Source organism: Xenopus laevis, chromosome 7L (genome assembly GCF_017654675.1).
Source record: "Xenopus laevis strain J_2021 chromosome 7L, Xenopus_laevis_v10.1, whole genome shotgun sequence".
NCBI classification, from domain to species: domain Eukaryota; kingdom Metazoa; phylum Chordata; class Amphibia; order Anura; family Pipidae; genus Xenopus; species Xenopus laevis.
Window position 1 is genome coordinate 30,596,444 of NC_054383.1, and position 72,089 is coordinate 30,668,532.

At 39.4% G+C, this 72,089-nt stretch overlaps 1 protein-coding gene across 3 annotated transcripts; it reads left to right on the top strand.

Annotated features, from left to right (window-relative positions):
- Positions 1-11,922: 11,922 nt before the first annotated feature.
- On the top strand, positions 11,923-43,489 carry r3hcc1l.L (R3H domain and coiled-coil containing 1 like L homeolog). 3 transcript variants are annotated; one of them, XM_041568730.1, is made up of 8 exons: positions 11,923-12,175; positions 29,015-30,576; positions 32,247-32,416; positions 33,790-33,860; positions 33,958-34,053; positions 38,006-38,146; positions 40,678-40,761; positions 41,047-43,489. In XM_041568730.1, the coding sequence occupies exons 2-8, from the start codon at positions 29,038-29,040 to the stop codon at positions 41,097-41,099; spliced, it is 2,154 nt and encodes a 717-aa protein (XP_041424664.1). In that variant the 5' UTR covers positions 11,923-12,175; positions 29,015-29,037; the 3' UTR covers positions 41,100-43,489. The 3 variants fall into 3 exon arrangements, with proteins under 3 accessions (XP_041424664.1, XP_041424663.1, XP_018080763.1); XM_041568729.1 differs by having other exon boundaries at positions 11,924-12,107; XM_018225274.2 differs by lacking the exon at positions 40,678-40,761 and having other exon boundaries at positions 11,926-12,107.
- Positions 43,490-72,089: the final 28,600 nt, after the last annotated feature.

Consider the following 72,089-nt stretch of genomic DNA (forward strand, 5'->3'; position numbering starts at 1 on the left):
AAATTGCACTAATGCAACTTTAAGGGTAGGACTACACGGGCATTTTCTGTGTGATCCGACGCGTTGCGCAAGAATGCAGGCGTCATATCACATGCGACTGAAATAAGGTAAGTGAATGCATTGTCATATGGTGTCGCAGCATTGATCCAACGCGGCAAAACTGTCAGATGCAGACGCAGCGTGTTGGATCGCATAGAAAACGCCCATGTAGTCCAACCTTTAAGGTCCAGTGAAGGGAAAGAATATACTGCCTCCACTTCTTTTGGCACCAACCGCCCCCATCAGCAAGTGGGGTTGAAAGAGCACCTGGCAATGTAGATTTTTATAGACTAGGGTAGCCTGACACCCCTGGCCAACTACACGACTGCCTAGGAACACTTTAAACTGGAAAGGGGAAACAGCTCCCAATCTCAACAGTGAAACATGTCCAGCTCTTTGCTGTATTAACCCTTATTGGGCCAGATTAATGTAAAACCTTTACCCTTCTACAGTACATAAATAAATTACATACATATCATAAACTTAGCATAGCTTTGTTTACAGCTACCTTCATAGATGACCAATTTATAGGTATTAATATAGTTATTAATTCCACTGACTTTTCTTTAAGGAATTTTTAAAGAAAAGCAATATGCAAAGCAACCACACAAGAGCATATAATTATAATACTGATACTGTTAATTTGTGGCCCATTTAAGTTTTACAATTAAACCCCTGCCAAGAGGTTAATTAATTAAGTAGAAACAGAGTTAAATTGCATTAATGCCTACCTTTCCCCCAGAGAGCTGCATTTTTTAGCAGGGATCGTGCTATGCCTTTGTGAGTGTTTCACACCCTTCTCAAACGTGCAAAATGTAATTGGTAGTAAAATGGGTGTAAGATAATGTCCACTATGCTTATGCCTAATGTACCCGGAGCCCTGCAGTGATCTGCATTTCTACCATCATTATGCCCATGGTACACCCGGAAACATTTTCTAAATAGGTGCTTCTTGTACTCCAGAATACGGACTCATAGTAATCAATGAGATGTCTGCTTTCATTAGTTACAAATAATCGATCGTAGCTAAATGCTTATCGGCTATTACTCTGTAGTGAATTGATTAGTGCATTCCTTTATATGTTGCATGGGTCAGGCAGGACATTAATGGCCAGAAACAACATCCTTATGCTTGCACTCTATCTGTAAAGTACCCTTTAGTAGTGCTTACAGTGGCATAACAAGAGGGTGCCAGGCCAACCCACAAATAAATCTTTGGATGGGCCCGGCACTCAACAGCTCCCAAATGCACCCCTTCCTCTGGCACAAGCTTACTCCAGAGCTCAAATATTTACAGAAGAAGAGCTGGGTAGGGGGATTTTTATCCACGAGCCACATTCAATTGTAAAAAACATTTGCATGAAGATGCCAAATAAGGGATACAAATAAGGGCTCTGATTAGCTATTTGATAGCCCTATATGGACTAGCAGCCTAAGGACACTCTTCTTGGCAGTATACTTAGTTATTATGAAACCAAAACTTGTCTCCATGCCAGGAATTTAAAGGCCACTGAGAACAACATCCAAGTGGTTTGTGAGCAACATATTGCTCGCTAGACACTGGTTGGGGAACACTGCTATAGAGGAAGCTGACCCTGACGTCTGGGCCCCCCAGGGTATGCTCCCTTTATAGTTACACCACAGTGCTCTTACAATGTGTTAAGGTGGCCATACATGGGCAGATAAAGCTGCCGATATCAGTCGTTTAGACCAATTTGACAGCTTATCTGCCCGTGTATGGGGGCTTCGGACGGGTCTTCCCGGTCGATATCTGGCCACGATATCGATCGGGAAGGTTTGATTTTTAAATGACTGACCCGTTGGAGCCCCTTGGCTTATCGTAATTCGATCGTTCGAATTACCCCCGTTATAGCCATGCTGTTAATGGCATATCGGGGAAAGATCCGCTCGTTTGGCGATGTCGCCAAACGAGCGGATCTTTGAGTCTATGGCCAGCTTTACTTATATTTTCTTGCTAATATACTTCTATTCATTATCAAAATATAGTAGCTGGTATTTCTTTTAACTAAAGTGTTTACAAGCCAGTGGCATTATACTGACACATCTAAATAGCATCACACCGTCAGCTGTTTTATCTATATATTTCTAAGATTTAGGGGCCGATTCACTAACTTCGAGTGAAGGATTAGAATTAAAAAAACTTTGAATTACGAAGTGTTTTTTGGGCTACTTCGACCATCGAATGGGCTACTACGACCTTCGACTACGACTTCGAATCGTTCGACCATTCGATAGTCGAAGTACTGTCTCTTTAAGAAAAAACTTCGACCCCCTAGTTCGCCATCTAATAGCTACCGAACTCAATGTTAGCCTATGAGGAAGGTCCCCATAGGCTTGGCTAACTTTTTTTGATCGAAGGATATTCCTTCGATCGTTGGATTAAAATCCTTCGAATCGTTCGATTCAAAGGATTTTATCGTTCGATCGAAGGAATAATCCTTCGATCGTTCGGTCGCACTATTTGCGCTAAAATCCATCGACTTCGATATTTGAAGTCGAAGGATCTTAATTCCCAGTCAAAAATCGAGGGTTAATTAACCCTCGATATTCGACCCTTTGTGAATCGGCCCCTTAGCTTTTCTTGTTTAGTAAGAGGATTTTGGATCTAAACGTGTTCAAATACAGGCAGTGTAGCAAAATGAGGAGCCTAGCACACACAGTTAACTAATTTGCACCCACTCATTTGCAACCACAGAATGTTTTGGTTGAGCCCTGCTGTGTTAATGCTGTGTCACATTCTGTGGCTCTAAGTACTGTAGATAGGGGCAGGCACCCTATTGGTGGCTTGGGTGTAGCTCCCCATTTCGCGACACCTTACTATGTAATGCAACATGCTATAACATAACATTGAAAAATGAGTGTGCAAACATATTATTGATTCTAAAAGTTTATATACGAACAACACAATTTATGTGAAAAATGTCTTAGGTCCAGTAAATTATCATAGGTTAGTAAACTAGGAGCCACAATTTATAGCAGGTTTCTTTTTTATATGGAATAAGGTTTCACATTTGACTTTATAACTGGTTTAGAAACCATTATTCACCTTATCCATAGGAAAAAAAATAATCAATTCATTATACAGCTATAGGATCTGTTATCGTGAAACCCATTATCCAGAAAGCTTAAAAAATTATATCCTTTTTCTCTGTAATAATGAAACTACCCTGTACTTGATTCAAACTCAGATATAATTAATCCTTATTGGAAGAGATATATATTGGAAGCAGAACCAGCCTATTGGGTTTATTTAATGTTTACGTGATATTCTAGTAGATGAAAGGTACGAAGATCCAAATTACGGAAAGATCTGTTACCCGGAAAACCCCAGGTCTGAAACATTCTGGATAACAGGTCCCATACCTGTACTATAAAGTCACCTTTTAACTGTAAGCTATTAAATTGCTGATGAATACAACAGCTGAAATGTATTGTTCTGCAATGAATTCTTAATAAGAAATCTGTATAATATATTAAGTAGTCTGCTATAGCAAAATGAATAGACTCGCAGGCAAGTTATTCCTCTATTTGTCTTTAGCACAGATGCCACCAGGGTATCTACCTTCATCTGGCAACTATTGAAATAATTCATCAGGTTAAACAGGAGAAATCAATTATTTATAAGCTTACGACTTACAATTTAGGTGCACTTGTGTTTTTCAAAGTCACTAATCCCCTGTAAACCTAGAAAGAGCATTCAGGGCAGCCACACAATCATATTTTATAATGCAGAAACTCTAAATCTATAGGGCAGCTACTAGGAGCAGGTATGCATTTATTTGGAAAATGGTGCACTTATTAAACTGCATTTGCATGTATACTTATCTCCTGGTTATCTCTGGGTTTCTTTTTCTCATGCCAAATGCATTGGAGTCCATGGGCATTTTTATCTTGCACCAAATGCATTGGAGCAAATGGGGATTTTTCATGTTTTTTCTTGCACTTAATGCAAAGTCAATAGGCTTTGTTTGCACCAAATATTTTTCTCTGCATTTTTTCTTGAGCTAAATGCATTGGTGTCAATGGGCCTTTTGTTGTCACACAGAAAAAAAAGGCTGTGTTCTATGGCAGATTTGTGACAAATTTTCACTCATCCCTACCTATCTTGCAAGGAGCAAACATTGTGTACAGGTATGGGATCCATTATCTGGAAACTTGTTATCCAGAAAGCTTCAATTTATGGGAAATCCATCTCCCATCGATTCCATTTTAATGATATAATTAATAATACAATTAATCCTTATTGGAGGCAAAACAATGCAACTGGGTTTACTTAACGTTTCAATGATTTTTTTTGTAGATCTATTGTATTGTGACCCAAATTACAGAAAGACCCAGATCCAGAAAACCCTTTATGGAGGATTTATTTTCCCTTTTAAAGGCATGTAAACATCTATCACAGTGTTGCATTACACCCAATAAAACTGAGTTGCCATGTCACATGGGAGGGGCTGTGATTTCATGGGACAGGTAATGGGCATTTTAGGGGTGAGGACCAGGCCCTGGCAATCTGTGAGTTCTGGCAAATGTCAGGGGGCTGCTGTAAGATGCCATAGACAGTTACTATTTAGTGGGCTAGTGGGGGCATTTTGGGCTTCTGTGTATTGAAATGCCACGGGCTAGTTAGACTGCTAGTCCAAAGATGGTAAGCACTGGGAAATAGACATGTAGGGAGTTGGAATTGGATAGGATGCAATGCCTTATATGGGTAAATTGGTGCATAACTGAGAAAAGGAGACAATTAAATGGCAAATATATTGATATTTATCTGGCTTGGTTTGTTCCTGCAAAGGGAGCAGGAAACATTTACCAAATTTTTCTAGCACCAAACACCTAAATATATTTTGTCTACCATTCTGATGAAACCCCTATATACTACTTCAGTCCCCTGCAGAAGGCTCCTTCCATCCCCACTGTTGAACTACACCATTCATGCACCCCAATAAGGCCCACTTCCCTGCAATTTATGATAAAAGGCAGAGTAGCAGAGCAGGATTGTGGGTACCATCTCTGGCCTACCTCTCCATGACTCCATGTTGAAACCAGTCCGGCTCCTAAATACAACTGCATATGGTCCTGGCCACCAGAGAGAGGAAGCCAAGCAGCCACCGATAGCCATGTGGGTGGGCGATGCAGTTTAGGGGGAGCATCATATTCAGGAAACCAAGGTGGTATAAAAAGGTTTTCTTATCCTCTAAACTTCATGAGGACCATTCTATGTTTTTAAAGGAAAACTATACCCCCAAAATGAACACTTAAGCAACAGATTAAGTGGCATATTAAGGAATCTAACCAAACTGGAATGTATATTTAAGTAAATATTGCCCTTTTACATCTCTTGCTTTGAACCACCATTTCATGATGGTCTGTGTGCTGCCTTAGAGATCACCTGACCAGAAATACTACAACTCTAATGTAAAAAAAAAAAAAATAAGCGTAAAAATTTGATTGGCGTTTGTAGCACAAAATATTGAGATAAATTCGGACTTTGATAATTAACCCCCTTACTATAACAGGAAGAAGTATTGAAGCAAAAGACAGAACTCTCTGTTAATTGGCTCATGTGACCTAACAAGTATGTTTTGTTTGGCATGTTTGTGTGCACAGTGAATTGTACGATGCCAGGGGGCGGCCCTTGTATTTTAAAATGGCAATTTTCTATTTATGATTACCAATGGCACATACTACTAGAAAAGTATATTATTATGAAAATATTTTATTTACATGAAGCAGGGTTTAACATATGAGCTGTTTTATGCAATATCTTTTATAGACCTACATTGTTTGGGGGTGTAGTTTTCCTTTAAACTATATTTTGTTTTATTTTCAGATATTCTTTGACAACCCTGTTATAGCTAGAGTTTCAATTAGCGAAAGCCTAACTAACAGATAATAGATGACAGCTGCATTTTGGGCCACTGAAAATAAAAATTTCAACTGTTTTGACTTTTTTGTTCTTTACTTTTTCTTTTGGTATAAAGTAGAATAAGGTCTCATAAAAGAGAGAAAAGAATTATCATTTCATTGTTGACCTGGATATAATAGACTACTGTGTAATTAACTAGCAAAATCAAATGGGAAATTACAGTGCCCCAGAGAAAGAGAGAAGAGAAAAATGACCTTGCACAAAGACAAAAAGTGAACTGATATAACGGGAGAGGAAGACACTTTTATGGCTAATCCAGCTGGTAGGGTCCAATTTACTGAAGCAATCGGACAATAGTTTTAATCGGAATGAAAAGAGAGAATGGAGAAATAATTCATTAAAAGTAACAATAGCAAAATTGTTGTTTTACACAGCAATATATTTTTGCCTGCTTGGGTCAGTGACCCCCCTAATTTAAAGAGGCAGAAGATGCAAAGGCAAATAAATCAAAACCTATATAAAATTCAAAAATGAAGACTAATTGATCAGTTGCTAAGATAGGCCATCAGTCAACGTAAAATCAAACTTCCCCTTTAATAATAACCAGAAAGGGACAATCACTGGTATAAAAAGGGGTTTTTCTTATTGTGATAACTGTGGGGTTGTGTAATTCTGTTTCTTAAAGGAAAACTATACCCCCCAAACAATGTAGGTCTCTATTAAAAGATACTGAGTAAAACAGCTCATGTGTAAAACCCAGCTTCATGTAAATGAACCATTATCATAATAATATACTTTTTTAGTAGTATGTGCCATTGGGTAATCATAAATAGAAAATTGCCATTTTAAAAAATAAGGGCCGCCCCCTGAGATCGTAAGATTCACTGTGCACACATACAAACCACATGTAAGGTCACATGAGCCAATTAACAGACAGAGTTCTGCCTTTTGCTTCCTCACTTCTTCCTGTTACAGTTAGTGTTGTAGTATTTCTGGTCAGGTGATCTCTGAGGCAGCACAGATAGAGTCACGAAATGGTGGTTCAAGGCAAGAGATGTAAAAGGGCAATATTTATGTAAATATATATTCCAGTTTGGTAAGATTCTTTAATATGTCATTCAATTTGATATAAACTATCTGTTGCTTAAGTATTCATTTTGGGGGTATAGTTTTCCTTTAATAATAAATTAGATATATGAGATAATCTCAAGAGAAATGGAAGACTACTAGTATGTACAATCTTAGTACAATGTTGATACAGTAAGCTTCTGTATTGGAATCATGAAAGTGTTTTTCCTCTTTTGAAGTAAACCGGAAACAGCTAAAAATTGTGGGTTTTCACATTTCTCAGAATTTGCTATAAAGTTGGTCTTTTTAAAAGCCATTATGTTGTTGGAATCCCTTGTTCTGAGGGGCCTCTTTTGACAATTTATTAGCAGCCCTGACAGGACCGAATAGCGTTGGACCCAACCATGAAATTGTGTACTCACTTTCCTACTCGCTCACATTAGCACACTATAGAATAAGCAATAGGTTTTGATAGGGGGTTCTCCATATCTATCAGAAATATTATATTTGTACCCAGAAAAAGTATTATATGCAACATGAGCAGACCCAGACAGCTAAGCTCATTCCCCCCATTCTGTTTACTTATGATTTAAATTTAATATGAATTTGAGGACGATCAGGTTAGGACTTATATATGGGTGCAGTTACCCACATCAACCAAGCAGAAAATTAATTTGTTCTACTACAAATTGTTATGGTGCCATTAAGAACCTGTTTTAGTAAATCAGCACTGCATAAAGACTAGCACTAGCATGCAGTTTATACATCAGCCAACTTTATTAGGATAGTAGTATGGGATATCTCTGCATATACTGTATTGTATTTGGTGAAACCCACAGAACTTCTTCAAAGGGGAACCATTTTAAAGCTGATCATTTTAAAGCTGATGTTTGGGTGGTGTGCAATACATAGAGTCCCTCTGCAGAACATCACAGTGCACTGATTTTCTGTGCATAGGTGCTACTGTAGCACAATGGGCTTCTCTATAAATCAGCACTTTAGAGTGCATGTGTTCAGTATGTTTTATCATTAATGTAATAGTAATGCTTCTTATATAGACGAAACTACCCTTAAGACATTTTCTGTGTTCTCATAGACTCTTAAATTTGTCTGTATAACCAGGGCATGTCTTTTTTGTAATGAAGTATCTGAGTGTGGGAAGCCTAAGAAGAGCTGGAGAATCATGGCAAACTGGATATGGACTGTCAGTCTGAGAATTCTGGCAAATACCAGAGGGGCTGCTGTAAGATGCCATAGACACTCACTATTTTTTGGGCTGGTGGGGGGGCTGTTTTGGCCTCTATGTACTTGGAATGCCAGGGACAATTTTTACTCCCAGTCCAGGGCTGGTACTGTAAGTTCATTTGGAAAAATGCTACTAGTAAAATATCACGAAGCAATACCTTTATACCAGTTAAACCTATGGGGGTATATAATAAATGTCAACAGCAAAAAATGAGTACTCAGACACTTAGGGGGTTATTTATCAAAATCCGAATTTATCTCATTATTTTATGATTATATACTCTGACCAAATCCACATGGGTTATTTCCACTTATTTATCAATACATTTTCCTGAAAAAATCCAGTGCGGGAAAAAACTCCCCAAACGCATATTCGGATCATACAAATTTTTCAGATTTTCACAGGAAACCCAACGCAAATAAGGATATCTTCGGGACTTCTCCCATTGACTTATATACAACCTCGGCAGGTCTGAGATGCCGGATTTTCAGATTCAGACTTTTTTTATTATTATTATTTTTCTTCAAAAAAATCAGATTTCATAGTAAAAAAAAACTTGAATTTGTGGCATTCAGACTTTAAAAAAAGACTTAAAGACTCCACAAGGACCACAAAAATAAAAATCTTTATTTACAACTTTATTAAAATCATCACCATCTCCATATGCCCTATGCATTTTGTGCCCTGGGGCACTTAATCATTGGCTAAGCCCTTACAACTGGAAGTGGGTATTTTAAGGCTAAACAGCCAATAGGAGAGAACACTAACCAATTTGAGTTTATCAAATCTTTTTGAGAGTTTGCAGACTAGTTTTATTCAAATTAGTTTTTTTGTAACAAATTTTAAAATAAATCAGCAAATATTTCAGTTTGTTAAAATGTTGGTTTTATTTGAATAAAACATACAATTAAAATTTTTGGTAAAATAAATAAATGTCTTCCCATTTATTATACAGGTATAGAATACATTTGTTGGAAATCCATCCAAAAAGCTCCAAATTATAGGAAGGCCATCTCCCAGAGTAAATTTTAACTAAACAATTCTAATTTTTACAAATGATTTCCCTTTTCTCTGTAATAATATATTAGTATCTTGTACTAGGGAGTAACTAAGGAGCAAGTAATCTATATTGGTGGCAAAACAATCTATTGGGTTGGATTAATGTTTAAATAATTTTTAGAAGACTTATGGGGGTCTAAATTATGGGTAGATCTCTTATCTGGAAAACCCAAGGTCTCAAGAATTTGGGATAATAGATTGTATACAGTATGTTTCAATACATTTGCCCAGTATGTTATTCAAATCACATTCTAAGATGTTTAATACATGGAAGTCCACAACTGGGACATGAACCAAGAGGTGATTTCTAACTAAAGACCCCCATCCTTATCGTCTTACTTGGCTTCTCTCCAAATTAAATATCACCATAATTCCTTTATCATCTATTTTTTTCCTAATGGGAATAGATTGATAATACTAAATTGTACTCCAATAAGTCAAACAAGTGTAATGTCAACTGTTTTCTTTGATTTTGTCTGTTATTTTGTTATCAGATCATTTATTGTTCTTTTAGTTTTTCTTATTATTGCCTTTTTCTTTTTTCTCACTAATACACTGTTCTATTTGTAAATTTAAATCTACATTTGTGATAGCTATATTTCAGTTTACTAAAAGAAGATGAAACAATGTTTATAAATAGGGCTCTAATTATCCCATGCTGAACCATGTCAAACCATGATATACAGTATAAACATAAGATTAAAAAAAAAAAAAAGAGTAAAAGATTACTTTTTGTCAATTTACAACTGTAAATCTATGGGTAACCGTGGTTTATAGCTGAAGTGGTCAAACAGGGAAACTCCTGCCAGCACTGGTCATCGATGCCCCAGAACATTCCACTGCAGAACTGATAGAGAACCTGCGCACTTCGCAGTTAGGACCAGATTAAAAAAAGAGTAAAAGATTACTTTTGGTCAATTTTCAACGGTAAATCTATGGTAACCATGGTTTTTAGCTGATGTGGTCAAACAGGGAAACCCCTGCAAGCACTGGTCATCAATGCCCCAGAACATTCCACTGCAGAACTGATAGGGAACCTGCACACTTCGGAGTTAGGACCAGATTAAATTAGGAGTAAAAGATTACTTTTGGTCAATTTTGTCCAGTATTCTGCTAAACCACTCGTTTTGTCCCTAAATTGTGAAAAATGTGGCCCTCTGATGTCACTGTGAACAAAAAATAAAAAGTCTTACAAATGTAAATTACTTTTGGTCAATTTGAATAATTGTCTTCTCCTACGATAGGCATTTTCCTGTCCCTAAAATCTGAACATCTGGCCCTTTGTTTGCCCAACTAACACAGCACCCTCTGAGACAACCCAGCAAAAAAGAGAACAGATTACTGTTGGTATATTTCCCCCATTATAATATCTGAAATTAGCAATTTCCTGTCATTAAATTATGCAAAATCTGGTTCTAGTTTTCACATTAGGATTCTCTTATTAAGCCAGTGTAAAAAAAAAACGCCCTCGTTTGCATAATACTGAGGGCGTCATGAAACCAGCTTTAAAACTCAATTTCAACCACAGTCTTCTCCAGGCCCTGACTGGAAAACTCTAGGGGGCAAATTCACTAAGATCACTAAGTTGTGCCAGTGACAGCTTCGCCACACTTTGCGAGGCGTAGTTTCGCCAGCAATACGCAAATTCACTTAAATGCGAAGTTGCACTCAGGGAGGCGAACGGTAGCGAAGTTGCACTACCATGACTTTGTCAGGCAAAGTTAAAGTATAATGGACATATATGCTGCAGCAACTACATTACACTACACAAGCCCACGAAACCTTTTAAAAATAAAGGTGTTCTATTGCCCTACACATGTGCCCACTGTATCGTTGAGTTGTGTTAGGAAATGTTGGGGGGAAGGAGGGTACCCCCCAAAAAAAATTTTCATCAGCGTTTTTTGGGACTTGTCAACTTTTGTTGAAGCAAGCCCTATCTACTCTATTGCACTTCGCCTGGTCTGAGGTGGTGAAGGCAAGTCTGGTGCAAGAGGTAACGTTCAGTAAAATGCTCAAATTAGTGAATTAGCGTAGTTACGTCCCTTCACCATAGAGCACTTCGCCTGACGTAAGGGTGCAAAGTAGCGATAGAGTAGGTCCACTTCGCTAGCGAGTTTACACCAGCGCCTGTTAGTAAATCGGCGAAGTAAAGAAATTACGTCACAATGACGAATTTGCACTAGCCGCTTCACGCTTTAGTAAATTTGCCCCTATAATCGGGCAAAGCGAGTGAAGCTGTTCTAAAAATCCAGTCACTATTTATTTGACTTGTAAGAGATTGTTTAAGCCTCTGTGTACTTGCAAAGGCCTATTTGAACTTTCAGTCCGACCTGGCCTTCTAAATTAGCCAGTCCTTTATAGTCAAAAAGTGTAAAAGAATCCGTCTCTCGTCAGACCCTTTCCTAATGGCTTCTGTTCGCATAAAAACGTTCTTAATCGGCCAAACTGAGAGAAGAGGCTCCGAGGGCGGCAATATATTTGGACAAGCTTATCTTTTTCCCCCTCTTTTGCTTAAATTGTGAAAATAAATATCATAAGCAGCCACCCGCAGGTTGCATTGCTCAGCACTAGCTAATTTATTCCTGCCTGACGCTAGTGCCTTCACACCCCAAATGGCGTCTTTGCGTAACAGATAAGCGGGACGTGACGTCACAGTCTCGCGAGAGGAGATTCGCGACGTCCGGATTTGCTGTCCTGCAAGAGTCCAGAAGCGACACATTACCGGCGGCTCTGCGGGACTTTTAAACAGCGGTCCGCGACTGTGGTCTGAACAATGGACCGTCCCGGGAAATGTAACTCTGCTGGATGGTAAATATTTGATCGCTCCTGCTTCTCTTCTATTGCAGTCGTGAATGTTGTAGCTGTTAGAGAGGCAGGTGAGTTATTTGCAATGTAGAAAGTATAATAGTAATAATATTAAGACGAATTTCCTGCTTAGATGTTTCCAGACACATGTGGGAGGAGTGAGTGTTGGTGAGGGGGCTGCCAGATCACTAAGCGACAAATCAATAAGACTGGATACCTTGTAAAGGCGCTTTGAGTTCAAGTTTATGGTCCTGCTTGGGAATGTTGTTCTTTTTATTAACCCTTCTTTACCAACCACTGACATTCCACAGGGACCTACAACAAATGTCACTATTGCATACTAAATACAAGCAATATTACATACTAAATACAAGCAATATTACATACTAAATACAAACAATATCACATACTAAATACAAGCAATATCACATACTAAATACAAACAATATCACATATTAAATACAAGCAATATCACATACTAAATACAGGTATAGGATCCCTTATCCGGAAACCCGATATCCAGAAAGCTCCGAATTACGGAAAGTCCGTCTCCCATAGACTCCATTATAATCAAATAATTCTGATTTTTAAAAATGATTTCCTTTTTCCTTGTAGTAATGAAACAATGCTTATACTTGTCCCCCAACTAAGATATATTTAATCCTTATTGGAGGCAAAACAATCCTATTGGGTTTAATTAATGTTTAACTGATGTTTTAGTAGACTTAAGGTATGAAGATCCAAATTACGGAAAGATCCGTTATCCGGAAACCCCAGGTTCCGAGCATTCTGGATAACAGATCCCATACCTGTACAAGCAATATCACATACTAAATACAAGCCATATCACATACTAAATACAAGCAATATCATGTACACTTGCTAAAGAGGGCCCTGCTCAATAGAGAGAGAACTTTGGAAACGTGATTTATGGATAGGGTATGTTTGCCTTTAATGTGATCAGTCCAAAGCAAAATGATATTTCCTTTATGCAGTGTCTGATTGGATTCCCACACAAGGAGATCTTGAATGGACTCCTGAAGCCTGTCCCAACCCGATGTATTTTGATGCTATGTTTGTACTATATTCAGGCATAGGGTTGCCACCTGGCTTGTATTTTACAGGCCTGTCCGGCAAAAATGATGGTTGACTCCAATGTTATTAATAGGGAAAAAAGATAAATATATGTGAAGTCCGGTATTTTTTTCCAGAAAAGGTGGCAGCCCTTTTGTGGAACATGTAATATACATAGTGTCGCAGGGATGATGATTCAGGAGCGATCGCAATCCTGAGGCTAAAGTGCTCTACAGTACCCTGTCTCCGTTCACTTCTATCTATCTGCATACAGCAGGCATGTCCAAAGTCAGGAAGGGGGGGGGCAAATGTGGCCTGTTTTCAAATTTACACTGGCCTTCAGCCTCCATCATGAAATTAATAATAATGCAGCCCGCCACCACAGTGCAATCAGGAATTGCATAGACATAGCAGTAATATTTGGGCACATTAGTGAAATGATCTGCCACTTGGTCTATACTGCTGCCTGTGTGCTGAAGATGTTAGTAATAGACACGTAGTGACATGCCGCTCTCGCATACTTTTTTTTTAGAGCTGAAGGTGTCAATAGACGTACTGACGTGCCAGTACTGTAAATTAAGAAGTCTTAGGGGCAAATTCACTAAGGCGCGAAGCGCCGAACGCTAGCGTTAATTCGCTAGCGTTTGGCATTTTCGCTACTGCGCAAATTCACTAACGAACGCTGGCATAGTTTCGCTAGTGTTACTTCGCACCCTTACGCCTGGCGAATTTTCGCTAGCGACGTAACTACACGAATTCACTAACGCGCGCAGTGTACCGAACGCTACCTTTTACGCTAGACTTCCTTCGCCACCTCAGACCTGGCGAAGCGCAATAGAGTAGATAGGGATTGTTTTAAAAAAAGTCAATTTTTTTTCTAAGTCCCAAAAAAACGCTGTCGTGTTTTCTACATGATGGGTGATAGGCTGAAAAAGATCGAAAATTTTTTGGGGCTCCCCTTCCTCCCCCCTACATTTCCTGACTCATGGCAACTTACCTAGACAGTGGGCACATGTGTAGGGCAAAATAAAATTTTTATTTGCTGATTTGAAGGTTTTCTAGGCATTTGTAGTGCAGATACGTGTTCCTCCATTGAAATTTGAATTTCGCGCCGTATGCAAATTAGCCTTCGCTAGCGCAACTTCGCTTTATATAGCGAATCAACGCTAGCACAACTTCGCAACCTTACGCTACCCCTGTGCGCAACTTCGGATTTTAGTGAATTTGCGGAGCCCTTGCGAAACTACGCCTGGCGAAGTGCGGCGAAGTTGCGCCTGGCGCAACTTCGCATCTTAGTGAATTTGCCCCTCTGAGAGCAGCACTTCATTCTGTGCCAGTACGTGTCTATTGCTAACACCTTCAGCACACAGGCAGCAGTATAGAACAAGTGGCAGATCATTTCACCTTTAAATTAGCTTTTAGTATGATGTAGAGATTGATATCCTGAGACAATTTGCAATTGGGTTTTAATTTTTTATTATTTGTGGTTTTTGAGTTATTCAGCTTTTAATTGAGCAGCTCTCCAGTTTGCACTTTCAGCCGTCTGGTTGCTAGAGTCCAAATTACCCTAGCAACTGTGCATTGAGACTGCAAGATAAGAGACTGGAATATGAATAGTAGAGGCCTGAAAAGAAAGATGAGTAATGAAAAGTAGGAATAACAATAAATGTATAGCCTTACAGAGCATTTTTTTAGATGGGGTCCGTGACCCCAATTTGAAAGTTTGGAAAGAGTCAGAAGAAGAAGGCAAATCATTCCAAAAAAAAAAAAAGAATAATGACCAATTGAAATATTGCTTAGAATTGGCCATTTTATGACATAATAAAAGTCAACATAAATGTGAACCACGCTTTTAAAGGAGAGCTAAACCGCTAACTCAATATAACATTAATGGTATAATGTTTGGGAAATGATTTTTGCATAGCGTGGGCGATCAGAAAAATGTGATACAGATTTGCTCTTTGATTGTAACCTATAGTAACCACTCAGGATTTAGCGCTAATTGTTCAATTGCAGTAAGGCTAATTAAAGTATAATTCTGATGGTTAATTACGTAACAATGCCAGCTTGCATTTTGTGCCATTTTCTTTGATGATTTAAATCCTTTAATCATCAAAGTTCACTGAAAGAATTTTTTGTTTAAAAAAAAGTTTTTTATTAAATTATTTTAATAATTTAATAATTTTCTGCATTCAATATATTGAATATTACAGTATCACAGTTTGCCTTTAGCACGGGTGTTTACTTTTAAAGGGGAAGTATGTTACCGCTGCTTACAAATCTTTATTGTTTTTCTCAAAAGTGGCTTTGTTTGCTCCATTATTATGTGACAGGAGGTAAAGGTTGTAAATTCTTATTTAGAATTTGTATTCACTGCATCTGCACGGGCAAATCGATTTCTGTGCTGACTTGTGTAGCTTCATTATGGTTCTGCTAATTACATAGGTAAAATCTATCACGCAGATTATTTTGTGGTGAGGGTACTCATTACTGTGTTGTGAATTAGACAATAACACATTTGCAAGCAGGTTTGGCTCTGCTCCTTACAAAGCAAAATTCACTACTTTAATACATAAGTGTGATAATAATGTAACATTAAAATGTTTACACCCCTCCCCAAATAGTGTTCTTTCTATTTCAAGTTTTATTTTCTGTGAAACAATGAATAGTAAAGGGTGAATAGCTAATTGTATACAAGTATCAAGCCCGGATTTCTCGCACGGTGCTGTAGGGTGGGGGTGCACGGTCCGATCGGGTGGCCGCCCACACTCCCCCGCGCACGCCTGCGCTTTAACGCCGGCAAACGGCACTATTGAATGGGGTCCCCATAATGCGGCTGGGCGGCATGCCGCCCCTAATTTTTTACCGCCCTAGGCCCTGGCCTATGTGGCCTCGCCACAAATCCGGGCCTGACAAGTATAGGACCTGTTATCCAGAGCAGTGATGTGCGGGCTGGCCCGATAACCTGCAGGACCGGGGGCGAGTCTGCGCCAGTCTATAAAAGCAACGCGGAAGTCGGATGCAGGCAGGCCAAGGGAGGGCGGGTTAGGTGCAGGTCGGGGAATTCCCGACCCGCACATCATTAATCCAGAATGCTCGGGACCTGGGGTTTTCCGTATAACGGATCTTTCTGTATCTCCCCTGCAGTTCTAGCTGAGGCAGGAATCTTGGATTTCACTGGCTCCTCCTACCTATATCTTCCCAGCCCACAGCAGCTCTGAAATCTCGCACATGCTCAGTTGAAATTCCTTGCTTGCTTATCAACCCTTCTAAGCTATTTTCAAATCAGCCAAACCTCTGTGTTAGCTGCTGTTCAGTAGTGCTGCCACCTGCTGGAAATTAGTGTGTGCCCTTCATTTGCATAATGACTTTACCAGCAGGGGACAAGATAGGGAAATCTCCTGATACTTCTAGTGGAGGAGTTTACTTAAACAAGGCATTCTGGGTAGAATACTCAAATCAGTGTTGCAATCTGAGCATGCTCCTGAAATTTGCATATTAGAGTCTCTGTTATAGTCACAGTATGGCCTCCCTCGGTGAAAGAACCCATTTGACAAAGTAAGGGATTTTTTTAAAACCTGCAGTTTTTTCAAAAAACTATATATGTAGTTTGATTAAACGTGTTTAGCTTGTACTGGTCAGATTGTTAATATGTGTTCGATTTTGGTTGTGATTGGTGCCCTTTAAATAAACCCAATATACTGGTTTTGCTTCCAATAAGGATTCATTATATCTTAGTTTGCATCAAGTACAAGGTACTGTTTTATTATTACAGAGAAAAAGGAAATGATTTTGTAATATTTGGATAAAATGGGAGATGACCTTTCCGTAATTCAGAGCTTTCTGGATAACAGATCCCGTACCAAGAATTATATTGCTGCATATTTAGTTGGAACTGCTCTATTCCTTGTTTGCAATGTGCTGCTGTTCGTAGACATTATATACTCACTAGTATTTTTACCAACAAACATGATGCAGGACCTTAAAGGAGAAGGAACGCTACAGAGGCATTTTATTGCTAATAGATTAGTTGCAATAGTTCAAGCTAGAATGCTATATTTATTCTGTAGAATATTTTACCATACCTGAATAAAAAGCTCTACAAACCCTCTTGTTTGTTTAGGATAGCAGCTGCAGTATTAGCTTGGTGTGACATCACCTGTCTGAGTCTCTCCCTGCTCACTTACAGACAGCTCTGGGCTCAGATTACAGAAGAGAAGGAAGGGGAGCAAACTGAGCATGCTCACGGCCGGGGCAAGGAGGTTTAAGCTGAAGGCAGGAAGTCTGATACAGAAGCCCATGTGTACACAATAGAAGGAAAGAAATGATGTGTTTCTTTTGACAGAGGACTCGTTACTTTGAGGGGTTACTGGTATATTTAGCTGGACCTTTCTGATAAGGCTTACTTAGTTTTAACCTTTCCTTCTCCTTTAAATGGATTTTAGCACTGCCTTTATCATTGAATGTGACTAGACTTATAGCTGAATTGTAGCTGCTACATGAAAGCTTTACTTCATGTCAAGCATTCGGGTGTTTTGAGTACAGGTATGGGACCTATTATCCGAAATGCTTGGGAACACCAACATGTTCAATAGTGCTTCACAGAGATAATATATAATTCACATTCCCTGCCCCAGTGGAGCTTTATGATATAAGTTCTTTTCAAAGTCAAACATTATGAACAATCTTATCAGGAGAGGATGAACGTGCCAGCATGCTTTTGGGGTATGGATGATATCCAGAGTACCAGGAGAAAGCCATATACTTACTCCATGCATATACCTTACCCTGGCTAAAATCAAACATTTTTAGAAACCTTCATGTCATGTATGTACAGGTATGAGATCCGTTATCCGGAAAACCATTATCCAGAAAGCTCTGAATTAAAGGCCGCCTCCCATAGACTCCATTTTATCCAAATAATCCACATTTTTAAAAAATTATTTACTTTTCTCTATAATAATAAAACAGTACCTTGTACCTGATCCCAACTAGGATGTAAATAATCCTTAATGGAGGAAAATCCAGGCTATTGGGTTTATTTAATGTTTACATGAATTTCTAGTAGGCTTAAAGGAATTGTACAGTATGAAAATAAAAACTGGCTAAATAGATAGCCCATGCAAAATAAAAAATGTTTCTAATAGACGTGTTTACCTGTTTGATGTTGGTTTTATATGCAATTATACTTATCGAATTGTGAGCTGAATGCTTAAGATCAATTGCAAACTCACTGAAACTCACTTTTGTCCCATGTGCCCCCCCTCCAAGTCATTGACTAACACAGAGTTAAAAAGAGCTAAAAAGCAGGAAGTAGTGTTCTGCTCTGTTATGTATGACATCCAGTCACTCCAGCCTTAACAAATTACATTTTTGGCTAACTAACTATATTAGAAACATTTTTTTTTATTTTGCACAGCCTATTTATTTACCCAGTTTTTGTTTTTACACTGAACTGTTCCTAAGGTATGAAGATTCAAATTATGGAAAGATCTGGAAAGCCCCAGGTCCCAAGCATTACCAAGTATAACAGGTCCCATACCTGTATACGCAAATGGAAGGCATAATTAGAAAATGATGGTATAAAACAGACTGAAATTCCAAAAAAAAAGAAAAAACCCTCTGCTTTTTATGGTTTGGAATTCCAGAATCCGGGGGTACGGATTCGGGTGAATACCGAATCGAATCCCTTTTTTTTTTTTTTTTGTGCATGAACAGTTATGAAGGGTTTGCATTCAATTCAGCCAAATCCAAAAAAAATTAAGCTCAGATTTGCCTGAATCAAATCTGGGATTCAGTGCATGCCTTATAATAAATAGTGAAATAAGTGTCTCTGTTAGGGATACATATAAGTGGGATCCAGTGGGGTTAGCCCCTCACATTCTCCATCCATAAAACAAACAATCGCTAGTTGTTCTTACCTTAAAGGAGAAGGAAAGCTACAGAGGCATTTTATTGCCAATAGATTAGCCACAATAGTGCAAGCTATAATGCTATTTATTCTGTAGAATGCTTTACCATACCTGAGTAAACAGCTCTAGAAGCTCTCTGTTTGTTTAGGATAGCAGCTGCCATAGTCACTTGGTGTGACATCACATCCTGCCTGAGTTTTCCTGCTCACTCAGCTCTGGGCTCAGATTACAGCAGGGAGGGAGGGGGAGAGGAGCAAACTGAGCATGCTCAAGCCCAAGCCCTGGAGGTTAAAGATGAAAACAGGAAGTCTTATACAGAAGCCCATGCATACACAATAGGAAAGGAAAGAAATGCTGTGTTTATTTTGACAGAGGACTCAGAGCAGCATTACTTTGAGGGTTTACTGATGTGTTTATATAGACCTTTCTGGTAAAGCTTATTTAATTTTAGCCTTTCCTTCTTCTTTAAGCTTTCTGTTCATTCTTTTGCTTTGTTTCCCAGGTGTTTTCCAATACTTTTATATATGAATTATCAATGCACATTGCTGCGCTCTTGTAAAACGAAGACCTGTAGTCAGTATGGCACTTTATGGTTTCCAGCATGCTGCTTTATTGTTATGCCTCTGTATCCCACAGCAGAGCCTGGCAGATCCCCAGACAGACTGTAGCTGCTGTTTTTTGCTAATCGCAACATGGTTCCATTTTTGCTGGCCTCATATCGTGCTGTTTGTTGCAGGGGCGCATTTGCATATCTCTTAAAAGGGGGTGGGGGAGAGTGACTGGGAGTCTATTTTAAAGGAAAACTATACCCCCAAACAATGTAGGTCTCTAAAAATACATTGGATAAAACAGCGCTAATGTAAAACCATGCTTCATGTAAATAAATAATTTTCACAATATACTTTTTTAATAGTACAGGTATAGGGCCTGTTATCCAGAATGCTCAGGGCTTTTCAGATAATGGATCTTTCCATAATTTGGATCTTCATACCTTAAGGGTAAGGCCACACTGGGCGTTTTGGGGAGATTTAGTCGCCTGGCGACTAATCGGCTCGTCTTTGCGGCGACCAATCTCCCTGAACGCCTTCCCTCACTCTGAGCTGGTTAAAATGAAAAATCGACGGGGCTAATCACACGCAACGATTCGTTTTCCGAAGTTGCCCAAAGTTTTCCTCTTGATGCTCAACAAATTTGTCCCACAAATTGTTGAGCATCAAAATAATGTTGTCGCCCATAAACTTCAATGCATTTCGGCAAATCTTTTACTAATTTTTGGCAAAGCGAAACAGGTCAGATTTACACATCACTATTGTTCAGCCTTTCCTGCACCACCATGACCAATTAATGCAGCTGAGCAGTGCTGAGAGTTGTAGTTTACCAGTGCTGGAAGGCTGCATGTAAAAACACCCCTGCTCTAGCCATCTTTAGTTAGAGAGTGATTGGCTGTTGATTGCCAAGGGACACTGGGACTTGTAGTTTCTTGGATTTAAAAAAAAAAAATCATTCCACAGAAAAAGACTTCTGTCACTTGAGGTTACATCTCTCCTCCTTTTGACCTTGTTCCTGAGTAGCCATGTGTGTCCCTGGCAATTTTACCATGCTTCAGGAAGTCGCTTGTATCTTCATATCGGTCAAGGCACATTACTTCACTGTGACCACATTCGCTAGCCAAGCGCGGTGATTATAAAGGTGACACAGAGGAGAGACACCAGTACCGAGTCCATACTAGGACATCATCAAGTGTTGCACTAAAAACTCCATATGTACGTGACACTGATCCTGATCTATAAGAATAAATAATTTATAACAATTTAAATCTTTATTTATGGCGAAAATATCTGTAATGTATTTAATGTAAATTGCACATACTAGATATTAAGAATGGCTTAAAATACATTAAGAAAAGGAAATACTGGCACACAGAGCATTTGCAGCAGGTAAACCTTGCTTTAATTCAAAAAGTGCGGAATGTGCAACGTTTCGGGGTCACGCCCCTTTCTCAAGCATGCGTGACCCCGAAACGTTGCAAATTCCGCACTTTTTGAATTAAAGCAAGGTTTACCTGCTGCAAATGCTCTGTGTGCCAGTATTTCCTTTTCCTGATACATTTTGGAGGCTGCCGTGTCCTCTCATACTGAGCACCAAGCTACAATCGATTGCCAAGGACTGCTGTGGGTGTGCGATCGCTCTATCTTGTTTCAGTATTAAAATACATTAAACCCTATTATAACTATGTATTTAAAGCAGAGCTGCCAGGTCTGTATGGGCAGATCGGTCTTATAAGGTCATCGGTCTTAGACTTCATTTTATCCAAATGTTTAAAAATGATTCTCTGCAATAATAAAACGGTAACCTATACTTGTTCCAAGCTAAGATATAATAAATCCTTATTGAAAGCAAAACCTGCCTATTTGGGTTTATTTAATATTTACATGATTTTCTAGTAGACGTAGGGCATGAAGATCCAAATTACGGAAAGGTCCGTTATCCAGAAAACCCCAGGTCCTGAGAATTCAGGTCCCATACCTGTATTAGGATAAAAATCTGAGAATTGAATCGCGGATCAGAGTCAGGGGATTGTGAGTGTGATGTTCAGTCCTAATACCACAGGAGCGTGTAATTGATAAACAGGACAGACCTGGAATTGACATGCAGGACTTTATAAATTCATGATTAAAAGTAAATATCCCCATCATTCTAATTCTAAATAATTTCTACTTTATAAACGACATCTAAATATTGCGTAGTCCAAAAAAAAAAACCTCTCCTGGGTGGCATATTGGGATACACCACCATTTATTTTATGTTTCATCATCGCGTTTGAAATAGCACAGTCTTCCCCCGCATATACTCCCATTGATAGCAAGATCACGAGGACTAATACAACCTTCTATTACAAGGGATTTGCAGAAGTGTGTACTTTCTCTTTCCTTGGCCTACATTGGGCTGGAAGATAGAAATTGCATTTCTCGTGTAAACATTAGGGAGATTTCCTTGGGAAAATGAGTCTAGCGGTGTAATAACGCCCTCAGGTCGCACTTTGCTATTCGGATGATCTCCTGTTCTCTCCAATCTCAGCAGCACCGTGCAATTAGTTTTAGGCATCTCTGGATGTTGAGGGAAAAGAAACACATTATATATTAAACATATGTTTTAGATTTAGCGATTTGGTCCTATGCACCATGGTAATATAAGATATTTTAGGGCCAGAATGGCAGCAGATAAAATAACCCAACTGAAATGTGATTGCCATAGAGTTAACCTTAAAGCTGTTGTTCACCTCTGAGATAGCTTTTAGTATGATGTAGAGAGGGATATTCTGAGACAATGCAATTGGTTTTCATTTTTTATTATTTATGGTTATTTAGCTTTTTATTCAACAGCTCTTCAGCTTACAATTTCAGCCATCTGGTTGCTAAGGTCAGAACTACCCTAGCAACCCTGCATTAATTTTAATAATAGACAATAACAATACATTTGTAGCCTTACTGAGCATCTGGTTTTTGGAAGAGATCAGCGACGCCCATTTAAAAACTGTCAAAAAAGAGTCAGAAGAAAAAGGTAAATAACTATAAAACTATTAAAAATAAACCATGACAACCAACTGAAGTTGCTTGGAATTGGCCGTTCTATATTATACTTAAAGTTACCTTAAACGTGAACCACCCCTTTAAAGGTGAACCGCCTCTTTAAGAGAGAGGATTTAGATGTAGATGTATCCAAGAGAAAAATCCAATGGGTTCAGCTACTAACATAGGTGCAAAATTAAAAAAGAGCAGTTACCCACAGCAACACCGGTAGAAACAATAGAATTCGACCTTTATCTGACTATTCAGCACTAACAATGGCCGATGTTTGGCTTCCTTCAAAGGCGCCCGATCAAAATATTCCAGCCAGCCCGATCGGCGAACCGACTGGTACCCAAGTCATCGGCTCGTCTCCCACCATACACGCACCAAATATCATAAAATATCGTACGATATTATTGGTGCGCCTGGCCACCGTTAGGAAGAATGTTATTGTGCTGCAAGATTAAAGTACCACAGGAAAAAATTTATGACGAGTGAAAATGATGTGCAGAAAGTATAGAGGACCTATACCGAGGGTATGGTACAGGTACGGGATCCATTATACGGAAACCTGTTCTCCAGAAAGCTGAGAATTACGGTATGGCTGCCTCCACAGGTTTCATTTTATCCAAAAAAATCCACCTTTTTAAAAGGATTTCATTTTTGTCTATAGTAAAAAAAAACGATAGCTTATACTTGATGCAAACTAAGATAGGATTACGCTTTATTGGCAGCAAAACAATCCTACTGATGTTATTTACATGATTCTCTAGTATTTTATTTATCTTCATTTTTTCCTTTTTATAGTTTTTAAATTATTGCCTTCTTCTTCTTTCCAGCTTTCAAATGGGGGTCACTGACCCCATCTAAAAACCCATTGCTCTGTAAGGCTACAAATCTATTGTTATTGCTACTTTTTATTCTTTCTCTTTCTATTCAGGCCTCTCCTATTCCTATACCAGTCTCTTATTCAAATCAATGCATGGTTGCTAGGGTAATTTGGACCTTAGCAACCAGATTGCTAAAATTGTAAACTGGAGAGCTGCTGAATAAAAAGCTAAATACCTCAACAATCACAAATCATAAAAAATGAAAACCAATTGCAAATTCTCTGAATATCACTCTCTACATCAGGCTAAAAGTTAATTTTAAGGTAAACAACCCTTTAGAATTGGTATACAGCGCCTTATGTACAGCGTAACCAAGTACTTTTACAGTGTTGTGCCTTGATATCAATCAATCATTGTACTAAACTATTCCAAAGTATAATTTACATTGCCTGCTTCAATATAATTGATGCCATTATCTAACCCATTGTACAGTTTCAGTGCAGTGCTCTCTGGGTTTGGTTTTTCAGATAAGGAGGAGGCCACAGTTCGCTGTATCTACCTACCATTGTTGAAAACACCAATCAATTGTGTGACCAGAGGCATAGGCTACCAGTGTTTCTATTTGCTGCTCTATAGCACACTATTTTAATGTGAGCGCTAGTGTTTGTGAAGTCTTTATATATCTTCTCTGTCCCCACTTTTTTCTTCTTGATAACGGTATTTCATTAATTAGAGATTTTGTGCTTTGAGTACACCGCAAGGAAGGAACATCTGTTTTCCTAGTGTTCTTATAAAAACACAAAGGCAAAACAGGCTTGTCGAGTGCATCAGGGCTACTCTCATAGATACACAGGTAACAGGCCTCTAGTAACATTATTAGTACAGACTAGCTGAACATCTCTTTTATGTCCGATTTATTTACTTGAATTTGCTCACAATATAGTTGTTCTTAAAAAGGTTGTTAAATTAACTTTTAGTATGCTGTAGAGAGTGATTTGCAGTTGGTTTTCATTTTTTATTATTCGTGGTTTTTATTTAGCTTTTTATTCTATTCAGTTTCTAATGTCAACAATCTGGTTGCTAGGGTCCAAATTACCCTAACAACCATGCACTGATTTGAATAAGAAACTGGAATATGCATAGGAGAGGCCTGAATACAAAGATGAGTCATAAAAAGCAGCAATAACAATACATTTGTAGCCTTACAGAGCATTTGTTTTTAGATGGGGTCAGTGACCCCCATTCGAAAGATGGAAAAAGTCAAAAGAAAAAGGCAAATAATTTAAAAACTATTAAAAATAAATAATGAAGACCAATTGAAAAGTTGCTTTAAATTCAACACTCTATAACACACTGGGAGTTCATTTAAAGGTGAACAACCCCTTTAAGGATTTTATTAAATATATATTTTTTTTAAATAATGTAAGAAGTGCAGTATTATTGCAAGTTGATTTTCAAATGTTAAACCAAGGACACCAATCAGCCGTAGTTATTTGTTATGCAATTGGCCAGTGCCGTACAATTGTATAGCTTTATGTAGCACTGCTTGCATTCCGGCATCTGCAGAACGGAATGTTTACTAGCAATGTGTGGATCAGGAAAAACTCAACCTGCACCCGACCCTAACCTACAAAATATTGCCATCCTGCTCATTGGTCTCTGACACGGATAATGAGCTCTGTATAAACAAACCCCTCCTTTCTCCCAGCTTTAGGCATTGTTCTAAAGAGGAGATCTCTATACAGAGGGATTATCTGTCTAGCAGTGCTTTGATTAACTACTTGGGGGTTATTTATCATGGTCTGAATATCCGAACCTCGAATAATTCGTAGTTTTCAGAGCAAAAATAAAAATTATGTATTTTTCGATATTTATTAAAGTCCGATGGTCTAAACTCAGAATCCGAAACCCCAGCATCTAAAAGCTCTCGAGGTCCTGTATAAGTCAGTGGGGAAGGTCCTAGTGTCTGCGCTGATGTCCGTACTCCGAAAACATCGTTTTTGCGGACAACTCAGAACAATTCAAGTTTGGCCGACCCTATTTTTTCTGGCTTTTTTCTTCATAAATAAGGTCCAATCGGGAATTCTGAGTTGTTTGATATTAGAAATACTGAGATAAATTCGGGCCTTGATAAATAACCCCCAAAGTGTTAGGAGAGCCACAGGAAGTTGTAAAGCTGTATTGCTTTAATTTTTAAACCCTTTAGTGCAAGAAACATCAAAAGCCAAAGATATTTCTTAATTAGAATAGTTGAAGTGTATGTTCAGCGCAAGTTCAACTTGAAAAAATGCGTCTACTGCCACTTGCTGTTTAGATTTGGTTTGCCTTAACGCTTAGCAGCATCAAGTTGAGGGGATTTGTCTGAATCCTGCATTTAGTGCATGAACACTGCAGCGCTACTGAGCTGTACCATCATGTTGCCTTATCTTGCAACCGACCGAATGTCATCTTCTGTTTATTATAAATCTGTTTAAAATTCATTGCCCCATAATCTTAAATGTCAGAATATTAGAAATTGCTGCAGAGTTCTATAAACATAAAGTGTAGACTGCGGTGCTTGGAGAACTAGAATTGTAGACAGCTGGAGAGGTCTGACTGGGTCATACCATTAATTAGAGCTTGGCATCTTGGTGTTTGTCTTTAGCTGCCCAAAGGATCCTGGATGTTGTAGTGCAAGATTAACAAATGCTTATATAGGTATGGAATCTATTATCCAGAATGCTTGGTACCTCCAGGGTACAGGTTTGGGATCCTTTATCCAGAAACCTATTATGCAGAAAGCTCCAAATTACAGAAAGCCTTTCTCCCATAGACTCCCATTTTATTCTAATAATGCACATTTTTAAAAATGATTCCTTTTTCTCTGTAATAATGAAATCGCACAGGTGTGGGATCTGTTATCTGCAAACCCATTATCCACAAAGCTCTGCATTACAGGAACGCCGTCTCCCATAGACTCCACTTGAATCAGATAATTCAAAATTTTTTAAAATGATTTCCTTTTCTCTGTAATAATAAAACCGTAGCTTGTACTTGATCCAAACTAAGATATAATTAATCCTTAATGGAAGCAAAACCAGCCTATTGGGTTTATTTTATGTTTAAATTATTTTCTAGTGGACGTAAGGTATGAAGATACAAATTACATAAAGATCGGTTATCCTGGGCATTCTGGATAACTGGTCCCATACCTGTATTTCTAAATATTTTTTATCACCATACTACTTTAAAAAAAAAAAAAAAAAAGAAGCATTATATAAACCCAGTAGAATAGCCATGTTTATGCAACTTTGTAGCAAGCTTCTGTATTACTACAGAGAAAAAATGGCCTTTATGGGAATATGGCACTTTCTGGATAACGGGCTTCTGGATAAGGGGGTACAGTGCTATGTGAAGTGTTTAAAAAGCATTGGGTTTTAATTGTATACTACATCTTGTTTACCTCTTTGTTCTTATTTACTTTTTATTACATAAAAAGCCTTATTTATAGTACAGATTTATTATAGAGAATGAGCTTTTAAACCTTATGTTTCTTGATTTATTATAACTTGTATGGATTTGCACTAAAGCAAACCTTAGGGAATACCATGCTGCTAAACCCCAGCAGTTCTCATCCCCACAATGAGAGCATTTAGGTTTTACATTATATATTCTGGCTAAACTAAACTGCCTGCTGTTATTGGTCTCTGCTGCTGAACTGGGCATTGCTAATTTGGGCATCCCTCAGCAGTGGGAAGCACGTAAGTCTATTTGATATTACAGTCGGCCATTTATAACAATGAGCAAACATCAATGGGCATTTGGATTTGATTTGCATTGCTCTGCTAAATGAAATCAAAATGATTTTCTACTTTTGCCAAGCACAGCTTCACAAGAATATGAAAAACTCTTCCCTAGTTTGTGTGTTTATGTAGCAGAACAATCGTATTGGCCGACAAAGACACGTCCGCAACAGAAGTTCCTTCATTTATATGGCAGAGACTCTTTTAATCAAAGCCAGTCAGACACTGGTAACTTTTGGCTGCCAAATTGGGCCCACCATGTGCCAAATGAGAGCAGATTGTTTGCCATGTGGTGGGCCAAAGGGGTCAGTTTGGCTAAATGGCTGATGGGGGCTTGAGAGTTATAAACACAATAGCATTTATTTTTATAATAATTTATAAAGCACTAATAAAACCTTCAGTGCTGAGTAGATAACTGACCTACAAATGGATCCAGTAGATGGTGGTGGACCTGCCTGCAAGGACTTCAGTACATACTGATGCCTGGGATGCTTTATTTAATGCAGCAGCGTAGCCTGGGTCAGAACCATTCATTGTAAGCTAAATCCCTCAGGTGAAATAATAACAATGGCGGCAACATGTCTCTTCCTGAACTCCATTTATATTTTCTGGGAGATGTACTGTAAATGCAGATGTGAGGCATCCCCGGGGCTGAAACTAAGCACCGAGCAGTATGACACACTGAAGAACAAAGATCTGAAAATGAGAGTTGTCTTTCATATTATCAGAATATAGAAGCACTTGCTGTCAGACAGTCACTGCACAAGATGCAGCATCTGTAAGTAAAAACAGAACCTTAACCTCTTACAATTTGAAGTCTTGTGACATTAAGGGAAAGTTATTAGTTTACTGGTCAAAAAAGGACACCTTCAATCCTTAAGGTCCTATTGAGGATAAAATTCAATATAGAGAAATATCAATAGAAGGTGTATTATGAGACCAGTATGTTAAAAAAATGTACAATTTATTGCTTACACATAATAACTTAAAGTGTGGATCAGAAATTTCCCATATGCTTCGCCATATGGGAAAGTTCTGATCCACACTCCAAGTCTGTAATAACGTTTCCATCTTGCTGAACTACAACTCACAGCTTTCTTTTTTGCCAGTCTATAAGCATACGCCACAACCAAGGAACAGTAACTGTATTACATATATTACTGTACTTACATTTAAAGAGTGATTACCCGCCTGGATTCAATTAGCAATTCCATCTTGCTGAACTACAACTCACAGCTTTCTTTTTTGCCAGTCTATAAGCATACGCCACAACCAAGGAACAGTAACTATATTACATATATTACTGTACTTACATTTAAAGAGTGATTACCCACCTGGATTCAATTAGCAATATTATGCATATTTATTAATTTATTGATTATGTTTCCTGGCTGGCCAGTTTTTTTAGAGAATTACGTGTAAGCAATAAATTATACATTTTTTAAACATACTGGTCTCGTAATACACCTTCTATTGATATTTCTTTATAACCTTAACCTCCAATTGATCATTGCATAGGTTAAAAGAGGCTCAAACTGCATCCTTAGATGTCATACCTTTCATACATACAATTATTCATTTATAACCACCATTATCAATCGCCTGTGTGCTCCTTCTGGTTATCCCATCATCCATGTTTCTGTTATTATTCTAAAGACTCAAAAAATGTGACTCTCTGCGTCCTTCATGTTTTATTTTCCCCTTGTGTACTTGATCAGTTGTATCTGTCTCCCTTCTCCACAGGTAATACACAAACATTTGCTAATATGCAGGATAAATTGGACAAGTGCAGACCTCGTCCTCGGAGGCCTGACAAGGAGCTGTATGTGCCGAAAGCTAGACGGGGAAATGCAACGCAAGAGACAGAACTGGAATTCGCCCTTGAAAATACCACCGAGCAAAGCAGTGATCATACTTGTGATGCACAGGGTCAGGCAAAGACTGAGAAAAGAATTTCCCATAAGAAATCTATAGGCCGCCATGCACGAGGAGAAGGCAAAGCAACCCCTGGATCAAGGGTCACTGGGCCACAAGTCAAGGATGGGAAACTTTCAAGGACCCCTATAGCACAGAAACACAGGGATGGAAATAAAAGGAATCAGGTGGCGCAAAGAACTGAAGGCGAGGCTGCTGCTTTGTTATGCGAATCAGTTAACATGATAGGAATTAATGAGGCAAAGGAGGCATTGTTACTGGGCTCCGATAATAGTCTCGTGGCTACATCTCCTGTTGATTCTATTACAACTAGTCAGAACTCTGCTCTGTCAAAGCAAGATGAACAGGTTGTGGCCCAGAGCAATTCCGACTGTCACAGACTTCCAGAACAGCTTGAGAACACAAAACCAGGCTTAGCAGAGAGTGATGGGGAACAAAATAGCTCCAGAAGGGAAGATCACATCAAGGAGTGGTGTCAGTCTAGCAAGTTAGATGTGCATAGTGCAGCCAAGACAGAGTTAAAGGAGAATGTGGCTCGGAGCTTATGCAGGTTATTGCACAGTGAGGAGCAGGTAATAAAAACAGGATCGGTGTCTGCGGCTGACAGTGAAATGTCAGACTTGGTGGCCAGTTTCCCATCCGGCAGTTTTGATCATGTAACACACAATCCCAGCAATACCACTGATTGCTTGGGGGATGGATCCCATTGCGATTTATATAGTGCTGTAGTCATCTCTGCCACTGATATTAATATCTGTACAGAGAAAGCCGAGCAGCTTGCAATTTGTTCTGATGAAGCAACAATAAATGGATCTGGGGCATTATGCGAAAAACAAGAAAATAATATTAACGTGAAATCGGATTTGATACCAAGTGTAGTAGAGAATGAATGGAAGGATGGGGGCATTGTCCCTGTTAGCAATCCCAGTAGCACTGACTCAGATGGAAATGCCACAGATTTGAAGGGGTGTGAAAGCAGCGGGGATAAAATGCCTGACATCCCTTCCTCCCAAATTGCTGTAGTCTTTAACGATCCAGAGTCACGCAATTCTGCACCTATGGGTGGGGGCGAGGGAAGTTCAGCCAGTGAAAGTGGAGAAGAGAGGAGCACAGACAAACCATGTACTAATTCAGGGCTACCGTTGGCTTGCTCAGGGGCACACAATACATTGGCTGGGACTGATGTAACAGGTTCATTCAGCAGCACTAACAAGCTTCATAAAAAGGACTCCAGTAGAAGCAATAATGTGACTTCTTCAGGGGCTTCGTTGGAAAATCAAGACCTGGCTGAGTGTGCTGATGTTGATGAGAGCTGGGATTCTCTTTTTAATGATGACGGGGAATGTCTCGAACCTCATCTTCTGGAAGAGGTAAAGATGTAGCGGAATTTGACCCAGATTCAAAAATCTGTTCATATTTTTATATTTTATATAGACGTAATCCTCAGGATCAATGTTCCACTGTAATACAAGCCATACTTATGACATATGCAGTAGGTTAGAGGTTAAGGAGAAGTAAATTCATATTGTAAGTATAGGCCCAATCGTAGGCCTCCCTGCCCAACTACATCAACCAACCCAGAATTGCCCTATTCCACCCAAACCTCAAATCAAAATACAGAGTTCTGCTATAGCCAGTCTTTGGCTATCTGACAGCTATTGCAGACCAGCATACGGCAAGCTAGGAACAGATAGGCTTCCAGTGTTCATGCTACGGTTTGGTGATCAGCAGTATGTAGTCAATGATAGGAATTTACATGCCCGGACATGCCACCACCCTGTATAGCTCAGTTATTGGGAAGCAGAGCCATTCTGGGCAGTCGTGGAGCTGAGAGTATGGGGTCTTGTGTAGGGGCCCCTAAGTTTATAAAATGAGTTTACATCTCCTTTAAAACACGTGGCATTTTCGTCTCGATATTAAGTTGTCTTGATATTAAGTTAATAGGGGGGTTTATGGCACATGTAACAGCTCTTGCCCAGAAATGCAGATGTATGTTTTAAAGTAATAGCTGCTTTGGTTTGCAAAAATGCTATAATGCAATGCAATAATTTCTTTTGTGTTTTTCCTAAAGAAAACCCAAAATATCACATGCACTGTAATTGGCTAATGCGTGTAGACTAGAGGAAAGATGAGTCACCTGCAGGTTTTAGGTTGACCCACACATCACTAAAGTGTAAGTCATTTTAGCTAAGGATTCAATTTGCCACTACCCGGCCCCTACCGCTACCAAACCACAACATGGCCACTTTGTGACATCAGAGATGGGGAGGGTGTGAGTCTATAACTAGAGGTGAATCAATATTTCGGCCTGGGGCGCAGGCGGGTTACGGTCAGATGCTTATCGATCTGCATATTTAAGTTTGTATATCTGTGCAGTGTAAAGAGGAACTCAACCAAGATTAAAAATAACATGACATTTAGTACAGGTATTGGATCTGTTATCTGGAAACCCATTATCCAGAAAGCTCAGCATTACGGAAAGGACATCTCCCATAGACTCCATTATAATCAAATAATATAAATTTTTCAAAATGACTTCCTTTTTCTCTGTAATAATAAAACAGCAGCTTGTACTTGATCCCAACTAAGATATAATTAATCCTTATTGGAAGCAAAACCAGCCTATTGGGTTTATTTAATGTTTACATGATTTTCTGGTAGACTTAAGGTATGAAGATCCAAATTATAGAAAAATCCCTTATCTGGAAAACCCCAGGTCCCGAGTATTCTGGATAACAGGTCCCATACCTGTGCAGCATTTTCATAGCATTTTAGTATCTATCTTTAACTTTTAATGCTCTGAACTGGTTGTTCTGACTGTTGAAACAGTGTAGCAGAAATCGGCTTCATGGTTGAAGTACAGCATTCATGTGATTAAATCTATAGGCCTGCTGAGTAAATGATCCCAGTACATGAGACATTACACAGACATACAGCCCTTGTTTTGTCTCTACGAGGTCAATTTTAATTATACCATTGCCAATATGGTACATTTTATAATAATATAATTTGTTTTGTTTTTTTTGTTTTTTTTTTGTAGCTGACAAATAGGGGTGAAAAGGTTCTTCAAGAGCCAAGATATAACTATTATGACTATGAAGCTAAAGAACCAGAGTTGGGAGACTTAGAACTGGCCCATGTGATCGAGATTTATGAATTTCCGTCTGAATTTAAGACTGAGGATTTAATTCGAGCATTTGCCAGCTACCAGTGAGTAGTGTGTTGTGTTAATGCACCATTGGGGCTCCGTAATAAAAGTAATTCCTTTGCACAACCGGCTATTGATTCCTTTTATAATTTAGCTGCTTTCAATGGTCTGGTACCTTGCCGGGTGGCAGAGAAGCATGGGATGATGCAAATTAGTATAGAGAATAAACACAATTGTTTTGCCTGGAGTAGTCCCACAGCCAAAATAATCTGCATTGCTGTTAATGCAAGCTTGAATTTCTTTGAGCCCTGATGTTCTTTTAGTCAGGGAAGCACACGGTTAGTATGGAAGGTGGCAAAATAATAATATTATTTTTTAACTTTATAGCAGGAAATACAGTGATTGTTTTAAACCAAGCCCCCATCCAGAGTTGGGATAGGCGGGCAAGGTAGTAGAGGGGAACAGACAGGGAGAAAGGGGGCACATGTAGGGAATAGACCGGCTGGAGGGAAACAAGGTGGCGCTGACAGAAAGTAGCCAAACGGTAATGGATTGAAACAAGCAACGGTGGAATGATGGGTGGGATGCAGCAAAGGAAAATGGATGGGTGAGAAGAGAGCGGGTGAGTAAGGAGAAGTGGAACGTACAGGGAGCAGAGGGTAACACCAGGATGGGGGGTTGTTGAGATCCTGGAACAAAGGTAGTGCTCTAGCTTTAAATAAAGAGGGCTGTAGATTATATAGTGAATAACACCCTCTTGTAAAATATCAGGATATTATAAGTTACTGAAGAGTTCCAATACCATAAAAAAACCAAATGTTTTTATACAGGTAATGAAACTCAGAGGTGACTTTTAATATCCTCATATAATACACAAAAGCCATGAATATCCTGTAAATTGTATCCTTATAAACGGTGAGTTCTGATGTCATCAGTTATAAACGGTGAGTTCTGATGTCATTTCTGTCACATGACTCATTGAAATTTGTGTATTATAATAAATAAAGTACCCCCAGTTGTAAAATATGAGGATATTAGAAGTTACCTCGGAGTTCCATGACCTGTATAAAAACACTCGGCCTTCGGCCTCGTGTTTTTATATGGTCATGAAGCTCCTCGGTCACTTATAATATCCCTATATTTTACAAAAGGGGGTACTTTATTCACTATATATTGCAACAGGGGGTACTTTATTTATTATAATACACGTTTCAGTGGGTCATGTGACAGAAATGACATCACTAAGCTCCTATTAGAACTGATGACATCACTGAGCACCATTGCTGATTTGCGTTTTATAACCATTTTTAGCATAAAGGAAATCTTGTCACCTGTCCATATAAGGCTTCAGATGAGTGCTTTTATTTACTAAAGTGTGTTAATATACAATAAGCTGAATGTTAAAGACTCGCTGTTTTTGTTCTCTCTTCAACAGAAAGAAAGGATTTGATATCAAATGGGTGGATGATACTCATGCCCTTGGTTTATTCTCTAGTCCTATATCAGGTATGATTGCAAACATATTCACTTTTTAATAATTGCAGCTTTTGCTTCCCTTTATTTATCTATTTATTTTAACCGCTTTACTGTCATTTCTTCCTAGCTCGTGATGCACTCAGTAGCAAAAATCCAATGGTTAAAGTTCGACCCCTGTCACAAGCCACGAGGGCCTCTAAAGCCAAAGCAAGGGCATGCTCTGGTACGTAGAAAATATAGCTTAGTACTGTTAGATTGTTAGTTCTTCTTAGCAAGAGACGCAAAAGGAGAAGTTCACAAGCAAGCACAGTTCATCTTAAAGGGGAAGAAAGCAATGAATTTTGTTAATGATCCAATATATCTTAGGGTAGGACTAAACGGATGTTTTCGGCACGATCCGAAGCGCTGCAACAAAAGGGCAGCGACTAATCGCATGCGACGGCAATGCCGGTGACAAATCAAGTGCAACGGAAATAAGGTAAGTGAATGCATTGTCGGATGAAGTCGCAGCGTTGATCCAACTCGACACGACTGTCGGATGCAGCGTCTGCATCCAACAGTCGTGTTGCGTTGGATCAACGCTGCGACTTCATCCGACAATGCATTCACTTACCTTTTTTCTGTCGAATGCGATTTGTCGCCGGCGTTTTGTCGCAGCGTGACAGATCGCTCCGAAAACGTCCATGTAGTCCTACCCTTATAGAGGGCTTCCTTTCCTAGCAGATGTATTAGAGCTCTCTCAAATAACTGATTCTGGTACAAACAAAATCTAACAAAATAACTGCCTTTTGCACAAATTCTGCATGTAGAGAGACATGATCTCTGGTGATTTTAATAGAGTGAGCTCTAATCCATATTCTAGGCAAAAGGAGCCCCCCTATAAGATATATTTTATCAAACTGTCCATGAATATCTGACACCCAGCTCCTGCATGAAGACAGAATGAAGTAAAACAGATGCTGAGAGAGGGATAGTGAACATAAACATGATTATTTCAGAAACAATGCAGAATATTTAATTGATTGTATTACAAAGTTTCGTATTTCAGTATGCTGAAGTTTATATTAATTTTTCATTTTCGAGCTAGTTCCCCGTTAACAAAATTCATTGCTTTCAAAAAGTAAACCACAAATAAGTCTTTTTATCCCACTTTGTCTATTTATGTTTTAGAATAAATAAATTTTGTTAACACCTCTGTTATCCTGGTTGTAAATTCTCTAAATTTGATAACTATATAATAAGTACCACCAATATTAAGAGACCATTTTTCACTGGTTCTTTTTTTGGGTGACTAAATATCTGTGGGTACCAAAGACCCTGCTTGTTTTGGAATGTATAGACAAAATTAAATATGAATAATTTTTTGGGCACTTTGATATATAAAGGATTTTTTTTTTTCTTATAGTGTGGAACAAACATCCTTGAATTTAGAAAGCGCATTTTCCTTTAAACTGCATCAATATAGCAATGTAGTTTGACTTTGTTTCAGTCCTCGAGCTGTCATGGTATTAAAAATCTCATCGACGGTAACAGGCCTGTGAAACATTAAAGCATAAAGAACAAAGTTAGACTTTCATAAACTCCTGAACAGGGAATATAAACTCTTTAATAAGAGGAAGAAAAAAAGGGAAAAACACTTACCTGAAATGCTCTGACCATCGCAGTATGAAAATGAATACTTTGTATTGCTGCTGTCTGTGTGGAATAATTATTGTCTGGGAACACCTGAAAATGTAAAATAGTAGACTGGACTGGCTGATATCATAATATTATGGGTTAGGGTAACAGAACCAGCATGAAACAGATGCTTTCTGGCTTACAAGTAGAGAGCAGGTTATGCTGCTAGGAGCTCTCTGATAGTCCTCAATCTGATTTCTGTGACTACTATGTATAACTGTTTGTAGGGCCGGAACTTAGGGGTAGGCAGAGTAGGTGGCCGCCTAGGGCGCAATCATTATGGGGGGCGCACTTTTAGGGGGATTTTGTTTTCTTTTTTTAAACCCTGGTTTGATTGGCCTTTATTAGTTTTTTAATTGTATAAACCGCCTATTCCAACCCCCTCTTGCCTGTGATTTGTACTGTGGGCACTCCCCACCTCCCTCTTGGCTGCTGCTGGCACAGCAACATATTTGTGGGCAATATGGTGGATTTTTGGCTCCTGCTGGCACAGGTACAGATTGGGGGCAATATGAGGGATTGCTGATGGCACAGGTACAAATGGGGGTAATATGATAGCTGGTGGCACAGGTACACAGATGTTCGGGGCATTATGATGGATTTTTGGCTTCTGCTGGCACAGGTACAAATTAGGGGCAATATGATGGATTTTTTTGGTTGCTGCTGGCATAATTACAGACTGGGGGTAACACTATGACGGATGTTTTGTCTTATGCTGGCACAAGTACAGATTGGGGGCTTGGGGGTAATCTGAGTGATTGACTGCCGTTGGCACAGGTATAAATAGGGGTAATATGATAGGCCCTGGCACAGGTACAGGGGGCAACATAATGACTGCTGGCACAGGTACAGGGGGCAGTATGAATGGTAAGGTGGAAAATGATAATGTAGGGCCGGGTGGGGGGGGGCACTGATTGAAGCCCTTGCCTAGGGTGCCAAAATACCTTGGCCCGGCCCTGACTCTTTGCTCTTGTTACGTGTAAGGTGCCGTAATTCTAGCAGTATATTAGCTCAGCGGTTAGTGATACAACCTTGCAGCCTGAGTTTCTCCAAGGCATTTGGGTTTATTCCCCCAATCCAAAAAAAAACAAAAAACAAGACAGGTAAATTGTCCATATTGTGTGTGAAGGTGATGAAGACCTCATATTGTGGAGCAGGGACTGAAATATGAATTATACTGTCACTATATAACTATATTAAGGATAATTGTAAATTATGTGTGGCATACTGTAAATAAATGAATACCCTCCAGGCAGCTTCCATTTCAAGTGAAAAACAAAATGAGACAGACTCTACACCATTGCCAGCAGTGTAAATTACTGACAGCAACCTCATTTTAAATTACAAGTGGTTACTTTTTTTGTGACCACAATAGCTTGTTTGTGGATAATTGTGGCCTTACATGGTATCTGACCAATCAGCTTACAGCCTGAACTGATCAAAACCTTACTTGGGCCATAGGAATTATAGCCTTAATATTGCTCCACTTCTTTAAGCTATTTGCATCATAAACTGAGCGACATGGTACATGCACACTTGCCTGCTCTTCAAACCAACCAGTCTCCATAGTATAGTTATGGGACCTGTTATCCAGAATGCTCGGGAACTGGGGTTTTCCAGATAACGGGAAGCAAAACCAGCCTCTTGGGTTTATTTAATATTTACATGATTTTGTAGTAGGTTTATTTATCAAAGTGCGAATTTATCTCAATATTTTTTGCTACAAACTCCGATCAAATCAGCTTGGGTTTTTAACGCTTATTTATTATTACATTTTCCCAAAACTTTGCTTTGCGGGAAAAAAATCAGATTTTTTTTCCTGATTTTTCATCCAAAAACTCAGATTTTTGCCCGGGGTATTGCACGAAACCCAGCGCACATCAAAAAAATCCTTGGGACTTCTCCCATTGACTTATATGCAACCTCAACGGGTCTGAGATGCCGAATTTTCAGATTCTGACTTTTCCATCCTCGGGGTTTAATAAATTACGAAAAATTCAGAATTTTTCATTATTTTTGAATTCGGGGTTTAGTAAATAACCCCCTTAATGTATTAAGATCCAAGTTAGGGAAAGATCTGTTATCCAGAAAACACCATGTCCTGAGCGTTCTGTATAACAGGTCCCGTACCTGTACTTTAAAACGTTTCAAAACAACCAGTATCTGAATGGCAGTGTCCCCTCTAAAAATGGCTTTCTATCCCTGATGGGGTGGCTATTATACTTTTGTCCGCTAGCAACCATATTAGTGTTTTTAAAAATATTCATAAGGACCTCATTAATATAAACATGGACCATAGCATTATTAAGCTTTTAAAAACTGCCAGCTATTCAAAACATAATTTTATAGAAGAAAGAAAGGAACTCGAAGCTAGCAGAGTGTACTGGGTGATCGATCTGAGAAATGAGATTTCCCAGGAGCTACTATTGGGTTTTATGCGTTGCAGTTCCAGGTATCATTATGTGCTTTCCTTTTAATATGTTTCTTATGTGCCGTAGAGTTTCTGCAGCCTGCTAAAGAGCGTCCAGAAACGTCTGCGGTTCTTGCAAGGAGACTCGTGATTGGTGCCCTGGGAGTGCGCAGCACACAGACCAAAGCTGAACGGGAGGCAGAACGTAAAAAGCTAAAAGAAGCAAAAGGTAAGGGGAAGCAATGAAAAAACACTGAGTTTTCTGTTTTAGAGGAATGGGTGGCTTAATGCACGGGGGGAATCTTAATGGTGTGCGAGAAATCAGTTGGCACCCGTTTTCTAGTTTTATTACAATCCCCAAAGTGTATCCTCGTCTTCCAAAAAAAATAAAAAATGTCACAGGTTTACATGTTCTGGTTTAGCAATATGTTGCTGCTTGTTTTTACAGTCATAGATTCAGTCATATTGACTTTTATTTTAGTCCATTATTATGCAGACTCATGTATACAGGTATGGGATCAGTTATCCAGAAACTCATTATCCAGAAGGCTCAGAATTTCTGAAAGGCCGTCTCCCAAAGACTCAGTTTTATCCAAATAGTCCACAATATAAAAATGATTTCCTTTTTTTCCTATAATAATAAAACAGTAGCTTGTACTTGATCCCAACTAAGATATAATTAATCCTTATTGGAGGCAAAACCAGCCTTTATTTCTATTATATATTCCAAATTATGGAACGATCTGTTACCCGGAAAACCCCAGGTACTGTGCATTCTGGATAATAGGTCCCATTCTGGCCTTAACCTTAAGCATGCATGTATATAATTCATCCACTATATATATATATATATTATATACCAGACACGGAGATCTTAAAGCTGAAGGGTTTAAAAAAATGAAGCCTTAGTTAGAAATACAGAAGTTGCTACGGCAGGGCTATTAATTGGCATTTTTCAGCTTGTGGTTTAAAAGGAGAATTTAATGAGAAACTCGGGTGGGAAAACTGGTTCTATAATGATTGTTGATCATTGTTGGTTTTTTTTTAATGTTAGTACCTCTTTAAGATATTTGATTTTGCCAAATTCCATGTTCTACATATTGCCACCAGATGGAGCTCACAGAACTGCTGGTGCTGATTTACATAGATTAATTGAAGCGTTGGCAGTTGCCGTTTAGTTGCCAGTTTCTCTTCTCCAAACATTTGCTGTTGTGTATATATTAAAGTTGCATGAGTATTATATACCTCTGCCTGTCCTGGAAGGCTTGCGGCCTGTATCACTGTTATACTAAGTGCGGCTGAATTCATTACTGATATTACTTTTTCATACCCTGATGTATGGGTATGCTCTCCCCGCCCGCCACCTTCAAATGCCGGCATCTGACTTCCAGGCTCCGGTTTTATAGTCTCGCGTCTGCTTGCCCCCTCCCCTTTTGTGATGTCATTGTGATGTAAGGGGCGGGTCGGCGAGGGTCTACAAAAGGACCCCGGAAGCGCGGGTGCGGGTTGTAGCAGGGCAGGTTAGGGTCGGGTGTGGGTCAAGGAAACCCTGACCCGCACATCACTAGCGACCAGATGCCATAAAGCATTAAGTTTGCTGTAGTGATGTTGCAGTATTCCAAAGCTGCTGCATCTCCAAATACATCATATGGTTCATGTCAAGTGTCATATACAAAGAAATAGCAACATGTCAAATAGCCATAAAAGAGGAAGAGGAGAGGGAGGAGCTATAAAGAGATCAGCTCATATGACTCTAATGTAAGATACAGAAAATGTTTGTTCTCTGTGCAGGTGTTCTAAACTATAAATTATACAATGGCCAATTCCAAGGAACTTTTGAATTGGTCTTCATTATTTATTGTTAATGTTTTTAATTATTTGCATTCGTCTTCTTCTGACTCTTTCCAGATTTCAAATGGGGGTCACTGACCCCATCTAAAAACAATTGCTCTCCAAGGCTACACATTTATGGTTATAAATGTAGCTACATATCTGCTAAATGCAGCACAAACAAGTAATTAAGCAATTAAAACATTTTGGTTCCCTCAATATAGCAGAAACATTTGTGAAATACTACTGTATATTTACTGCTATTGAAGCTTGTCTTAAAGGACCAGTAACAGCAAAAAAAAATTTAAAAATTTAAAAATGCAATAGTATGCTACGAAAAAAAGACACCAACACATATTAAAGGGGTGGTTCACCTTCAAACTCACTTTTAGTATGTTATAGAATGGACAATTCAAAGCAACTTTTCAATTGGTCTTCATTATTTTTTATAGTTTTTGAATTATTTGCCTTCTTCTTCTGATTCTTTCCAGCTTTCAAATGGGGGTCAGCGACCCCAACTAAAAACAAAAGCTGTGTAAGGCTACAAATGCATTGTTGTTGCTACTTTTTATTGCTCATCTTTCTATTCAGGCCTCTCCTATTCATACTCTAGTCTCTTATTCAAATCAGTGCATAGTTGCTAAGGTAATTTGGACCCTAGCAACCAGACGGCTGAAACTGCAAACTGGAAAGCTGCTGAATAAAAAGCCAAATAACTCAAAAACCACAAATAATAAAAAATGAAAACCAATTGCAAATTGTCTCAGAATATCACTCTCAGTCTACATCATACTGAAAGTTAATTTAAAGGTGAATAACCCCTTTAAACTAAGTTTGTTAAGAAATAACTTACGGAAACTCCGCTTGCGCTCTTCAGAAACGACGATCCATCTTGCGACGCTACTTTTCTTCTCCCTGCCTTCCTTATAGGAGATACTGTAGCCAGGGAGGAGAAATCGTGTGCTGCAGGATGGATCGTTGCCGTTTCTGAAGAGGAGCACAAGCGGAGTTTCCGTAAGTTATTTCTTAATAAAGACTTAGCGATTTTACAGTTTAATATGTGTTGGCGTCTTTTTGTCGTAGCACACTTTTTAGAAATTATTTGCTGTTCCTGGTCCTTTAAATTGTCTGTTCACTTGCGCTCTGACTGTGGCCAAGGGAGAAGGAAACGTTTTCAGCTGATAAATATCCTCCTTATCTACCGTTTAATTGGTTTTTTCAATATCTTATGGTTGGGTTGCTACAGGGGCATCCAAGACGGGAATACAGTCCTTCAAAGCGTTTTCCTTTCTTTTCCAGAGAGAAGGCATTTAGAAGCTAAGCAGCGTGAGGATGCCTGGGAAGGCAGGTGATGACTCCGATGTTTGAACACAGCGAGGAGAATGACATGCATCTATAACAGAAGACCTCTGAAGAAGAATAAAAGATTCTAGCCTGGAACACATGCGCTGAGTGACCCATTCATAGAGCCTTTGTTTGGCAGAGAAAGAATAAAGAGACTCGCACAGCAGAAATAGTAGGGAGAAGTGCGAGAGATTTGCAGTGGTCACTGAGTGATCCGTTTACTGCATTTGATCTACCTGCCTCATACACAGGGCAACAATGGCCGCTAACTTGCACTCTAAATGGGCCCATCATGTTATCAATGCAGCTCCTTCCTGATAAGCCTGTGTATATCTTTATTGTCATCTAATCTTTCGCTTGGGTGCCAGAGATAACTTAAATTCTAAAGGCGCGTTCTTGCGGCAGCATCCTCAAGCCCCAGGAAAATCCACAGACTGGAAAATACTGAGTAACCCCTGCTAAACATTGTGATGTGCCAGAGCTTGTAGTTAACAGAACGTTTGTGGTAGAATAGAACATTTACTACTTCTATGGCAGAGTGCTTATTTTACTGTGATCACTTGGCTTTGCAAAAAAAAATATATTTTTAGTTCAATCAACTTATAATAATAAGTAATAATAATAATAAGAATAAGTTCTACATTTACGGCAGGGATGCACCGAAACCACTATTTGGGATTCAGCCGAATCCTTTGTGAAAGATTTGGCCGAATCTGAATTTGCATATGCAAATGAGGGTCAGGAAGGAGACAAAGTGGGAAAAAATGTTTTACTTCCTTATTTTGTGTGTGAAGTTGTGATTTCCCTCCACGCCCCTAATTTGCATATGTAAATTCGGTTCGGCCAGACACAAGGATTCAGCCGAATCCAGATCTTGCTTAAAAAGGCTGAATCCTGGATTCTGTGCAGCCCTAATTTAAGGTGAGAACTATATCTTTTTTTTTTTTGAAAAGGTTGAATCTGTGCTGTTTCTCCATTTGGGTTGCCACCTGTCCGGTTTTGACCTGGACAGCCCGTTTTTTTGAAGGGCTTTTCGAGTCAACACTGCCTGCCCGGTTTTTCAAATTAGGAAAACCAGGCAGAATTTCTTGATGGACGCGGCAATCTACCAATCGCCACATCATAGCCCAGCCCCTGATGTCACAGTCCCTGCCCCATCACTTCATGGCCCCGCCCCATCACGTCATGGTCTGCCCCTGCTTTGTCACTGACCCCACCGGAGTTAGTCGGGAGGAAAGGTGGAAACCCTATTCTCCATCCAGATAAAAGTTAAACGGGATATATTTTTAACAGATTATATATTGTCACTTACTCGGAGGAAAGGTTAAATCCGTAGTGGGTGAAAATGTTAAGCACACTTACCTGTATTCTAGGTTGGTGGTCCTGTTGTGCACTGGCCTGAGTGATCATCCTCTTCTGCTTCCTTGCTCTAAAATGGCCGCATGCTTGAACAGTAGAGTAAAAAGGCCGGCATTTTGTTAAAGTTCAGCTTTTAGCCGAACTGTAATATCTCAGGCCAGTGCAGGTTTTTTTTGCTAACAGGAGCAATCCGAGTATCAGATAAATGATTATAATCCCTGGGAGGTGCCTAACTCTGACTTGGTTAGAAGCTTCAAGAGCTAATAAAGAATAAATGTTGATTAACCCATTCTTAACACTTTCTCATTTCAGCTCTGTCGTCAAATTATCCATAAATCTTTCTGTATTTTTCTATATATAAAGCAAAGCCTCCTTAAAGAAAATATACCCTGTCAAGTAGAGAATACCCAACATATTTTAATTAAGAGTTAAATACTACCTGATCATAGAATGGAAAATGTGTTTAGTGTTTACTGGATTTTTTTTCTCCCTGTGCACAGTCCCGAGCTTGTAGCTTTACTAGATGCACTAATTCCTTTCTTCAGTGTATGCAGTTATACATATGAATGGGACCTGCCATGTGTTTTGCTCAGTTGAAGAGTCCTCCAACAACATCATCTAAATCAAATGGGAATAAATAAAAGGTGCTAATAAAGAAGAATGTCTTGGCACAAACAAATGGCAGCTTCTGCTTATAAATGCAAATATGCAAAAAAAATAAATAAATTTGAATACACTCTATTAGGCTTGGTTTATATCATTGATGGACAATTAGCTGCCCTTCTGAACTTTGCTACGTTACAACTCAAAGCTCTTAAGACAGGCTTAAGCTATTGGTGCTTTGCTAGGGTTTTCTTTTACCAATAATATCTAAAGAGCCATTGATTCCCCTGCTTGTTAGGGTAGAACTCCACAAGCGTTTTCGCCGCAATCCGACAAGCTGTGACTTGTTACATGCAACAAAAATAAGGTAAGTAATAGAGTTGTCAACGCTGCGACGACATGCGACAATTCTATTACCTTGTTTTTGTCGCATGCGTTTTGTCGTAGCGCATTGGATTGCGCCCGAAAACGCTAGTGGAGTCCTACCCTTGTACACCTGGGTCCGCAAGTGTGTGTGTGTGAGTGATAATTCATCAAAACTATATATATATATATATATATATATATATATATATATATATATATATATATATATATATATATATATATATATATATAATAGCAGAGATGATATTATGTTAAAGGGTTGGTATGCTCTTTTGAAAGTATGTTAATCTAATTTAAAGCGGTTTTGACAACTTTTATCTTTTTTTAAAGTGCCTTCGGCGCTAATGAAATCCAACTAAACTATATTGTGGTCACTTTGTTCTTTATTCCCACTAATGTTAAAGCTGCAGATCTAGAGGCATAGGAAACCATATCAAGGATCATCGCTGCATGAGTGCAGAATGTATTTCTGTACTTTAGGGCAACAGCACATGGGTGGCTGTGTGTTTTATACCAACATACAAGGTCAGAATGGCCAAATTGTCCTTTATTTCCCCCCTTTGAGAAGAGGAATGCACTAAGCACTAATCTGGCGATTCTCAAATGAAAACATCTGCTGAGCAAGGATCGCCCCTAATAATCTCTTAAATACGACTTCCAAATAAGCCCTTTCCAACAGTGCAGGTGGCCTGGTAATGGGTTAAAGCTCTGGAGAGAATTTATTTTTAGCTGGCTTATGATGCAACGTTTTATTTTTTGTAATACTGGAACTTTGTGAATGTCATGATGTGTTCAGTTTTTTGTTTTTTTTTAATTAACTTTGTATTGTTTTACGTTGTGTAAATATTCTTTAACACTTTGTCAATTAAAAACTTTTTTTAAATGATTTTGTTCAAATGAAAATAAAATTCAATATTGTGGTCCTTAAAATATTGTTTTGTGTCTTGTCTGTTGGCATTTTAGAAAGTTTCCAGGTCTTGGTTTAAAAATGGTACCTATAAATACTCACCCCTACACCTAGATTATATTCTTCATTCCAAAAAAAAAAAAACCTACCTACTGTTTTCTGTAACACAGGGGTGTCCAACCTGCGGCCCAGGATGGATATGAATGCGGCCCTGCTTGAAACACTCGGTTCCCAAGGAAATGTCATAATAATGTAATAATAAGTCTATTTAATATCCAGGTGTCCCATATTCCAGTGTATATCTGGTTATTCAACTAGTATTGTAGTTCTTTTCTGTGTGTGTTCTTTACTTTTACAAATCAAAAGTGTTTGTGTATTTCATGTGTGGCCCCAGACAATTTTTCTTTTTCTAATGTGGCCCAGGGAAGCCAAAAGATTGGACACCCCTGCTGTAACAGCAGCTGGCTACATGTAGTAGCACTGAGACAAGACACTTGTATACTGCAATGAACATGGGTGGGTTAAGGATACTCACCCAGCAGTCACCTTGCCAAAAGGGTGCCGTTTCTGCCTGATCATCTTTACAAAGAACAATAAATGTCTGCTGAAACTGAGATACAGGTATAGGATCCATTATAGGGAAACCCATTATCCAGAAAGCTCTGAAGTGAAAACGAGGAAGGTTTCTTAACTACCACTTTTCCCATCAGGATAAGTTCCTATTTCTGGTATTGATTGTTCCAGTCCCCAGAATTGAGGGTTGTTCTGAAAATGGTGTAATTGGTTATAGCAAAGTGCTGCCACCCGTCTGGTTTGACCCGGGCTGCTGAGGTGAAGACTGCCTGCGCGGTTTTTGAAATAAGGAAAACCGGGCAGGATCCTCCTTGATTGACATGGGGATCAACTGATTGCCACATCATAGCCCTTCCCCCATGACTGCACCTGCCCCACTGTCACCATCCACCCCTGTGATGTCACTGACCCGCCCCCTGCCCAGATCCTGGGCCAGTAAAAGGTGGCAACACTATTATAGCATCATTGGTCCCTTGGGTGGAATGAAAAGTCGCCTGCGCTAATACACACGCGGCGATGCATTTTCTATAGTCGCCCGAAGTTGCCTCCTGAGGCAACTTTGGGCGACTATTGAAAACGCATCGCCGCGTGTGCATTAGCGCAGGCGACTTTTCATTCTAGCCTATGGGGAAAAACGCTAAGGCAGTTCGGGGAGACAGTAGCTCAAAAGATGAGGCGATTAGTCGCCAGGCGACAAAATCTCCCCGAATCTCCTCGTGTGGACTAGCCCTAAATCCTTAAATGAGTCCTTTGTTTCTCCTGTCCTCAGACATCAGGACCCTATTCAAGCCTCTTTTATTGAAGTAGACACTTTTGACATAGGGGCTGGAGCTATTCTATCTCAAAGACAAACAGCGAATGGGAAGTTGCACCCATGTGCATATTTTTCTAAGAAATTCCTTGGCGCATCTAAAATGCCTATTTGACTCTTTCCTGGACCTTTGACCTCCTCTTTGTTCCAGACCATGTCTGATAGCTGCCTGCCTCTGAATCCTTGCCTGAATACAACATTGAGCCTTCTTAACCCTTCTGCTACCATGTACTGGACTCTATATCTAGTGTTTCTTTCTTGGTCTGGACTTGTACCCAACTAGATACATTAGGTTCTGACCATTATGATGGAGTGACAATATGCGGATACTGTTAAATGCGATGGGGCTGCTGTGAGATGCCATGGACAGGCACTAATTATTGGGCTGGTTGTGGGCTGTTTGCGCCTCTATATACTTGGAATGCCAGGGCCTATTTGGAATCTCAGTCTGGGCCTACTAACCACTACAAACTTCATGTGGGAGCTATGGAAGTTTCTAGCACAATGTTGTTCACCTAGGTGTTTTCAGGTAGCATTTCATCTGGATATTCGGGACTCTGCCTTGAATCCCTCCATCATCTGGTCCTAATCTGAAAGAGGTTGGTGTGGGGAGGGTGGCATTGGGTCTGCCCTCTCAGGTAGCAGGGAGAACAGAAGCGCCCCTATATCTAGTTACAATTAAAAAAATATTTTTGTCTTGTGTTCCCCTTCATTACTGATATTTCATTGGCATGTAACAATTACAAAACAATAAGCAATTACCACATGTTGAAATATGTATACCCCACGCCAAACCTTGTTGTGCACCTAGAGAGCACAGCAAAGGAAGAGTGGAATTTAAAGTGATATACACTTATAAGAATGGTGTTGTGAAACTAGTACTCTCTATCTAAGGAAAAGGGAGAACGCTGAATGAAAAGGTTTTATTGTGATCACTGGGTGATGTAAAAATGTGTGAAAAATACTACACTATATTTTATCTTTTATTATCCCTTTGTTTGTTTGGATTTCCCTTTCATCTTCTATATCTGTGACTCCATGCCATCTACTTATCCCCATCGAGACCTGCTTTGGAAGTCTGGAAGCAAAGTGGCGCGCTCCATAGAAGTAAAGAAATAATTATTTAAATGGCACGTGCATAGGGTTACCACCTAGGCGGTATCTGATCGGCACAACTGGTAAATCACCTGCTAGGGCTGGCACTGATATTATAAACTCACCGGCAATGTACTTATGGGTGTATTTAAAAATGCCCTATAAATCCATTCCTTTCTCTTACCCTCTCCACTGATGATCTACCCTTCTTAGGGTCTGGCCACACAAGTAGATTCGGGGAGATTAGTCGCCCCAGCGACAAATCTCCTCTTCTTCGGGGCGACAATCTCCCCGAACTTCCTTCCCCTTGCCCTCCACCGGCTAAAATGAAAATCGCCTGGGGGAAGGCACATGCGTTGCTTCGTTTTCCGAAGTCGCCCAAAGATTCCTCGTGAGGCAACTTTGGAAAACGAAGCGCCGTTTGTGCCTTCCCCCAGACGATTTTTATTTTAGCCGCCAGAGGGCAGGGGGAAGGCAGTTCAGGGAGATTGTCGCTTTGTTTTCCAAAGTTGCCTCATGAGGAAACTTCAGGCGACTTCGGAAAACTAAACGCCGCGTGTGCCTTCCCCCAGGCGATTTTCATTTTAGCCGGAGGAGGGCAGGGGGAAGGCAGTTCGGGGAGATTGTCGCCCCAAAGAATAGGAGATTTGTCGCTGGGGCAACTAATCTCCCCGAATGTGCTCGTATGGCCAGACCCTAACCACAGGCCAACTAATTTTCCTAGTCCGTCCATTTCCCCTCACACTTTCCTGCCCCATCCACCTTCTTACCACCTAAACTGCCTGTTTTCCCACCCCCGTATGTCTTAGCCCCACCCCAGGTGATTTTGAAAGGCCGTATAGGTAAGAGAAAAAGGTGGCAACCCTACATGTGCCTTGGATGCTTAGCAGAAATTGATAAACATGAGCACCTACTGCTATTCCCCTGTCCAAGAAAGGTTAATTACAGAACATCTGACATTGGGTTCTCTGTAAATTGATGCTGATTCCTTGACCCACTTTTCCCTGAAACTAAGCAGAATCATGTTTCCATAAGAAATACCCTTTTTTTTAAGACAGAGATCAGTAACAGTTCTCGCTGAATTTATTGGCAGCCCCTACTCGACAGAACAGACATAATGTAATGCGTTTGCAAATTGCTTTCTGATCTATGTTAATTCTTGTTACCAAAGTGGAACTGTGATAATGAATGCACCTTAGGGACTTTTTCCTTTTCGGTTCTTAATCTGCCTTCAAATACAGAAGTGAACACTTTGAAATTATTAATAAATACATACATACATTAACCTGGCGAAATAAAGTGGATTTGGTTTTTGCAGGAATGGAATGGCTTCAGGAATGAACAGCTAAGCTGCCAGAAAACAATGGGGCTACAAGACAGGAGACCAGATACAGAAAGCAAGGACTAGATTATCTCTATAAAAGATTTCAAGGACTAGTAGCCAACATATTAGAAGTTGTAATATTGGAAATGCAAAACTATCCCTATACTAACAAAAATTGTCGGCTTTCTTACAGGGGTGAGTCACCTTTAAGTTAACTTTTAGTATGTTATAGAATGGCTAATTCTAAGCAACCTTTCAATTGGTCTTCATTTTTCTTTTTTATAGTTTATGAATTATTTGCCTTCTTGTTGTGACTCTTTCAGCTTTCAAATGAGGGTCACTGGCCCCATCTAAAAACAAATTTATACTAATTGCTACTTTTTATTACTCATCTTTCTATTCAGGCCTCTCCTATTCATATTCCAGCCTCCTATTTAAAACAATGCATAGTTGCTAGGGTAATTTTGACCCTAGCAACCAGATTGCTGAAATTGCAAACTGGATAGAAGCTGAATAAAGAGAGAAATAACCCAAAACCCAAAAATAATAAAAAATGAAAACCAACTGCATATTGCCTTAGAATATCACTCTCTACATCATACTAACAGGGTTATTTACTAAACTCTGAATGCAAAAATCATGAAAAATTCATGATTTTTTAAAATAAAATAATCACAAATTTTTCAGGATTCATTAAACCCAGAGGATGAAAAAGTCAGAATCAGAAAATCCGGCATCTCAAACCTGTCGAGGTTGTATATAAGTCAATGGGAGAAGTCCCAATAATTTTTTGATGTGCTCTGGGTTTCGTGCAATACCCTGACGTTTTTGGGCAAAAAAGATAAGAATCTGGAGTTTTTGGGCGTAAAATCCGAAAAAGTTGTAAAAAACTGTTTTGTTTTTTTTTTCCGCAAAGCAAATTTTTGGGAAAATTTGTTTTGTAAATTTGAGTTTGTAGCAGCAAATGTTGAGATAAAATCAGACTTTGATAAATAACCCCCTAAAAGTTAATTTAAAGGTGAACCACCCAATCAATTGCTCTTTATGACCAGCAATACAACAGTAACGTTTATGGGTAACCTCATCATAATGTCTTTCTTTTCTTTGTCTCTGTAACTATCTTTGCTTTTTCTCTACTTATTCCTCTCTCCTTTGGGATCCTCTGCATAATTCTCTAAGCCCTATCTATAGGCGCAGTAATGTTGATATTTACAATGTCGATTTGTCCAATGTATGTAATTTTATGCAAAACTGTGATTTTTTAAAAAATTAAAGGACCATAAAATTAATTGGTTCTTTATGCATTTAAATATAATGTACTATACATTTTTGAGCCGTGGTCCTTTTAGGCAGATCTGTTTCAGGTTACTTCATATAAGGTGGATAATTGAGATCAAGGCTGCTTAAACGATTACAGGTATGGGATTTGTTATCTGGAAACCCATTATCCAGATGGGGTGGCCATCTCCCATAGGTTCCATTTTAATTAAAATATTCACATCTTTTATGAAGATTTAGTTTTTTACTGTAATAATAAAACAGTACCTTGTACTTGAACCCAGCTAAGATATAATTCTCAAGCATTCTACATAACAGGTCCTATACCTGTATTGATTTTCAACCACTCCAGTGTTACTTTGGTCTTGCGTTAGGTTCCTTGACCTGCTGAAATATAAACTTTTCACTAGGCTTTAGTTTATTTTGCAGAGTAAAATGAGTTATTTTGTATTAATTGCATGGATCATCCATTCTTCATTCTATTCCCTACAGTTGAAACCCAGCCCTACAACATCATGCCACCAACACAATACTTCACTGTAGGGGGCTGGTTTATTAAAATTCGCTGGCCTGTACAGGAGGGCGGAAACAAAAGCAGCCATTACTGAAACGTGAATGCACATCTGGGCTTTGTCAAAATCATAAGCGTGACCCAAGCTTGATGATTTGATGAAATCAACTGAAAATGGGGTTGTGTTCAGATCAGACCAAGATCAAGCCTTCTGGGCAATGTCAAAGCAATAAGTGGCATAAATCGAACACTGTCAACTGCTCAAAAAATACTTTACTGACAGTGAAGGTTGAATATTGTAGGATTATGCTGTAGGGCTGCGTTTCATCAGTAAGGACTGGGCATCTGCTTAAAATAGAAGGGCTCACTCATATTATTCAAGCAAGAGAACCTGTTTTAATCTGATAAATATCTAAAGCTTGGGTGACAGTTCCTTTTTCAGTAGAACAATGGTCCCAGATACAAGAACAAACAAGGGGAATGAGCTACAGTGGCCTTGTCTCAATGCAAATTAAACACCATGGGGCAGATTAAAGGACGAAGTGACTAACGCTAGCGAAGGAGATAGACTTTAGCGGTACTTCACTCCCTAACACCTGGCGAATTTTCGCTCTGGCGAAGGGACGTAACTGCTCAAATTCACTAAGATGCGGATTTTACTGAACGTTACCTCTTGCGCCAGACTTGCCTTCGCCACCTCAGACCAGGTGAAGTGCAATAGAGTCGATAGGACTTCCGCAAAAGATAGTTGAAAATTTTTCTAAGACCCAAAAAATTATGGCGATTTTTCAGGATGATAGGCTGCAAAAGAACATAAATCTTTTCTGGGGTACCCAGGCTCCCCCCTACATTTCCTAACATATGGCACATAAACTATACACTGGGCTCATGTGTAGGGCGATATAACAACTCTTTTTTCATTTATTAAGCTTCCCTGTGCTTGTGTAATGTAATGTATTGGCTGCAACATATACGTCCATTCAACTTTAACTTGCCGCCGTATGCAAATTAGGCAACGCTAGCACAACTTCGCTTCGCTTGCCACAGTAACCCTAGCGCAACTTCACCAGCGTTCGGAGCCCTGGACGCAACTTTGGAGTTTAGTGAATTAGCGTTGTCCTGACCAATCTACGCCTGGCGAAGTGTTGCGATGTGGGCGAATTTTCAGAGGTTAGTAAATTTGCCCCTATGGCACTATTTGACAACCAAGGTGCATGACTGTCATCTGCCTATCAATACCCAACCTGGGGCAATTCTACCTGGAACAATGGGTCAAAATCACTCATATTCATATACTGTATTTGCAAAAGGAAACTCTGCAAAATGTTCAATTGCGTGGGTTGGAACATAAACCAAGTCATATTCAAAAATGAATTTTGAGTTTCCGCGTTCTGAAATAAAAATCTCAGAGAGAGAGAAATGCTCATTCTTAGGTTTGTTATTTAGTAAAATAAGAGAAACCATCGACATTCTAAAGGTTCCTATTTTAATATACAGGTCGGTTCATTTTTCCCTCTATTAAATGAACACAACAGTGTATGAATCTACATCAGAAAAATATTTGCAGAAAGAACACATTCCGCGAAGAGGAGCAGGACAGAGTCCTTCTGCAATAGAAAGCTCTTATAAATAATCCTGGCCAAAACCAGCAGGAAATATTGAGCACCTTGGAATCTAAAACTACGTATATTCAGAGTAAAAAGGGTGTCTGTTTTGCACTGGATTTTAGAATGGTTGGGCTGCTTGAGGAATGCTGAACATCTGAAATATTCTGGGATGACATTTGCGATGTCCATTTTGAGTGGTTTACTTTAGTTTTGCAAACTTTTCCTTTAATCCTCCCTGGAACTAAATCACAGCTAAACTGCTGCCCCAAAACAACTTGTCCCTTGTTGATGTCTCTGGCCAAAAGTCACTTTTGGAAGCTGCTGCAGACTTATTCAGACGACAGGTGCTTTGCAAGCAAAATGATGCCATTATAATGCCACAGGGCCAAATTCCTGCTTATTTGTAATTTAACAGTTTGAACCCCAAAGCCTGTTATTCTAGGGCAGTGTATATACCCCCTACAAGATATCTACTATTCATTTAATATACATTAGCCATGCGTATTTACCATAAGGCTCTAACATAATTAGGTATTTAGGAATGAGCCATAACAACCGATGGTTCTTGCCGCCAGCAAAACGCACCTACTATTGTTTAACTTAAACTGATGGCTCTACTTGACCAATATTATTATCCTTTTAATGTCCTCAGTGTATATGAGATGTCTCAGCTGGCTGAGTATGTATTTAATCGCTCATTATCAAGCCAAATTCTCTATAACACAATGTGGTTTATTAATTGCTTTTGCACAGGCAAGAGGCCTCATAATTGCCAGACAGCAACTGATGCAAAACTGTGCTGAGATGCGGCTTAGAAAAATGGCAATAATTGCGCATATTAACTGTGGCGAAGGCCTGTTAGTAAATATATCATTGTTCAGTAACACATTTCATTTTCATTTAAATATCCGTTCTCTTTTTTCCAAACGATTAGAAGATCTTATATGGAACATGAGATATCTGACTACATTGTAGTAGTGTATTTCTTTAGTTAGGGAAGAACTTTACTCTTAGCAGAAACATTTTTGAGGTGGGGTAAGAATAAATATCTTCACCAAAGCATCTACACCTTAGAGTCAGAACTAAGGGTTAGTACAGGTAAGTAGCAACAGGGGTGCAATACCAGCAAATGATTTTTGTAGTTTATTGCTCTTTTATTATCCATAATAACAGTCACATGCCATTATAGCAGACAGCAGCACACAGTGTCCGAGCTGTTTAGCATCGCAGTAACACTATGGGGCAAATTTACTAAGCTCCAAAAAATCGCCAGCGACGGCTTCGCTCACATCGCAACACTTCGCCAGGCGAAGATTCGCCAGAACAATGTTAATTCACTAAAATCCAAAGTTGCGTCCAGGGCGCTGAACGATGGCGAAGTTGCGGTAGCGATACTGCACCAAGCGAATCGAAATTGCGATAGCGTTGCCTACTTTGCATACGGCGGGAAGTTAAAGGAATAGTTCAGTGTGCAAATAAAAACTGTGTAAATAAATAGGCTGTGCAAAATAAAAAATGTTTCTAATATAGTTAGTTAGCCAAAAATGTAATGTATAAAGGCTGGGGTGAACAGATGTCTAATAAAACAGACAGAATCCAACTTCCTGCTTTTCAGCTCTATAACTCTGAGTTAGTCAGCGACTTGAAGGGGGGCCACATGGTACATTTCTGTTCAGTGAGTTTGTAATTGATCCTTAGCATTCAGCTCAGATTCAAAAGCAACAGATATGACCCATGTGGCCCCCCCTCAAGTCTCTGATTGGTTACTGCCTGGTAACCAGGGTAACCAGTCAGTGTAAACCAAGAGAGCTGAAAAGCAGGAAGTAGTGATCTGACTGACTTGTACATCAAATCACTCCAGCCTTTATACATTACATGTATGGCTAACTAACTATATTAGAAACATTTTTTATTTTGCACAGCCTATTTATTTACCCAGTTTTTATTTTTACACTGAACAATTCCTTTAAAGTACAATGGATGTATATGTTGCAGCAAATACATTACACTACACAAGCCCGGGAAACCTTAATAAAATAAAGTTGTTTATTGCCCTACACATGAGCCCAGTGTATAGTTTATGTGCCATGTTAGGAAATGTAGAGGGGAAGCCGGTTACCTGCAAAAAAAATTATGCTCTTTTTCAGCTTATCACCCTGAAAAAGGAAAAGACGCTAGCGTTTTATAGGACTTTTTCAACTATTTTTTTAGGAAGTCCTTTCTAATCTATTGAACTTCTCCTGGTCTGAGGTGGCGAAGGCACAAGAGGTAACGTTCAGTAAAATCCGCATCTTATTGAATTTGCGTAGTTACGTCTATTCGCCAGGCATTAGGGAGCCGAAGTACAGCTAGAGTCTAACTCCTTCACTAGCGAAGTAACACCGGCGACCGTTAGTAAATCGGCGAAGTACCGAAATGACGTCACGCTGGTGAATTTTCGCCCGCGTTAGTCACTTTGCCCTTTAGTAAATTTGCACCTATATGACATTGTTTCATGTTACCCATCTCTTGGTAACTGGTCTGTACCTGCCGCTCATATTGCAGAAACGGGGTAATAGTTAAATATTCACACAGTTAAGTTGGGTTATAAAAAGGCAAAAGTCCATAAAGTTCAACCCCTACAAATACTGTACATACCCACACACACTCGCACTACCTATCTATACACACACATATATATATATATATATATATATATATATACGACAAATACCAATATCTATAGATTTTAGTATCACAATAGCATTGGATATTATGCTTGTCTAAGAAATCATCCGGCAGAGCATTCCACAACCTCACTGTCCTCACTGCAAAGAATCACCTACGCTGCTTGAAATGAAAATTCAATTCCTCACGTCTAAAGGGATGGCCTCTGGTGTGGTGATTTTCTTTATTAATATGGCCCCCTATCTGTCTATAATGGCCTCTTATGTACTTGTAAAGTGTAATCCAGTCCTCTCACAAACATTTTTTTTCTAGGGAGAACAACCCCAACATTGAAAGTCTACCTCTAACCAGTTTAGTTGCACTTAGTCTCTGCACTCTCTCCTCGCTCATTTATGTCCCTCTTAGGGCAGAGACACACGCTCAGATTCTGGGAGATTTAGTCACCCGGCAATAAATCGCCTCTTCTTTGGGGCGACTAATCTCTTCCCGAACTGCCTCCCGTAGACTAGAATCATAATCGCTGGTGGGATGGCACTCGGAGCACTTCGTTTTCGGAAGTCATCTGAAGAACTCCTCATAAGGTAACTTCAGGCGACTTCGGAAAACGAGTCGCACCGATTGCCACCCCACCGCCAATTTACGTTCTAGCCGACAGAAGGCAGTTTGGGGAGATTATTAGCCCGGATGAAGAGGATCTCCCTGAATCTGAGCGTGTGTTTGAGTAAACTTTTAACATGATGTAGGGAGCGATATTGTTTTTTTATTATTCGTGGTTTTTGAGTTATTTAGCTTTTTATTTAGCAGCTCTCCAGTATGCAGTGTCAGCAATCTGGTTGCTAGGGTTAGAATTACCCTAACAACCATGCATCGATTTGAATGAGAATACGGAATATTAATAGGGGAGGGTCGGAACAGAAAGATAAGTAATAAAAAGTAGCAACAACAAATGTGTACCTTTAGAGAGGATTTGTTTTTAGAGGGGGTCAGTGACCCCCTCTTGAAAGCTAGAAAGAGTCAGGAGAAGAAGTCAAATAATTCATAAACTATAAAAAAAAATAATGAAGACAAAATGAAAAGTTGCTTAGAATTGGCCATATAACATACTAAAAGTTAACCTGAAGGTGAACCACCCCTTTAAGGACCGGAGTCCAAAACTGCACTGCACATTATTATTAACAGGTCCAAAAGGGAGTCATTGCTAGTGGGTTCTTGAACTACCTAAAACAAATAGTAGTCATTAAGCGTAGTTACAAACCTGCTAACATTTTCTGACTTGGCCACCCTATTATTTGTCAATATTTGATAATTGAAGTCGCCTATAATGACAACTTGATGTAGCTGTGGAGCCTCCTCCATTAGTAATAGTAGTGGGCTTCATTCTTGTCACTTATTCAAGCATACACCAAATAAAGTTTCTTTATATCCTTTTGCGCAGTCAAAATCTCTACTCATAGGGATTCCACACCCTCCCCAGTGCCTTAAAGGCTGTGGTGGGAATCCTTGAGCAAAAAAGTCTTCTTTCCTTGTGTGCAAAATGTAAATGTTCTGTTTAATACATATTTCTTTATTTTCCTATAGTGGTACCAACACATGCCCAGGTATTATTTGGCATTTGGGAAGAGTTCTGCCATAGAACATCTGTGAATGTATTTAGGGATGCACTGAATCCACTATTTTGGATCCAGCTAAATCCTGCGCAAAAGATTCTCCCGCAAAACGAACCGATATGCAAATTAGGTATGGGGAAAACATTTTTTACTTCCTTGTTTTGTAAAAAAAGTCACGTGATTTCCCTCCCCGCACCTAGTTTGCATATGCAAATTAGGATTCGGTCGAACAGAAGGATTCAGCCGAATCCAAATCCTGCCCGAAACCGGACAGAAATTTTTACTTCCTTGTTCTCACTGTATACTTATCAGCGAGTAGCCGTGTAAGGAATAGATCTCTGCTATACTCTAACATGTTTCCATTTCTGAAATGTGGAATATATCAAAATGCTAGAAATAAATTCCCATTTCATAAAAAGCTACATTTTCTCATATACAGATTGAGAATCTGTTTAATCTTACTTACCTCATTTACTGTAATAACGTCACTCCCTTTGCACAGATAATTTGTCAAATAACAGCTAATTTTCACACAATATATATACGCGAGTGTATTTAAAAGAAATCCCCTGTTGTGCTTCTCTGTAAAAGCAGCTGAGAGGATCAGCGTGTGCTGTACTTATTCAGAAATAATTGTCTCGCTTGTGTATTAACCATTTGTCTGTGCGTATTTTAACTCATTAACTACAGCCTAATATAGGAGCGGCTTCAGAACTTTAAGGAAGACTCATTCCCCCCTACGTGGTTGCACCAAGAAAATCGGAGTGCCCATATAATACCTGTGGGATTATTGACTTTTAATGCACAATTGTATGTGCCTTAATTCTGTATATTCCTCTGCGTGTAACTTTAGAAGAGTATTTGCTGGGTTAATGGTATACAGGTATGGGATCCATTACCCGGAAACCCGTTATCCAGAAAGCTCTGAATTATAGAAAGGCTGTCTCCCATAGACTCCATTTTATCCAATAATCCAAATTTTAAAAAAGTGATTTCCTTTATTAAACAGTACCTTGTACTTAATCCAAACTAAGACATAATCAATCCTTATTAAAAGCAAAACCAGTCTATTGGGCTTGTTTAATTTTTAAATTATGTTCTAGTAGACTTAAGGTACAACGATCCAAACTACAGAAAGTTCCGTTATCCGGTAAACCCCAGGTCCCGAGCATAATAGGTTTCATACCTGTACAAGTAAAATAGGATTATAAGTTCTGATCTACGGAGATGCTATAGAAATCAACTCAGAATTTTAGGCATGCGGGTAAAATTCCAAAAATCGTGATGTCTCCTCTGACATCTCAAATGGCTTGAAAATACAGTAAAGTTCAACAATTTTCTGTGATGGAATATGCTCATGATTTTCTTAGATAGTGCCCCAAAATGTTTGGGGGGGGGAGTGGTCTAGCACTTGCATTCACTAAGGGCATATCATGGAACTTTAACTGATGCTATATGAGAAAATTCACTATGGTACTTAGTCTGCCCACAATACAGTGTCTTTAATGATTGGATACATAAAGGGGAGCAAACTTAATTTAAGAATTGAATGTCCTATTGAAATATATATTTGAAGTGCTCACAGTGTGCACACTATTTGCCTATAATATGTCACCTACATTCGTACAAATTTACATATTAATCCTTTATCCTGATATACCAAAAATAGAGTCAGTAATATTAATAGGCCCACCAGAACCAATATACTGGGAATTGTTTACTAGCTACATGGATTGAGGGAAAAATATACACAGTTGCGTGCCAGGCCTTTCAGTTGAATGTCATATCCAGTTGCCTTTCATAGGCTGAAAGTGATGGAAGTTGTTCTTTCCAACAACTACAAGGCCACAAAGATCATTTGCCATGGGCATGTTAAAGGGCACAACATTGCACCCCTTAGAGCCCCAATGACTTATCATTGGCTCCGACCCCTTGTGCAGTGCAAAGCAGACATTATATCAAAGTTGCAAATAGGTAAATAAAGGACTCCAGATGCTTCATTTTTGGGACCTCAAAATATCCAGAGGTTCATTTTAGGACTCCAAAAGATCCAGAGGTTGTCCTGTTTTATAAATATATATTGAAATTGCACATTAATTAGGGCATCATGGGGCCCCCCTTTACTCCTTTGGTCTCTCTGCAGCCACATGGTCTGCTTCCTCTGTAGTTCTGCCCCTGGGGACACAATTATAGTGTGCCTGCTTTAATAGATGAGCCCTTACGTACAACATCTTGACCTCATAACAATAGGTAGGCCTACAAATACAGCGTTCAGTTAATTTTTGCTTTGCTTTGTCAATAAAATCACTGCCTTTATGTAAGTTCCATTCTGAGGAATAATTGAATTTATACTGTATGATGTGTACAGGAGTAAAAGCGGGTAAAATACTGTCTGGTCATAATCATTTGACCTAACATGGACACTAATATAAAAATGCCTCGGTGCTCCTAAAGAAGATTGAGTGCCAAGCTGAGATTATGATTTCTGTAGAGAGGTTTTTAAGGGACAATACAGTCTATTTCTAAATGCACATCACTTGCAGCCTGTGATAACTACAGAATATCCATCATCTTTGCTTCACACTATCACAGCCTGCTGCTTTTGGGTGACAAATGAGGGACACTAATGAGCTGGATTCAGCAGAATCAAATAAGTATGTTTTAGCATCCCATGCTGGGCTTTCTGTTGGCTAAAGTGCTAGGAAACATTCCAAATCTGAATAAAACCTTTCATTATGAGAAACAAATATTAAATGCCTGTATATTATAGTGACTAGCTCTGGATGTATAAAGCATTCCTTCTAGTGAAAGTTCTTCCTTGCCGACACATATGGTCTCTTTACCTGCAATGAGACCAGTCTGTTATGACTCACTACATGTTTCAGAGCAACAAAGGGACCTTTATTAAACACGACACTCACTAAAGAAGCCTTTGTAGGACTGAAACATGGAGTATGTCATGTAAATCGAAGCTGAACGGTATAACCTGCTGTGATGGACTGCTTCCTACATACATTATTGAATATACCCATGAATGTTTGTAAAATAAACTGGGCACAACCAACGTATACAATAATGGTATATTTTCCTTCAACACTGTAAATGCAATGTTGTGTACTTTGTTTTAACTTTGTTTCCTGTGCAGACATTGGCTGGACTATTGGAAACAAACATCAGTTTTTACAACATCTATTATCTTTCTAATTTTTCTTTACTTTTTCCTTTCTCTTTACAGCTAGGCCATTATATACCTGTCCAGGTAGCAACACTCCCCCTCTCTTTTTGAGATAAAATCATTCAGTTGGTCTCATGTCCGAAAAGGTAACTAAATCTCTTCTCACCTTCTCCATGTTGCAGTGATGGATGCTGGTACTTGAAATAGAGTCCTGCGCGGGTCCATTTTCTTAGACCCATACACGATCCACACTCGCAACCCCCAATTTGCCCCCTCTGATCCTCCTCGGCCTGGCCGGCAATAGGTTAACTTACCTTCCAACCCGGGACACGCAAAGCAGGAAGTGATGTTACTCCAGTGTCAAAAAACAGACCTATCCATTAAAATGGCTACCGAAACAACAAGGCAGGATGGGAGGGATAAAGCCCTCACCCTAGCCGGGTACCCAGGTGGGCTACTTGCAGACTGCCCACAAGGCCAGGAAATTGGGGACTTTTTGCCCAAAACCCAACCACTTTGTGGGTATTCCTCAGGTACTCGACCCGCCGCAGGACTCTAACTTGAAGTTCCTCTGCTTCCCAGAGAATATGTTCATCCTCAACTGCACCTGCCAATGAGCTGCAAACTATTAGGTGAGTGGAGGCAGGATAGGAATGGGCAGGAAGTACATGTCAATATGGTACATGGTGAAGGGGCTAAATAACTTTGCCGGACCAAGGAAAGGATGAGGAAATAATTTTTCAGAGTCAGAGGTAGACCATCATGATCAGAGGCATGAGCTCTGTGCAATAAAAATTCATTTAAATATATTTTCTGCAGTGTTTATGCATGTTTTACATAACTGCATCTGATGGAGCTCATATATAAAAAGTGGAGTATACTTTTCCTTAAGCACACCAATTAGATGAGACTATATTGCAAACCAGTGATCCCCTACACTGGCAGTGTTGCTCTCCAACCCATTGGATGTTGCTTTCAGTGGCCTAAAAGCAGGTGCTTCTTTTTGAATTCCTGGTTTGAAAGCAAGCTTTATTAACATATAAACAGGGTGTACTGCCAAACAGAGCTTCCTATAGGCTGCCAGTCCACATAGGGGCTACCACATAGCCAATCACAACCCTTATTTTGCACCACCCAGGAACTATTTTCATGCTTGTGTTGCTCCCCAACTCTTTTTACATTTGAGTATGACACAAGGGTATAAACGGTAGGAGACCTCCTCTGTAAATCTTCCCATTTTTTGCCCTTGTAGCTTTCAAACTAGGCATCCCAAACTTCATTAGCAATGCAAGACATCGGTCATCTTGCTGTTATCTAACATGCTGAAATAATAAATAGTGGATCTAGTGCAGTTTTCAGAGATACAGTATAATGACATTGGCTACCATTGTTTAAAATAAAGAATAGACATGTTTCCTCAATTAACCCCAATGTCCTAATAGCCTATATATTTGCCCCATATAAATGTGCCTTCTCCAGTACACTATTTATGTAATATAGGTATGGCTCAGGACCTGGGGGTTTCCGGATAATGAATCTTTCTGTACTTTGGATCTTCATATCTTCTGTCTACTGAAAAATCAAAAAGTAAATAAACCCGATAGGCTGATTTTGCTTCAAATAAGTATTAATTATATCTTAGTCGGGATCAAGTACAAGGTACTATTTTATTATTACAGAGAAAAAAGAAATACTTTTTAAAAATCTGATTTAATTAAAATGGAGTCTATCGTAATACGAAACTTTCTGGATGATGGGTTTTCAGATAACTGATCCCGTACCTGTACCATGCGACAAACAATTTGAAATACTAGACAACATTATTTTTTTAAAGGTATATTTTTTTTTTTTTTAACAAATGAACAACATAACAAACCACATGAATATAGCCTTAAGCAAGTTCACTGTTGTTGGGCTTATAATGATTAAAGTAGTATTAGTTAGACACTGTCCAGCTACATCCTGGGAGCAAAGTTCCTTGGAGTTTTGGTCACACCAAGTCCTATGGGGTATCAGCTCTGTGCTGCAAGGGAGTATGAGGAAGCCCATTACTTAGCCATTTGGATGTCAGGGGCTTGCAGAGTGGAACACTAGCCCAGAGGATGGATGGGTCCAGGGAAGCAGACGGTGGGCTAGTAATATCAGTAGTAGTAGGTGGGTAGGAAGCCTCCAGCACAGCAGTCTGTCTTTCAGTTAAAGGAACAGGAACAAAAGGGTCTCCGTGTAGTAAGGCCTAGGGTCCAGTTGATTTCCTTCATCCATGTGCTGGAGATTGTTGATCTCTGGCCCTTAACAGTCGGGCTTGTGGAAGATCCTGCCTGTCCAGTCAATCCGTTGCTTCGTTAGCAGAGGAAAAGAAATGTGTGGTTCCGTTACTTTGGACCCGTAGTCTCGCAGAATACAACAAGTAACAATAAACAATATAGTACATAGTTAAATCGGGTTGAAAAAAGACAAAGTCCATCAAGTCCAACCCCGCCAAATGAAAGCCCAGCATCCATACACACACCCCTCCCTACTTTTATGTTATTTGTTACTCACACTCACACCACTGGTTGAATTAGCACATGTTTATACATGTGAGCAGTAACGCCACGCCAAGGCTTCAACCCTGTTACCGGCACGCCGGGTGTAACGCCTCACACAAGACAAGACAAACGTGACAAACAAAGACAACAAACGAGGATTAAACTGCACGTGTCTATGACGTCCCACCCTTTGCTCGTTTGACTAAAACTAAACTTAGTCCAGGACAAGGTAAAAAAAACCCCCATCTTACTTCAGACAGGGAAAAAACCCTTGACCTGGATTTCTACTGAAATGATCAGAACTATAGAACTATATATAAAACTAACAGGGTATAGGATCTATAGACATGATGTGCAGGAAGACGAAGCAGTCTGAGATCTTACCATCTGCTTGCCTTCTCGTTACACCCTTATCCTTTCATATCTCACATTCACTCACCATTCACTCACATATATATACCCACCTTATACTTACCTGCCCTGTACCACATGAGTGACTGCGTCTGATGTTACCAAGGAAGGAAATGCAGGTGATGATATGGCCTTGAGCAGCAAATGGAGATAATGTTGAAGCCCACAGATATGCCCCTGTCCTCTGATCTTATGTACCTATGCTAGATGGAACAGCATGTTATCATGACTGGCTGGATCACACACACTCGCATACTCACTTACTCCAGCCAGGAGGAACTTAGGAATGAAAAGCCTGTGACGTTATTGTTGTCCCCTGATGTGGCTTCATCTTCCTTGGACTGGAGGAACGTCAGATTCCCATCATATGGAACAAAGACCTTTGCTGATGGCTGTTTGAAAAGCAGAAATCAATTCAGTTAAGATGATACAGAATATTTATTATGAGCAATAGAATAGTTACTGTATTTACTTTTAGAGAGCCAATTTAAAATGTTGATGTGCATTATATTTAACATCAATTCACAATAAAGATTCCATTACTGTATATTAAATATGTAATATTTAAAATTGAAATTTCCATACTGCTTGCCTTAGTAGAGGCACCTTCCTTATGTGTATAGGTTTCATAGAGACTTGTGTGTTTAATACTTAAATAAAACTTCCACAAACTTTTCACTAGTCAGTGTTATTTACCCAGGACTATAATCATTTCTAATTTGTATTTGCAAATCATGTACTTACTTCACTTGGCTGGAAAGGGGATTCTGCTCCTTCTTCTTCCAGCGCCACCCAATCGATGGACTCATAAAATGGGTGGCACCTGATGTTCCCTCGCAAACCAAGGCGTCTTCTTGGCTTCTTTATTAGGAGCTAAAATATCAATAGCCAATTACTTGAATACCCCCAATGGAGCAGAAATAGAGCAGAAATATATCTGTGAATGTTACAATACCTCTATACCACTGTTGCTACCCACCTTTTTCAGAAGATCTTTCAGATCTTTATCCAGCCATTGAGGTATTGCAGGCTGTTCCATGATGATGGTGTGAACGAGTTCCTCGCTGTCACTGTTCCAAAATATGGGGACGCCGGTGGCCATTTCAAAGATGGTAACGCCAAGTGACCACCAGTCGACTGCTGCATTATATGGCTTTTCTTGTACTATCTGAAAAAGAGAGAAAATGTTAACTTGCCAAGTAGCTAAATGGTACCTTCTAAGTTTGTCTACAGGCATAATATTACTAACAAACATTACCTGGCCATTGAGTGTATAAAATAATGCATGCAACCATTTGTATTCTCTAGCTTGGATCAGAACTAGGGTTGCCACACAAGTGGTAATGTGTAATTCTCCAAACTTCCCTCCCCTACCTGAACTATTTCACCACCCTGCCCTGTCTTTTAAATGCTCCATCCCACTTCCACCACATACAGCTCCACGATCTGCCCATCCAGGAGACATTCTCCTATATTTCTTCCTTTTGCAACATTTCACACATCTACCGTAATTGCATTTCTCACCTCCGGGGCCATGTATCTCAGGGTTCCGGCCAAGCCAGTGATGGTGTCGTCCTCGAAGACGTATTGCTTAGCCAGGCCAAAGTCCGAGATCCTAACATGGCCTTTGTCATCCAGTAAGATGTTAAGGGGTTTGATGTCTCTGTAATAAAGAGATTAATGGAGTTATACAGACGAAGACAAGAGCAGCTGATCTGCAGAGCAACCTGAGTGTGGCCTCTGCTGTAGAATGTTACAGAGATGAAGAAATCTATACTGACCGATGGATGATCCCCTCGCTGTGCAGAAATTGTAGGCCACATATAATCTCTGCCGAAAGGAACCTTTTAAACAGGAAAATCATGGTTAGTCTTTCTTTTAATAACATGAGCAATAAATGTCTACTAAACTAGTAGAGACAAATTGTACTGTCTTTTTGTAGGTGCAATTAGTATAAAGTTATTTCTTAGTGATGTTGAACTATTGTACCATTTACCACATGTGCCACTTATCAATATATTTAAGACAGAGCCATTTTGTGCAAACTGCTCAATTTTCACTAAAAATTCTATTACTTCATTATACATTTTACAAAGGGACAAAGTTTTACCTGCAACTTACTAGCTGCTTTCAAAGTAAAACTCCCAAACTTGGCTGAAGTAATAGAATTCTTAATGAATCAGATGAAAATTGAGCATAGGACTGGCCAGATATGGGATGACTTTGACGTAGTTGGCCAGCTTAAATATATTGCAATATATGGACAAACAATCCCTGTTTTGTTTAAAGGGTAAGGCATTTTTCAGTAGCAGTATGCACAAAATTTCTCTGTCTTAAATATATTGATAATGGGTTGAGTGCAGAGGACCTCCTGTATTTGTCTATATGTATTTTGTGGTCACAGCCTCATTGTGCAACTTTCCCTTGTTTGTTATAGTTATACAGAAGCAGTGACCAGCTCCATGTTGTAGCTCCCACCCTTCCCAGCTATAGTCAGGTGATCCCACTGGTGTTTAATAAAAGGGCAGCCAAGTTTGGGAGTTTTACTTTGAAAGCAGCTAGTAAGTTACAGGTAAAACTTAGTCCCTTTGTAAAATGTATAATGAAGCAATAGAATTCTTAATGAATCAGATGAAAATTGAGCATAGGACTGGCCAGATATGGGATGACTTTGACGTAGTTGGCCAGATTAAAAATATTGCAATATATGGACAAACAATCCCTGTTTTGTTTAAAGGGTAAGGCATTTTTCAGTAGCAGTATGCACAAAATGTCTCTGTCTTAAATATATTGATAATGGGTTGAGTGCAGAGGACCTTTTGTATTTGTCCACATGTGCCACTTACTGTGTTGTGGCGATATCAATCCGGCCGTATTCCTCCAGCGCATGTTCCAGGCTGCCCCCACTCAGATACTCCATTACGTAGAAGGCATGCCGCTAGTTAAAGACAAATAGAAGGAGTCAAGGGGAGAAAGAAATAACATAACAACACAGAGTAGCACTTATTTTATTAATCACCAGATGGTATAAAAATTACTAAAGACAAATAGAATGGGGCATGGAATCCTCTATTTATATCAGTAATAAATAATATACAATATACTATATGAATACATGGCATCAGCTCATTTAAACTTTGGGTAGTTGACTGATGTTTTGCATACTGTTATGGCTGGAAACCATTGGGAGAATCTCTGTTACTCTGGCAGGCCAATCAAATCCCTGCATCTATGGCACTAAATGGCAATACATCGAGTTCTCTTCCATCTATTCCGCTGTCCTGAGGCGAGTGTAGTCTGGAATCAAAACTACACTCAGCTCAAGACAGCAGAATAGGAGGGAGAGAACTCGATATTAATTATGTGGAAGAAGGAAACTACACTAAAGCAATAGAGTTGTTCAGTGAACCCATCAGATTAGATCCCAAGGATTACAGGATACAAGAGAGGGGTAGTCTGGGGGTCTATTAGAGCAGTGATCCCCAAAACTGGTGAAATAGGAGTTTGGAAGCAGCAGTCGGAGCCCCGAGAAACGGCTGCTGGAACAAGAGAGACGCTAACAGACTCGGATCACCAGACGGATGCGCTGAAATGTTCTTAAATCGATTTTAAAGAGGAAATGTTTGTGAGAGTAATTTTTTCTATTTATTAAAAACTGTTTAAACGCTTCCACATATGTTGCTTCATTTTACCCACTAAGGATGCAAGAAGATTATAAACGAACCAGGACACCTACCAATCTTAAAGCCTTTCTTTAACTTACTTCTTGTAAGTATAATCACCTGCTAAACTCACTAGGAAATCGGATTGTGGGCTCTTGTGAAACTACAACTAGACACCACGGGGGCAATTTCTACTTTTCAATACCCTTTGTTTATAGGGGATTGTATTACACAGAATACATATGTATTAAAGGAAAACTATACCCCCAAACAATGTAGGTCTCTATAAAAAGATATTGCATAAAATAGCTCATATGTAAAATCCTGCTTCATGTAAATAAACCATTTCATAATAATATACTTTTCTAGTAGTATGTGCCATTTGGTAATCATAAATAGAAAATTGCCATTTTAAAAAATAAGGGCCGCCCCCTGGGATCGTAGGATTCACTGTACTCACAAACATACCAACAAACCATACAAGTTAGGTCACATGAGCCAATTAACAGACAGAGTTGTGTCTTTTGCTTCCACACTTCTTCCTGTTACAGTTAGAGTTGTAGTATTTCTGGTCAGGTGATCTCTGAGACAGTACAGAGACCATCACGAAATGGTGGTTCAAGGCAAGAGATGTAAAAGGGCAATATTTACGTTAAATATATATTCCAGTTTGGTAAGATTCTTTAATAAGCCACTTAATATGATATGAACTATCTGTTGCTTAAGTGTTCATTTTGGGGGTATAGTTTTCCTTTAAGGTGGCATGCAGCATAGAAAATTGGGTGTGAACTTAGCACTTAGCACAACTTTTAGAATATATGTGGGCATTTTACTCATAAGTACTACACAATATTATTTGTCAGTTTTTTCCCCCCTCAATCTCAATGGTTTTTACCTTTAAGGTATACAGCAATCCTATCGTGAAAAGTGTCTTTAAAGGGTGGAGGAGAGCCCTCTTTGACTGCTGGACTGGGGAAACACCATTCATTTTAGAGGATTAATTATCTGTATTAAAATACTGAACTAATTTTGTACCTGGGTTTGAAAAGCAGCATAGCCTTGACAAAGGAACTGGCACTCTCTGGAGATCTGGAGAACTTGTGCCTCGGTGACAAGGCTGTTGTAATCGGTCTCCTTTGTCTTCTCAACATATTTTATAGCCACATATGGCTTGCTGTTTTTTAACTTGGCCAGCATCACCTGAGAAAGGAAAGAAAAGAGTCAATATATGTTCCTGTGCACAAAGATGGAAATATTATTCAGATTTGGATTTTGTTTCTTTTGCACATCAGGAAAATTGTCCCCAGAGCTCTCATTCCTTTTGCTTTTTACCACATTTAGGATTTAGCACCTACAAAAAAAGAGCCTCTGCCTAATGGGAACCAATCACACTCACTTTGCCGAATCCTCCTCTTCCCAGAATGGAATAGAAGCTGTAATTGGAGGCTCTGAGTGGGTCAATCCAGGAAGACTTAGCTGGTGGTGGTCTCACGGTGGCGGCTTGTCCTAGTGGGGAAAAATAATATTATCAGCTCATGGAATAATAATATTGCGCTATTATTATTTAAAAGACACATATTGTTGCATTATATATACTTAAAACTCATTGAAATTAATCTGTTTCTTTCTTTAATAGAATTGGAGATCGGTAGCATTATGGAAGCCATTTCACATAACTTCTGTTATAGTTAACCCTTTAAGTGGCAGCTGATATCCCATAATCACACAAATTAGTCAGAGCTTTTTCACTTTCAGGGCTATATTCTAGATTTTCTGGAAAAATATACTACAATGGCAGTGCGATAATGATATGGGGGTTACTGCACCTGGGTAATTGTGATTGCACCGGTAAATCAGGGGTAGTTGGCAATCATGTGGGCTGCTCCTTTTTGAAATTTGGTGAAATATTTTGGAGGAAGGAGGAAAGGCAGTAATCAAATGGGCACAACTGAGTACAGATCTAATAACCTATAGCAACCGATTAGCAGGTAGCATTTACTGGTCATTTTTTTCAATGACCAGTAAATTAGTGCCTATGGGCAAACTTGGTGCTTTTCATTACATACAGAAGATAAGTGCTAAATTATACTAGTGCAGTTTCCCATAGCAACCAGGTCTTTGCTTTCAAGTTGAAATTACACGGTACCAAGCCTTTGCTGATTAGTTGCTTTTGGCAACTGCCCTTGTACGATATAGCACCTATAGTAATTATTAGTATCTAATCCCTAAAATGTTATTGCCCCAATAAAATAGGATAAACTGGCTATCGCATGGGGCACTCCTTTTCCCAAAAGTTATTTTTTTTTTCTTTACCTTGATCACTCTCCTCCCTTTTTCTTTTCTCCTCCCTGCAGCTCTCATGTGGTACCCGCTGCTCCTCCAAACTCCTCGCTCTCTTCTTCTTGGGCCTATCCTCTTCATTTTCTTCCCCTGCTGATCTTCTTCTCTTCTCCTTTAAGGGCCCAGGGTCCGAAATGCCGGATTCTAGATGGATACGCTTCATTTTCTCTCTCTTCATGCCGATCTCTCTCTTCTGCGTCTTCTCTCTCTGAAATCTCCTCACCAACTGTCTCTTTCCAACGGTCGAGGTCTCATGCCCTGTGTCACTGCATGACATCATCACCTGGGCACAGGCTGCAAGATACCAGTGCAGAGCCAGGGACATATCTCTACCTGGGCACAGGCTGGAAGATACCATTGCAGTGCAGATCTAGGGACATATCACTAGAGTCAGTTACAACCTTCTCTTATTAGGGGTTCCTTATGCTTTGAGCAGCATATACAGTTTGGGCTTAAATGGGGTTTACGGATAATTTCCCTTTAAACCTATAGGCACTGTGATAGAGCACCCATAACTGCAGCTAGTAACCCCCATACATTCTCTATGGTGTTAGTTGATCAGCTTTCTCATACTTAATGTTTCATTCTATTTGTCCAGCCTGTGTTCTCTAGATTCCAGAATCAGAATGTGAAATTGCATTCACTTATGTGCATGGGAAGTCAGATACTGTTTGTGTTGGAGCTGCCATGTGCCCATCATACAGGTTCTCTCTTCCCTATAGTGTAAGGTTTATATACAGTGAATAAGAGATACCCCAGCCCATAAAAACTCTAGTGCCACTGGTTTGCAATCTACCTTGTTATTGGATATTTATCTAGCCTTAGGTGCAGGGTTAGGGTATTAAACAGCATTCATTACAGATATTTAGGCATTATTTTAGACTTTTGAGTTCTACTTATGGGGGTACACTATGGAGTTTGAACACAATTCTCCCATGTGCCTCCAGACCATTAGTTCAGCTGTTTATATTGAAATGAATGTTATGGCAAGTAATTTACTCATATATATGTCTCTCTCAGAATTGCCATCGAATCTCTCGTTTGCTCCTGAGACCCTATACAAGTGTAATATATGGGCCACTGCACCTATTCCTATCAAAAATATATAGGAATATTTGAAGCAGGCTGTCCATGCTCGGCAACCATCAAATGTAACTGAACTGGAGAGATTTTGTATGGTCATAAATTTTCCATCAAAGGCTATAAAAGGCTGTAAAAGGAGGGTCAACTAAGTATTGATGTAATACTGTTGGGGTGCCAAAATTTATGCACCAGTCTAATTTTGTTATGATTTATATTGCATATTTTCTGTTAATCCAATAAACTTTATGTCACTGCAATAAACTTTATGTCACTTCGAAGCGTTAAAGGTCAAAGGTTGGCAGAAACATTTGAATAACCGGCACTAAAAAGAAGAAAAAGGTAATGGCAAGTGGCAAGTAAGACAGGAATGGGGCATGCCAAGATCAGTCATCTATAATTGGGTGCCAAAACAATATAAGTACAGAATACTTATGATGGCACATCATGATAACAGCAGTGGGTAGTGATGATTTGAGTGTAGATTCCAATACTTGGGCTTCAGGATATATTGTCTTGATACAGACAAAGGGAAAAAAGATTATGATACTAAGTCACTTTAGCTCTAAGCATCTTTTTGTGAAGAGTAAGTGACTTACATACCCTGAAATGGTCTTGTGAAACAACAAATTATGTATTCAGCTGAACATAATATATGGCATTTTATATATGAAGCTAGACCCTGTCCTGGCACTAGGAATATGCAGAAAAGGTGCAGCACTGGTGGGGGGTGCTGAGACCCTGGGCACATAGCTCTGAGGCCATGTCTAACTCTGGCCCTGTTCATATAGATCAGGGATCCCCAACCTTTTGAACCTGTGAGCAACATTCAGAAGTAAAAGGAGTTGGGGAGCAACACTAGTATGAAAACTGTTCTTGGGATGCCAAATAAGGGCTGTGATTGGCCATTTGGTAGCCCCTATGTGGATTGTCAACCTAAATTGAGGCTCTGTTTGGCAGTGCACCTGGTTTTTATACAACCAAAACTTGCCTCCAAGCCTGGAATTCAAAAATAAGCACCTGCTTTGAGGCCACTGGGAGCAACATCCAAGGGGTTGGAGAGCAACGTGTTGCTCACAAGCTACTGGTTGGGGATCACTGATCTAGATGATAAGCAGACAGGTGATTGAGGTTGATGGTGGGAGCTGAAAGGAGGGAGAACAGGGAAGAAGGAGGTGAGTGGGTGAAGAGGGGTGATGGCTGGGGTGCTTGCCTTATGCATTTTCACCCGGCTTTGCTAGTGAAGTTTAGTAAATGGCTCATGTTGTAAGTGTGTAAGGGGGTGTAAAGTGATGAGAGTGTTATGTGAGTGGAATGTTATCTTTTTGAGTGACAAAAATGTGCATGTATGTAAAAATGAAACAGAAAATTTTTATTTTCAGGAATACCAGAGGACTTCAACATCAGGCACACTGTACACACTCCAGTATACGCTTCTTCAGATACATTCAGTTACATATATTCCAACAAAATCAGTTTCTTGACAGGCACACCTTCCTTAGGATCTTAGATCCCACCTAACCGCCTAGTGGTCCACTATATACTCCAGCCGTATGCCCCCACTCTCCAATAGTGGCCCGATACCTTCAGGGTGATACCCCTCCACTCTTCCAGGTTAGGACCTTTTCCATCCAAGTCCTGGCCTGTAGCCCCAGTGTCCTTCCTTCATGGTCCTAGACTACCACAAGATCCTAAGGAAGGTGTGCCTGTCAAGAAACTGATTTTGTTGGAATATATGTAACTGAATGTATCTGAAGAAGCGTATACTGGAGTGTGTACAGTGTGCCTGATGTTGAAGTCCTCTGGTGTTCCTGAAAATAAAAATCTTCTATTTCATTTTTACAAAGAGTTCCATGAGTAACAAGTGGGTTTACTTCCCCTTTAAAATTTGGAAGCCCCTCCCACAAGTGGTCCTTGATTGATGCCTGTACACTACTAACTAATAAATTGCTTTGTTGCTCCGAATTATGATGTGCTTTGTAAAATGATTTCATAAAGAACAGTATATATCTGCCCTCCTGTTGGGGATAATCGCTACATAAGTTATAATAGGAAGATAAATAGTTGAAGGTCCATCTCCATTATGTGCAGAAGTCAGCGCAAAGGGAATTCCATAGGCCGGAAGGAACAGTTTCACAAGGTTAATGTGAATGCGCAGCTTCCCTAAACCCAACACATGGACTTGGACATGACGGGTCCCCTTTGTAATGTGCCATTTACTGCATAAGGACTTCCGATTTAGAACTGTAGCATTAATGACAACTGTTGTGCTATGTTGATGCTTTTCAGCTGCCTGTGTAGAAACAGAGAAGCAGATACAGATTGCTGATGGCAGGCCCTATTTTAGGCTCCATGATACCTTTTTTATCATGTCATGTGTTGGAGTGACTGTTACTTGGAATCAGTCTTTTTGCTGTGACTAACTTGTCACAAATGATACTTCTCAACATTCTTTTTTTTTAACGTCTTCCTCAACATTGAATCTGAGCTAAAGAAATTGCAGCCTTCATTATATTATTTGGCTTCAAAGCTATTTCAGAGACTTCTCTTTGTGCGCACCCAAAATACTGGATCCATAGAAAAGACAATTATGGAAAAGGTTGGATTTTTTAGACTGAGACCACACTTAATTGAATCAACCCTATAATAGGCTCTTGCTACCAAGTTTTAGGAAATATTTGTTGAGGAACAGAGATTTCTTGGCACTGTGGCTCACAGCTGAGTTCTATGGCTTCCCAACTGATTTAAAAATCGAAAATGTAATTCGAGCATTTGCCAGCTACCAGTCAGTAGTATATGTTGATTATGCAGAAATGTGGCTCTGTAATAAAAATAATTCCCCTGCACTACTGACTATTGATTAGCTTTGTAATTTGGCAGCGCATGTAATGGACTATTACCTAGTCGGGTGACAGAGTAACATGGTATGATGCAAATTAGCAAAGAGAATAAACACATTTGTTTTGCCTGCAGTGAACCAATAACCAAAATGATCTGGCTTGTTGGAAATGCACAGTTTCCTTTTATTTCTCTAAATCTTGACAGATGCACAAACAAATGGGCTGTCTAGGAT

What these genes read in the sequence shown, in the direction of transcription:
- r3hcc1l.L (XM_041568730.1), top strand. Translation starts at nt 29,038, where the DNA reads ATGCAGGATAAATTGGACAAGTGCAGACCTCGTCCTCGGAGGCCTGAC. An exon ending in ATTCTCTAGTCCTATATCAG is followed by an intron (nt 33,861 to 33,957) that starts GTATGATTGCAA and finishes ATTTCTTCCTAG; the next exon opens with CTCGTGATGCACTCAGTAGC. An exon ending in GGAGCACAAGCGGAGTTTCC is followed by an intron (nt 40,762 to 41,046) that starts GTAAGTTATTTC and finishes TTTCTTTTCCAG; the next exon opens with AGAGAAGGCATTTAGAAGCT.